The 71,477-nt window shown below is 31.0% G+C and overlaps 7 protein-coding genes, 1 long non-coding RNA gene and 1 pseudogene across 18 annotated transcripts in view; 3 read left to right on the top strand and 6 right to left on the bottom strand.

Annotated features, from left to right (window-relative positions):
- Positions 1-22,191, top strand: part of LOC105249291 (apolipophorins) — a 37,108-nt gene extending 14,917 nt beyond the window's left edge. The window contains exons 8-26 of the mRNA XM_011254630.3: positions 1,425-1,641; positions 3,063-3,355; positions 6,353-6,547; positions 7,257-7,483; positions 7,894-8,386; positions 8,943-9,127; positions 11,277-11,497; positions 11,817-12,390; positions 13,612-13,859; positions 14,210-14,453; positions 14,999-15,238; positions 16,707-16,843; positions 17,266-17,420; positions 18,567-18,750; positions 18,820-18,958; positions 19,048-19,236; positions 20,917-21,162; positions 21,345-21,551; positions 21,820-22,191. Coding sequence (XP_011252932.2) covers positions 1,425-1,641; positions 3,063-3,355; positions 6,353-6,547; positions 7,257-7,483; positions 7,894-8,386; positions 8,943-9,127; positions 11,277-11,497; positions 11,817-12,390; positions 13,612-13,859; positions 14,210-14,453; positions 14,999-15,238; positions 16,707-16,843; positions 17,266-17,420; positions 18,567-18,750; positions 18,820-18,958; positions 19,048-19,236; positions 20,917-21,162; positions 21,345-21,551; positions 21,820-21,849 — 4,424 coding nt within the window. The 3' untranslated portion in view covers positions 21,850-22,191. The remainder of the gene's footprint in view (positions 1-1,424; positions 1,642-3,062; positions 3,356-6,352; positions 6,548-7,256; positions 7,484-7,893; positions 8,387-8,942; positions 9,128-11,276; positions 11,498-11,816; positions 12,391-13,611; positions 13,860-14,209; positions 14,454-14,998; positions 15,239-16,706; positions 16,844-17,265; positions 17,421-18,566; positions 18,751-18,819; positions 18,959-19,047; positions 19,237-20,916; positions 21,163-21,344; positions 21,552-21,819) is intronic.
- A 6,924-nt stretch (positions 22,192-29,115) lies between these two features.
- LOC105249298 (BTB/POZ domain-containing protein 7) lies at positions 29,116-51,405 on the bottom strand. Of its 4 annotated transcripts, none has more exons than XM_025414738.1 (11): positions 51,180-51,405; positions 49,658-49,915; positions 48,886-49,268; positions 48,191-48,741; positions 47,949-48,112; positions 47,483-47,867; positions 47,252-47,404; positions 47,027-47,183; positions 45,781-45,959; positions 30,969-31,184; positions 29,116-29,521 (listed from the first exon to the last, which is right to left on the bottom strand). In XM_025414738.1, exons 2-11 carry the CDS (start codon positions 49,894-49,896, stop codon positions 29,237-29,239), a joined length of 2,712 nt encoding a protein of 903 aa, XP_025270523.1. In that variant the 5' UTR covers positions 49,897-49,915; positions 51,180-51,405; the 3' UTR covers positions 29,116-29,236. The 4 variants fall into 4 exon arrangements, with proteins under 4 accessions (XP_025270523.1, XP_025270534.1, XP_025270522.1 ...); XM_025414749.1 differs by having other exon boundaries at positions 29,116-29,524; positions 47,027-47,165; positions 51,180-51,404; XM_025414737.1 differs by having other exon boundaries at positions 29,117-29,524; positions 51,180-51,403.
- LOC105249293 lies at positions 36,770-45,262 on the top strand. 3 transcript variants are annotated; one of them, XM_011254634.3, is made up of 3 exons: positions 36,770-36,970; positions 43,708-43,791; positions 43,900-45,253. In XM_011254634.3, coding segments are annotated over exons 2-3 (1,236 nt in total). In that variant the 5' UTR covers positions 36,770-36,970; positions 43,708-43,789; the 3' UTR covers positions 45,134-45,253. The 3 variants fall into 3 exon arrangements, with proteins under 3 accessions (XP_011252936.1, XP_011252937.1, XP_025270553.1); XM_011254635.3 differs by lacking the exon at positions 36,770-36,970 and adding an exon at positions 42,689-42,800; XM_025414768.1 differs by lacking the exon at positions 36,770-36,970 and having other exon boundaries at positions 43,739-43,791; positions 43,900-45,262.
- An 834-nt stretch (positions 51,406-52,239) lies between the features above and the next one.
- LOC105249295 (dehydrogenase/reductase SDR family member 4) lies at positions 52,240-53,772 on the bottom strand. Of its 2 annotated transcripts, none has more exons than XM_011254639.3 (5): positions 53,534-53,772; positions 53,189-53,366; positions 52,772-53,002; positions 52,531-52,665; positions 52,240-52,446 (listed from the first exon to the last, which is right to left on the bottom strand). In XM_011254639.3, exons 1-5 carry the CDS (start codon positions 53,647-53,649, stop codon positions 52,276-52,278), a joined length of 831 nt encoding a protein of 276 aa, XP_011252941.2. In that variant the 5' UTR covers positions 53,650-53,772; the 3' UTR covers positions 52,240-52,275. The 2 variants fall into 2 exon arrangements, with proteins under 2 accessions (XP_011252941.2, XP_011252942.2); XM_011254640.3 differs by having other exon boundaries at positions 53,189-53,361; positions 53,534-53,667.
- An 833-nt stretch (positions 53,773-54,605) lies between these two features.
- LOC105249294 (dehydrogenase/reductase SDR family member 4) lies at positions 54,606-56,243 on the bottom strand. 2 transcript variants are annotated; one of them, XM_025414786.1, is made up of 5 exons: positions 55,939-56,068; positions 55,594-55,766; positions 55,177-55,407; positions 54,933-55,067; positions 54,606-54,848 (listed from the first exon to the last, which is right to left on the bottom strand). In XM_025414786.1, exons 1-5 carry the CDS (start codon positions 55,940-55,942, stop codon positions 54,678-54,680), a joined length of 714 nt encoding a protein of 237 aa, XP_025270571.1. In that variant the 5' UTR covers positions 55,943-56,068; the 3' UTR covers positions 54,606-54,677. The 2 variants fall into 2 exon arrangements, with proteins under 2 accessions (XP_025270571.1, XP_025270566.1); XM_025414781.1 differs by having other exon boundaries at positions 54,615-54,848; positions 55,594-55,771; positions 55,939-56,243.
- On the bottom strand, positions 54,607-58,550 carry LOC112637050 (dehydrogenase/reductase SDR family member 4-like). Of its 3 annotated transcripts, XM_025414803.1 has the most exons (6): positions 58,331-58,549; positions 57,992-58,169; positions 57,585-57,809; positions 57,345-57,479; positions 57,065-57,259; positions 54,607-54,653 (listed from the first exon to the last, which is right to left on the bottom strand). In XM_025414803.1, exons 1-5 carry the CDS (start codon positions 58,444-58,446, stop codon positions 57,089-57,091), a joined length of 825 nt encoding a protein of 274 aa, XP_025270588.1. In that variant the 5' UTR covers positions 58,447-58,549; the 3' UTR covers positions 54,607-54,653; positions 57,065-57,088. The 3 variants fall into 3 exon arrangements, with proteins under 3 accessions (XP_025270588.1, XP_019882494.2, XP_011252940.2); XM_020026935.2 differs by lacking the exon at positions 54,607-54,653 and having other exon boundaries at positions 57,012-57,259; positions 57,992-58,164; positions 58,331-58,550; XM_011254638.3 differs by lacking the exon at positions 54,607-54,653 and having other exon boundaries at positions 57,021-57,259.
- A 760-nt stretch (positions 58,551-59,310) lies between these two features.
- Positions 59,311-66,259, bottom strand: LOC105249296 (spermine oxidase). 2 transcript variants are annotated; one of them, XM_011254643.2, is made up of 3 exons: positions 66,000-66,259; positions 61,617-62,157; positions 59,311-61,536 (listed from the first exon to the last, which is right to left on the bottom strand). In XM_011254643.2, the coding sequence occupies exons 2-3, from the start codon at positions 62,099-62,101 to the stop codon at positions 60,690-60,692; spliced, it is 1,332 nt and encodes a 443-aa protein (XP_011252945.1). In that variant the 5' UTR covers positions 62,102-62,157; positions 66,000-66,259; the 3' UTR covers positions 59,311-60,689. The 2 variants fall into 2 exon arrangements, with proteins under 2 accessions (XP_011252945.1, XP_011252943.2); XM_011254641.3 differs by having other exon boundaries at positions 59,312-61,536; positions 66,028-66,259.
- A 1,704-nt stretch (positions 66,260-67,963) lies between these two features.
- Positions 67,964-69,423, bottom strand: LOC105249297 (annotated as a pseudogene).
- Positions 69,424-69,524: 101 nt separating this feature from the next.
- Positions 69,525-70,638, top strand: LOC112639805. The gene is made up of 3 exons (XR_003123694.1): positions 69,525-69,708; positions 69,794-69,988; positions 70,279-70,638. It is a non-coding gene; the product is annotated as an uncharacterized LOC112639805 (long non-coding RNA).
- Positions 70,639-71,477: the final 839 nt, after the last annotated feature.

The raw sequence follows: 71,477 nt of genomic DNA, 5'->3' as shown, positions 1-71,477 counted from the left end.
GAACGTATGATATATAAAAGTAAAAGGGTCACCGAAATTTCAAATAAATACATCTCTTTATATTCACGTATTGCCTGCAATATTGATCAAATAAATTTAGATGGATGCAGAGACTGAAAATATTTCAAAGTGACGTAATATCTTTATTGAAAAAAGATTTTATAATATTAATATTTTTCTTTAAATAGATGAAATGGATGGGAAATTTTCAGACAGAAATCTTTCAGAAAAAGAAAATAAATTTGTAACAAATGCAATTTTTTTGTTATTACAGACATCTATTCGTGTTTTGCTGTACATTTTTTTAAATAAATTAAATTTCAAATAGGTTAATGAATAAGTTTTGCATAAATATGTATTTCGTTTGTATAAAGGAAAAATTTGTAGCAAAATCTTCTTCAAATTTATTAAATAAGTGCTTTACACTTTCTATAAGAAATGCAAACTTAAAAATAAAGTAATTTCAAAGCAAAACCAGGAAATTATATTAAAATTTTTCAGCAAGTATTGAGGCAATTAAAAAAAACAATGAAATAATTTACAAGATTTTAAGGATGTTTTGTATGTACTTGTAATCTCAGCAAAAAGTCGAAAATCAATATTGACGAATATATCCACTTTTGATGTATTTTGAGTAAGAAATTGTGTGGAATATTACAATTTGATCTTAGCTACGGTGCAGAGATGTATTTTTTAATATTTATTGCGTTTTTACTGAAATATTCCGAATTTTGTTAATCGAAATGATTAACTTTTGGCAGAGAATTTCGCCTTGTGACAGATACATGGCTAACTTCATTGAATTATATTTAATATCTTTATATCTTTATATTACAGTTAGTACTTGTACAATATTATTTGACCAAATATTTCCTGTGTATCTAAACTTTTGCAAATTTTCAACAAATTCTAAATATTATTTTTATATGTTTTTGTCAATCATTGACGTAATTATACGTTTTCCATAAGAACACATGTTAATTCAGTGCAAATTAAAATCCTTATAACTTGTGAACGCTTTAGTGAATCGATTTAAAAATTATACTAAAGATTCTAAACATATGTAAGGATTCTGTACAATTTTCATTAATAAAATTTAGTTAAAAGGCTTCAAAGATCAACACAATGGTGAAAATTTGCAAAAAATAGAACGCTTATTACACTTCAATAAACCATAAGAAAATGTTTATTTAATTTAAACACGACAAAATTTTCATTAAATTCTCAATATTTTCAAAATAGGCACAAAACATCCTTAATGTTTGCACGATGTTTTAATATTTTATAAATGTAAGATACATATATTTTTAAGTTATCTATTTTGCCTTTCTTATATTAGTTACATTCATATTGCATCTATTCGAAAAAGCAAAACTTTCGTTTCTTCGAATAAACATCCTTATCGAATTCGCGTTTGATTTTAGGCGAATGGAAAGTCGAGACACCCTACGGCTTCGCTGTAGCCGACGCACACGTCAACCTGCAGAGCATCGAGAACTTCGTCATCAACGTTAATCTGGACAGCGACAAGCTGAAACATCGTAAAATTCACGCCGAGATCACCAACAGTCCCACCGCCAAGACCGGCAGGAAAATAATCATCGCCGTCACCAGCGATGGCAAGAATCTCATCACCGGAAGGTAAAAGCATAAGAAGGAAGTATACAGGGTGTTCTCGGGTTAAATGGTCAAACTTGAAATATAAATTTGAGACCTGAAAACAAGCAAAAATTTCCTCTGGAAGTGCTTTGCTCGCAAACGCTTCGTTCAAGAGATATCGACTTGTTAAGTTACAGAACCATAGGAATGAATAATACCGAAATATTTCTGTTTTGTCTTTGTTTTGAAGATTGAAGGTCATTCATAGGCTTCTATTTTTTACAAACAGAATCGATTTCGCGCAGTGTACCAAATAATTGTTAGTTCATTGAATACTTTCGTGAAGTAAAGTAGTACAATATGCCTCGTACATATTCTAATAGTGAATATGCTGATATGGCATATCTATCATTTTGAACAAAATATTTAATAATCATAAATTTTGGTTACTGTAAAGCAATAAAAAAAGCAATAAAAAAGATAAACCTAAATTATTTCGATATTATTCATTCCTATGGTTCTGTAACTTAACAAGCCGATATCTCTTGAACGAAGCGTTTGCGAGCAAACTTCCAGAGGAAATTTTTGCTTGTTTTGAGATCCCAAATTTATGTTTTAAGTTTGGCCATTTAACCCGGGAACACCCTGTATATCCGTAACCATGGTATATCTGAACGTTGCGATAATAATTAATGATTATTTGGATCAAGAGGGAAGAACGAAAAGATAAAGTTACACAGGTCGTGCGGAATGCAAAAAGTCCACAAACGTCTTCCTCGACATTCTCGACTTCCATTAGCGATCTCGTACATTCCGTCGCACTTGCGTCGTGGAGGATCGATATTTCCGACGTAATTCTAAACGATGTTCTCTAACGACGCGCGAGATATGGATACACCTCTTGCGTATATAAAAGAAGTAAAAGATCGATCGCCTACGCGGCGACAAAACAAAGAGTAAAGATGTCCTCCTGTAATTAACGAAAGGGCACGAGGTCATTTTCAAAGGAGATCAGAGATACGGTAGAATACGTATCTTCGTTCGTCGTTCCACCTCGTTCTGTGTAATTTCATCGATTCACCTGCTAAAATTAATTCAAGCGGTTTCCGAGAATACCTTTCAACTGTGCGCAACCCTTTTTATTCGCTCCATCGAGATCACTCCCGATCAAATCGCAAAACGTTGGAAGTTGTGATGGTTCCTCTCAGAAATTTAGAGTGCCACTGATGGCGTGAAAAGCATCATACGTGTATAAAATAACATTACTCTCAACATTAACGTTCCATGATATTGTTTAGAATACACACCAATTTTTCTGAAATACACCCCCTAAGAACAAAATTATTATCAGCAAGAAAAGTTTGAAAAATATTATAACAAAAAACCTAGGACAATAATTCCATAAGTGAGAAAGAGAGGAGAATGAAAAGCATATCTGACGTAAGATTATGATTTATTTGCAGCACAAACTACAAGAAACGTGACGAAGGTGGCAAGACCATCGTCGAAGGCAACGGCAGCCTCAAGATAGGCGAGAACACGAGGAGCTCGTCCTTCAAGTATACTCGCCAGCAATTGACTCAGGATAAGGATGGCGAGGTCGGCGTTATAATCGTTTTTAACGGCAAGTTCGATCCAGCGGCTATCGTGGGCGAGTTGAAACTCTCGAATAAGGAAGTCCTCGTCTTCAATAGCTACTGCGAACAGAGCAAGGACTGCGCTCACTTCAAGCTTCAATCGAGCTACGACACTGATCGTAAGTCAAATTTTCATCGACACGTCAATTGCATCTTTTTTGACGAGGAAAGTGGAAATATATAGACTGAGAAAAAATCTGGTTGCATTAATTAGAATTCTGATAGATTCAACCAGTATGTTTGTTGGAAAATGGACGAACCAGAATTCTTGTAGGAATTACCAGATGAATCTGATTAATTTCATTCTGTTAAATTTACCAAATTTTCTGAATTAATAATATTAAACTCACCAGCACCAAGTCGTCTAAAATTTTTTCCATCTAATCTCAAAAGTTTGTCTAATATTCTGAATTCCAACAAGATTATTGGATAAATTCAATTCAGATTATTGAATAAATTATTTTAAGTTCAGTTTGTTAGAAATTAAACTGATAAACAGTGGTGCAAGAAGAGGATGCAGTTCAAACACACACAATCAAAGAGCTAGTGTCCTCTTTCTGACACTACTGCTCGTAAGAGAAAAAAAATATGCTTTGGATTTAATGTTAATTCTACACTGAGAAAAAATCTGGTTGTATTAATTAGAATTCTGGTAGATTCAACTAGTATGTCTGTTGGAAAATGAACAAACCAGAATTCTTGTAGGAATTACCAGATGAATCTGATTAATTTCTTCCTGTTAAATTTACCAAATTTTCTGGTTAATAATACTAAACTTGCTAGTACCAAGTCGTCTAAAATTTTTTCCATCTAATCTCAAAAGTCTGTCTAATATTCTGAATTCCACCAAGATTATTGGATAAATTCAATTCAGATTATTGAATAAATTATTTTAAGTTCAATTTGTTAGAAATTAAAATGATAAACAGTGGTGCAAGAAGAGGATGCAGTTCAAATATACACAATCAAAGAGCTAGCGTCCTATTTCTGGCACTACTGCTCGTAAGAGAAAAAAAATATACTTGAATTTAATGTTAATACTAGTTCTTTATATACATTTTATGGCAAATATTGAATACGAATTAAGAAGCAAGCAAAGAAATTAATGCAACAAGAAATTTTATAGATTCAACCAGAAAATATTAACCAAATCCTTATAGTAAAATCTATTAAACGTTTTAGTTATAAAAAAATCGAGTTTTATCATGATAACTAGAAATTCTTGTTTGATTTAACCGAAATACCTTCAATCATATACGTCTTGTTGGTACAATCAAATTTTTCTCAGTGTATGATCCTCGATAAAACAATCTTTGCCAAACTGAATGGAATTCAAATTTTTACCTCGTTCCTTCGTATCTTTTTCTCATTCGTTTTTACGTCTGCACTTTGCAGCATTTCTTTTTCCTTCTTTTTGTTACATTTTTCTTTGGTTGTTTAAAATTGAAAAAGACACACAAAGAAATTTCGTGTTCTCTTTTTCACTCGTTTTTACATCTGCACCTTGCAGCGTTTCTTTTTCCTTCTCTTCGTTACATTTTCTTTGACTGTTTAAGTTTGAAAAAGAGATGCAAAGAATTCATGAATAATTAACGAGAGAAAACAATTTTCAACATGCTTATTTATTTTTAAAAATAATAAAATTGACTGCATACCGTGTGTTATATGGAGAAAAACTTTCCGCACATAATAAAAAGGATGTCAGACACAGCGTACTTGGAAATATATATTGCCTCCATGATACGCTCGCTTTGCGTGTCGCGGCCCTTTATCAAGACCCGCTTCGTCATAACGGATTCGTAAAAATGCAAAAGAAACGTATAACGTTAACGGGAACCGTATAACGAACCCCCGCGGTTTATGCGAACCGCACACTATATCGAGAGTGTGTATCGTTCTCCGTCTCTCAGGAAATCATCCTTATCGCGACGCACATGCTCTCATCCGCGTTGCACGCACGTCCACCCCTGCTAAATAATTAGAGAGCCTCCCTCCATGGACCTCTCGTCTCCGTATCATTCTCCCCAACGTATCTCTCCCGTGTGTGTTTCGCATGAATGCGCAATAGGCCGCGACAGGGAGTTTTCGCGGGCAGCAGAGAGGATGCCAGGCCTCCCCTTTCGCGCGTTAAACTGCCCGGATCCCGGTCGATAGCTTTCTATTCTCGCGTGATCCGCACCCGATTCGTGCCTTGCCTCGGTTATTAATAGACCCCCGGATTTTTGCACCCCCTAACTCGCTCGCGTGGCTCTAGCTCAAGACGGTGCGCATTTTTTTCCTTCCCTTGTTACCTTTCCTTCTCTCTTCCGACCCCCTTCGACGGGAAAGTCGACGAACGCCGGGATCGTGATGCGGGAAGACAGGCGTGACCGACCAGGCCAGGTGTGCGAAGGCACGATACAAGGAAAAAATAAGTCGCGAATGACGTCACGCGCCGCAAGGGCGTGTGCTCTGACGTATACGCGTCTTAATCCTTTCTAGATGACGTATGGCGCAATAATATTTACTTGGTACATTTTATCTCTCTCTTTCTCTCTCCTGCTCCTCCTTTTTTTTCTTTTTTCTCTCCTTTTATCTTTCCCTCGGGATCAATTTGGAATCCTGTCGGGCCTCGAGAGGAAATAAAATTCTCGTGATTAAACTCGAGGAACTGCTCTCGAGAATGCTGTGTAAATAGGACGGCGCGTAACGAGTTTCCAATGACAGCATTAATAGTTATGAATCTTTTATGATTGCTATCAAATGCTCGTCGTCCTTTCATGATTTTATGATAATTATCGATTGTCCTCTCTCCGAAATGTTAATTACACCGTCCAATTTATCTCATGGCCTCGATTATTTATGCCTTTATCTTGATAATAATTTAATAATTTTACATTTGCTATTATATCGCTGTAGTTTGACAGAAATCAAAGAGATAAAATCGAAAAACGCGTGTAAAACTCGAGTAAATTAAATATACATGGAAAATTTTGTCTGGCATAGAAGAAAAAAGGATTGTGAAATAATAATTTCACTAGGGGAACTCGAACTATTTTTATCATTATCTTGATATCATCTTGATTATTTTTTAATGAGACAATTTTTGTAATCTATATTTTTGTTCATTTTTACAGAAAAGAATTACCTGAATCATCAAATAACAGTGGAAGTAGACCTAAAGAAATTCAATGTACCGGCTGAATTTGGATTAAAGACCAGCACAGAAATCACAGAATCCAAGTTTGATCACTCCGCCAACTTGTATTTGCACTCATCCAAGGACAAGTCCCAGTATTCTTATCACGTTTACATTCATCCCTTGGAAAGCGGTAGGAAAGCTTCTCTCGCTTCTTTATCAATAACACTTATTAATTAAATTAATAAAAGTTATTAATAGTCACGTATTAAGTGACGTTTTGGACCTATTTTTAAAATATTGAGAAATTAATTAAAATTGTATAGAATGTCTTTACATATGTTTAGAATCTTCAGTACAATTTTTAAATCGATTCACTAAAGCGTTCAAGTTATAAGGATTTTAATTTGCATCGAATTAACATGTGTTCTTATGGGAAACGTATAACCGCGTCGATTCAAATGACAAAAACACATGGAAATAATATTCAGAATTTGTTGAAAATTTGCAAAAGTTTAGATACAGAGGAAATATTTGGTCAAATAATATTGTACGAGTACTAACTGGTTATAAAGATATTAAATATAATTCAATCAAGTTAGCCATGTATCTGTCACAAGGTCGAAATTCTCTGAAGTTCTCAAAAGTTAATCATTTCGACCTAACAAAATTCGGAATATTTCAGTAAAAACGCAATAAATATTAAAAAATACATCTCTGCACTGTAGCTAAGCTCAAATTGTAATATTCCACACAATTTCTTACTCAAAATACATCAAAAGTGGATATTCGTCAATATTGAATTTCAGCTACTTTTTGCTGGGATTGTACATATTTAATAATATTTTAATATGTTATTAAATTAAGACGAAAAATTAAGACTCGCCTGTTTTTCTTGGCAGCTGCTATTTTGACCTTACCTAATCGCGAACTGGCCGTTATAAGCACACTCGATTTGCCGAAGACGAAGCAAACTGGCGCATTCAAGGCCGATGTATCCGTTTATTTGGACAGGAAGAACAAGCCATCCGAAAAGACTGCCCTGGTCGCTGCCGGAGACATTAGTATCGGAAAGGATAGCGGATCCTTCAACGGAGAAGTTAAATTTATTTACCCGTCTCAGCCAAAGGTACGTCCGTCTGACGTGGAAATGTACTTTCGTACGTTTACGAGGAATTTTTTTTTTTTAAATCTATCCAGAAATCATATTGACCCAAGTTTGATAAAAAAAAAATCTAGCCGAAGAAGTAATTTCAATTTCGCTTCCAATTTTCACGCGAATAGGATCAAAGTCTTGATATAAAAATTAGAAAAAGGCAAAAGGAGAGCGAAGTCTTGAGTTTACTTTCGATTTTCTCGCAATTTTCTAGCAGGAACATCGAGTTTCATAAGCCGAGCTTGGCTATGAAAGAGACTATGGAGCGTCTTCCGTCAATTTATCTCGTAGATTAAACTTTTTCATCCTCATTGCTCCTTCGCCATTTTAAGCCGGATCGAATATAATTCGCTTTTCGAGCCACGTATTTTCGGTGTTGTTAGGATATGGCAGTCAAAGGTAAACTTTACTATGGCGGCCAACACCTGCTGGACGCGAATGTGGATATCGACATCTTCGCGAAGAAGACGCAGAAGATCAGCATAGTGGCGAAGCTGAACCGAGAAAAAATCGAGAAAGGCTACAATCTCACCAGCGTGGTCGAAGTGAACAGTCGTGGTCAACAGCTTAAGGTCGATCTCAAGTCGCACGCGGCACTGACGGATTACGAAGTCGGTTTCGGTAGTCTATTAACTTACACGGATGTGCATCAGAAGACGAAGAGCGTGGGCGTCCTGTTCGCCGCAGATAACACGGAATTGAATCTTCTCGTAAAGGCGCCCAACAAGGAGCTTCTTAGGGTCGATGCGAAACTGAAATTAGAGAAAAATCTGCAGAAACTCGACGCCGACTTCGCGATTGTCGGCAACAAGCCCATCATAATTAGCATAGAAGTGAACGATTGGAACAGCTTCAAATATTTGGAGTACCAGGAAGGTAAGCTATGTCGAATCAAACGCTTTTATTGATTTAAATTGCTATGTAATCGCTTTGTTTAACCTGCACAGAAAAAAAGGACATTCTTATTTTGAAAATATATTTAGTTTTAACATGGAAATCTTGAAATGAGATTATATCGCGTTAATTTATGAAAAATATAATTGCTTGAATAGTTGAATGAAGCCATTTTATACAGTTCAATCGAGAAAAATATATTCTCACGATTTAAGATTTAATTTTCTTGAATGGAAAAGAAACAATATTGGATAGAAAATAACATTTTTGAATCAAAGATTATAATTTTCTTAAAGTAGAATTAAATAATTATACGATCTTGAGGTGACAATTACAATATTAAAATAAGACGATGATATTGTTGAAATTTAAAATTATTAAATTCTTTTAAGAAAATTAGAAATTGTTGCGTATATACGAAACAATGAACGCGTTAGTTTAAGTATATAAGTTTTGATTTGATGCTTCTTTTTTTTGTGTGCGAATAAAATCATAAAGAGTTTCTTCTATCGTGAGTTTACGAATTAATATTTCTCAGATTCTCCCAACACTAAGATTAGCGCTAACGGACGCATTGTACTTGGACAATTGGCGGAGATTCACGCCGACGCGTTCAAGGAAGGTGTAAAGAAAAATCTGTTCTACGCTTTGGTCCATCTTGATGAAGAGAAGTTCCTGAAACCTGACTTCGGCTACAATAAGGACAATATTATCTACACCCTCGTAAGTACAGCATCATTATTCGACATGTAATACACAGAAAAAAAGGACATTCTTGTTTTGAAAATATATTTAGTTTTAACATGAAAATCTTGAAATGAGATTATATTGCGTTAATTAAAGAAAAATATAATTGCTTGAATAATTGCTTACTTGACTAAAGCCATTTTATACAGTTTAATCAAGAAAAATATATTCTTATGATTTAAGATTTAATTTTCTTGAATAGAAAAGAAACAATGTTGGATAGAAAATAATATTTTTAAATCAAAGATTATAATTTTCTTAAAGCAGAATTAAATAATTATATATTTTTGAGGTGACAATTACAATATTAAAACAAGATTATAATATTCTTGAAATTTAAAATTATTAAATTCTTCTAAGAAGATTATAAATTGTTGCGTATATACGAAACAATGAACGCGTTAGTTTAAGTATATAAGTTTTTATTTGACACTTATTTTTTTCTGTGCATACATTTCTTATTTTAATATCGCGCAAAAAAAGTATGGGAAAAATCTCACAATTTCTGTCTCGTCCCGATGATATAATCCTTGTATGAAAAACAATGAAACGCTATGCAAAAAAAAGGACATTCTTGTTTTGAAAATATATTTAGTTTTAACATGGAAATCTTGAAATGATTATATTGCGTTAATTAAAGAAAAATATAATTGCTTGAATAATTGCTTACTTGACTGAAGCCATTTTATACAATTTAATCAAGAAAAATATATTCTTATGATTTAAGATTTAATTTTCTTGAATGGAAAGGAAACAATGTTGAATAGAAAATAACATTTTTAAATCAAAGATTATAATTTTCTTAAAGCAGAATTAAATAATTATATATTTTTGAGGTGACAATTACAATATTAAAATAAGACTATAATATTGTTGAAATTTAAAATTATTAAATTCTTCTAAAAAGATTATAAATTGTTGCAAATATACGAAACAATGAACGCGTTAGTTTAAGTATATAAGTTTTTATTTGACACTTATTTTTTTTCTGTGCATACATTTCTTATTTTAATATCGCGCAAAAAAAGTATGGGAAAAATCTCACGATTTCTGCCTCGTCCCGATGGTATAATCCTTGTATGAAAAACGGTGAAACGCTATGCAAAAAAAAGGACATTCTTGTTTTGAAAATATATTTAGTTTTAACATGGAAATCTTGAAATGATTATATTGCGTTAATTAAAGAAAAATATAATTGCTTGAATAATTGCTTACTTGACTGAAGCCATTTTATACAGTTTAATCAAGAAAAATATATTCTTATGATTTAAGATTTAATTTTCTTGAATGGAAAAGAAACAATGTTGGATAGAAAATAACATTTTTAAATCAAAGATTATAATTTTCTTAAAGCAGAATTAAATAATTATATATTTTTGAGGTGACAATTACAATATTAAAATAAGACTATAATATTGTTGAAATTTAAAATTATTAAATTCTTCTAAAAAGATTATAAATTGTTGCAAATATACGAAACAATGAACGCGTTAGTTTAAGTATGTAAGTTTTTATTTGACACTTATTTTTTTTCTGTGCATACATTTCTTATTTTAATATCACGCAAAAAAAGTATGGGAAAAATCTCACGATTTCTGCCTCGTCCCGATGGTATAATCCTTGTATGAAAAACGGTGAAACGCTATGCAAAAAAAAGGACATTCTTGTTTTGAAAATATATTTAGTTTTAACATGGAAATCTTGAAATGATTATATTGCGTTAATTAAAGAAAAATATAATTGCTTGAATAATTGCTTACTTGACTGAAGCCATTTTATACAGTTTAATCAAGAAAAATATATTCTTATGATTTAAGATTTAATTTTCTTGAATGGAAAAGAAACAATGTTGGATAGAAAATAACATTTTTAAATCAAAGATTATAATTTTCTTAAAGCAGAATTAAATAATTATATATTTTTGAGGTGACAATTACAATATTAAAATAAGACTATAATATTGTTGAAATTTAAAATTATTAAATTCTTCTAAAAAGATTATAAATTGTTGCAAATATACGAAACAATGAACGCATTAGTTCAAGTATATAAGTTTTGATTTGATGCTTTTTTTCTGTGTATGCGCGTATAATATTGCTTTATTTATTTTACTATTTTATTTTAGGAACGTTCTCGAAGCCAAAGCGTCGAGTTGCTGAAACAGCTCAAAGATGCCTCTATTGAAATAATCAAGGAGGCAGAACGGGAGGTGAAAGATCTTTTGGAACATTTGAAGAAGGCTCAGCCGAATATCAAGCCGCTCTTGGACTATTACGAGACTGAATTGAGCAAATTGAAGGACGAGCTTCACGCTGACCAGACCATCAAAGACATACAGGCTACCTTGTAAGGAAATGATTACGTCTCTTTCATATATTGCATTATATATTCAATATTATAGAAATTAAATGATACTCAATATTTATATAATATAATTTATATAATATAATATAATATAATTTATAAATAATAATGGAATTTGTAGTGTGACGTCATAAATTGACTCTAATCTCTTAACAATAATTATATATTTCTTACGTGACACATAGCTTCTCATGTGAATTGATAGAAATCAATAATGATGATACGTAAACGTTTTTATAGATTGAAGTTTGTAGATCTTTCGCTAAGTTACCGTACCTTAATATCGATCGCATCCTTTCAGAAACAAGCACTTCGGAGCTATCATCAACGCCGTGACAGACACCTTGAAGCAGATAGCTGCACGATTGCACGAAATCCAGAAAGAATATAACGAGTTCATCTCGAAACTCCAAGAAGCGTGGAACAATATCTCTCCTCAACTGAGAGAGTCCTACGATCATATAGTCAAGGCGTACATCAAAATTCTCGACAGCCTTGCCAACGTCGCCATAGCTTACCTCAAGGCGCTGCTCACTCTGATCAATGATCATCAGAAGGAGTTGAAGGAATTGGCGATCGTGGCCTCCGAGTTTGCTCAGGACATCGCTAAAATTATATTCAAGGTCGTCGGTCAGATCAAGAAAGACGTCGATGAGTTTGCGGTCCTGCTGCTCAACCAAGTCAAGGCATTACCGATCTACGAGCTCGTGAAGGAACACTACAAAGATATCAAAAACTTCCAATTACCGGAGACCATACTGGTATCCCTCAACGAGCTTAGTAATATTATAGAGTCCTCGCTGCCGACCGAAGAACTTCGACAGCTCTTCAGTACTACCTACGAATACATCATAAAACATGTTAAACACGAGAAGGTAGGATTCCCATCCATTTTTTACGTCGCTCTGCCATTTCGATTGATACACTGAGAAAAATCATTTGATTGTACTAACAAGACGTATATGACTGAAGGCATTTTGGTTACATCAAACAAGAATTTCTAGTTATCATGATAAGATTCAATTTTTTATCACTAGAACGTTTAATAGATTTTACTATAAGGATTTGATTAGTATTTTCTGATTGGATCTATAAAATTTCTTGTTGCGTTAATTTCTTTGCTTGCTTCTTAACTTAACTCGTATTCAATATTTGCCATAAAATGTATATAAAGAATTAGTATTAACATTAAATCCAAGTATATTTTTTTTCTTTTACGAGCAGTAGTGCCAGAAAAAGGACGCTAGCTCTCTGATTGTGTGTGTTTGAGCTGCATTCTCTTCTTGCATCACTGTTTATCAGTTTAATTTCTAACAAACTGAATTTAAAATAATTTATTCAATAATCTGGATTAAATTTATCCAATAATCTTGTTGGAATTCAGAATATTAAACAGACTTTTGAGATTAGATGGACAAAATTTTAGACGACTTGGTACTGGGGAGTTTAGTATTATTAACCAGAAAATTTGGTAAATTTAACAGGAAGAAATTAATCAGATTCATCTGGTAATTCCTACAAGAATTCTGGTTCGTCCATTTTCTAACAGACATACTGGTTGAATCTACCAGAATTCTAATTAATACAACCAGATTTTTTTCTTAGTGTAGTATTAACATTAAATCCAAAGTATATTTTTTTTCTCTTACCAGCAGTAGTGCTAGAAAGAGGATACCAGCTCTCTGATTGTATTTGAGCTGCATTCTCTTTTTGCATCACTGTTTATCAATTTAATTTCTAACAAACTGAATTTAAAATAATTTATTCAATAATCTGGATTGAATTTATCCAATAATTTTAGAATTCAGAATATTAGATAAACTTTTGAGATTAGATGGACAAAATTTTAGACGACTTGGTGCTGGCGAGTTTAGTATTATTAACCAAAAAATTTGGTAAATCTAACAGGAAGAAATTAATCAGATTCATCTGGTAATTCCTACAAGAATTCTGGTTCGTCTATTTTCCAACAAACATACTGGTTGAATCTACCAGAATTTTAATTAATGCAACCAGATTTTTTCTCAGTGTAGCATCTTTTGAACGCGACTCGAATAACAAGGTCATCGAGATAATTATATTCTGGTCTCGCACAGGTCGACGATGTCAATGAGATCAAAAAGATCTATCAGCGTACGCTTGACGCTATCGCGTCTCTCATCAAGCTTCTACAATCCAGCGACATCTGGGACGAATTGATAGAGAGTTTGTTCAAGAGTAATCTATCTGTTCAGTTTGAAACGTTGACGAAATTACCAGTGATTACCTCGCTAAAGGTTTCCCTTATCGATATGTTACGTAATAACGAATTTCCATCCCTTTCGGATCTCTACTACACCTACAGGTATATATATATATATATATATATATATATATATATATATATATATATATATTAAACTTCTTTTGATTTATCAAACTTCCTATTTTATTCTACATATCAAATTTTACTTTATAACGCAATTTTTAACTTTACTTGTTAATTTAAAAAACTTGTATTTCTCTCGAAAATGTATTTATATCAAAAAAGTGTTAGATGCACTTTAGAAAGAGAGAAATTTAATTATTCTCTTCCTTCTTTTTTTTAAATATATATAACGAATGTCGTATTCATTCTTTTTACAATCAGTTAAAAGCTGAAAGAATATTCAACGTTGATTCACGACGTTAATTCCGCTCCTCCACTTTAAACAGACCCACGCTGCTGCTCTCCGACATAGTGCCCCCGTTCAGTAAAATCGGCATCGTCGTCGACGGGGGACACTTCTTCACCTTCGACGGCAATCACTTCGGCGCACCCGGTGACTGTACCTACATTTTGGCCCAAGACATAGAGGACGGCAATTTCTCCGTCGTCGCCAACTTCAACAAAGGGAACCTCATTAGCGTGACCGTTACCGAACCTAAAGAGAGCATCACGCTGAAGAACAATGGCAACGTAAGTTCGTTTCTCTTATCTCTATAAACCAATTTCCTATAGCAACGGCAAGTTACGGTGAATATGTGACGTGAATCGGGAACGCGGATAGCAAATGGGGCGAAGGGAGAAAGAGAAAAAGCGACCGGGGCGAGGGAGGGGGGGGGGCGGGAGGTAGCAGGACGAGGGTGAAACCACAGATCGTGCTCATACGGTATTCCGAGGACGAGTCTTATAATGCAATCCCGTATTGAACTGTAACTCGATAAGTTTACCGAGGGGCTCCAAACTTTGCTGACAAGCCAAACTCTATTATCCTCGCGTCGCTTCTCTTACAGACGGACCGAGCGAGGGAGGAATAAAAATTCGCCGCTGTTCATTGCGCGGACAACCTCGTTATTACGAACGCGCAACTTTCGGCCTGCTCTTTTATTTTTTCCTTCTTTTGTTTCTCTTTTTTTTTTGCAATTTTTCTTTCTTTTTTTTGCGCTCATTTTTTAAAATTTGCGCAAAATGTTTGGCTCTCCACGTTCGCGACTGCATTTGCGCGCTTCTCCCTTTTTCAGATCCTGGTGAATAACAAGCCAGCCGATTTCCCAGCCAACACGAAGAATCTGCACGCGTTCCTCGTTGGCCCGATCGCACACATCAAATCCGACTATGGCGTGCACGTCACATTCACCTATAAACTGAAAACTGTGATTTGCACGGTCAGCGTGTCCGGCTTTTATCACGGAAAATTACGCGGCCTTCTCGGTGACGGCAACAACGAGCCCTATGACGACTACACGTTGCCTTCTGGAAAGGTGAGAGAAAGAAAAAGAGAGTTTGCAGCTATTTTACTGTTAAATTAAGGATGTTTTGTACAATGCCAACAAAAAGTAGCTGAAAATTAATATTGACGAATATATCCACTTTTGATGTATTTTGAGTAAGAAATTGTGCAATATTACAATTTGAGCTTAGCTACAGTGCATGTATTTTTTAATATTTAATGCGTTTTTACTGAAATATTTCGAATTTTGTTAATCGAAATGATTAACTTTTGGCAGAGAATTTTTACATGGCTAATTTCATTGAATTATATTTAATATCTTTTTAACCAGTTAGTACTTGTATAATATTATTTGACCAAATATTTCCTCTATATCTAAACTTTTGCAAATTTTCAACAAATTCTGAATATTATTTCCATGTGTTTTTGTCATTTGAATCGACGTGGTTATACGTTTCCCATAAGAATACATGTTAATTCGGTGCAAATTAAAATCCTTATAATTTGTGAACGCTTTAGTGAATCGATTTAAAAATTGTACTGAAGATTCTAAACATATGTAAGGACATTCTGTACAATTTTCATTAAATTCTCAATATTTTGAAAGTAAGTACAAAACATCCTTAATAATTTCTCACGCAACGAGAAATCGGAAAATCGATTCTAATTGCATCGGATACGCACAATTTTTTTTAAAGAATTTTCGCTAAATAAACTCATTTTAATAATATTTTTAATAATAAATAAATAAATAAATTTATTAATTATATTTTTCGATTTTTTTTAAGCGATTGAACCAATTTTTTATTAAATTTCAAGCTTTTCAAGCTGAAAAATCTGCACATTACAGAAATAATAAAAATAAATAAAAGCAGCAGAATTTTTAATACATTTTTTTTCAGCTAATTTTATCATAAAAGGAACTGAAATTGATAGGGCGTAAACGTGGAAGCTGGAAACGCGATGAAAAATGAAGACGGTGTTATAAATATTTAACATAATCTGCTTTCTACCCTCGGTAGCTCGTTCCCCGTTTTCTTGGCGCGCGCTTTTATTCGTAAAACATTACGATAATATCGCAGGACTATAAATCATATTCTTTGTACGCTTTTGCCTTTATTCGAAACTTTTCACTTGGATCGATAGACAAATGCTTGAATGACATTCTTTCCCAAAGGGATCGCAAATTCCCAAATGGCTCGGCATTCCTTCGAAATGGATATCTGAGTCGGTAGTTTTGAAACTAGAACAACCGACGACATCGTCTGGATATTTTTAAGCGAAAAAATAAAGTATCTTTTAATATTAATGGCATCTAATAAAAGTTCTTCGTTTATTCAAAAGGCTGTCAAGATAAAATCACATCTTTTATTTTTTATAACAAAGATAAAGACGAGAAGCGTCTTGCAACGAAAGTATCTTGGAACGATAAAACTTTGCGAACGATAAAATATGCATTTGCAGTGATCTCTAAAAAGCCTTTTCTCCAATTGAAACAGATTACCGAGAGCGATACTGAATTTGCCAACGGATACAAACTGAAGCCCGATTGCGCGGCTGTGAACGCGATCGATCACAAGTCTCAGCATAATCCAGTCTGCACTGAGTACTTTACCAGCGAGAAGTCTGCATTGAAGTAAGTATACATTCGTCATTTAAATTGAATTATACGTGACGTTAAGTAAGAAATAAAATGTCGAGAATCTAGAGTGGAAAATTTTATAAATTTATTCTCTCTCTATCCATCAAAAGCAACACATATAAATATATATTGAGATAATACGGAGGAAGGGACGAAAGATGCAAATGTCACATCTAATATTTAAAAAAAAATGATATAAAATTTATGATGAACTTTATAGGAGGAATACTTATTTCGCTGTGATAATAAAATAGCCCTTGATGAGCTTAATCTTACTATGAGACACTCATTGTGTATTGTATATATTAGAGATGGCATTTCACATTTGAGATAGAATACCAGAAACAATATAACCATCGTGTAATCACGTTTACTTAGAGGTAACTTGAAAACGATGTTTGCCCGTGATGTTTTAGAAACTGCTTCAACTACGTTAAACCGGCTCATTACCGAGCCGCTTGCGACTTTGCCGCTAACGCAAATCCGCAAGCTCCTTGCTTGCTCGCCGCCGCTTACTACTCCGCTTGCTATTATAAGCGTGTTTACGGAATAAGCATCCCGGCCGCTTGCAGTAAGTTAAATTGTTGACTTATACTACTTCGCATAAAGTATGATCGAATGTGATATTAATACACGTATTGCAAGAAAAATAGCTCTCATTGGAAATAAATTTGTCGATTTTTCCATTAAACACGATCGATAATGGACTCGTTTCAAATGCAAACTAGCAAAAATAATCATTTATATCTTTTAATATCATTTAAATATTTTAATATCATTATATTTATATTGTATATTTTATTTTATACTAATTTTATTTTTTATTTTATATTTTATAATTATTTTAATTATGTTTAATAAATTTTATAACAGAGATATCCATATTTAAAATATTTATTTTTGATTTGACATGATTAAAATAAATATTTCCAACAGGATTTTAATTAATATGTAGATGAATTTCTATCACACATTAATCACTTAAAATCCAATATGAGAAAAGTAGCTCGTATACAATTTTTATCTTTATTTCAAATATTTTTTGAATGTCTCTGCAAACATGTATTAATATTGAGTCACATGCAAAATGAAGTTTCTCTCTTTTCATAATTATAAGTTTATATAAAACATTATTTTAAAAAATATTTAAGGATGTTTTGTTCCTATTTTTAAAATATTGAGAATTTAATGAAAATTGTACAAAATCTCCTTACATATGTTTAAAATCTTTAGTACAATTTTTAAATCTATTCAGTAAGCGTTCACAAGTTATAAGGATTTTAATTTGAACTGAATTAACATGAGTTTTTATGGGAAACGTATAACTACGTCGATTCAAATGACAAAAACACATGGAAATAATATAGAATTTGTTGAAAATTTGCAAAAGTTTAGATATAGAGGAAATATTTGGTCAAATAATATTATACAAGTACTAACTGGTTAAAAAGATATTAAATATAATTCAATAAAGTTAGCCATGTATCTGTCACAAGTTTCAGTAAAAACGCAATAAATATTAAAAAATACATCTTTGCACTGTAGCCAAGATCAAATTGTAATATTCCACACAATTTCTTACTCAAAATAACACCAAAAGTGGATATATTCGTCATTGATTTTCAGCTACTTTTTGCTGGGATTATACATACAAAACATCCTTAAAATAGATGGGTAGTAATGATTATTAAAAAACAAATTTGTCCTGTTATTTTAGCAAATTGCAAGGCCGGCAAAGACACGATCGCTGTGGGTGATAGTTTCAGCATTAAGGTCCCGCAGCACGAAGCCGACATTGTCTTAATAGTCGAACAAATTGTACAAAACGAAAAACTTTTCAAAGATCTGATTCCAACGTTGATAACCGACCTAAGAGAGGAATTCAAACAACAGGGCATAACGTATGTATCTTCGTTATATGTATCTTCATAATATATTCTTATCATTATTATCACGTCTTCTTCTAATAGGGACGTCCACATCGGCTTAATCGGTTTTGGCGAGCACATGAATTGGCCGCAACACTACACTTACAATGGCAATCTTAACATCGAGGGTGATGTGAAGAATATAAAATTCGAAGAGGTGGATCCGCTTGTTACCTTCGAGGTAACGTTTGTCAAGATTGTCGTGAAACTGACACGAATGCAGTTCTCGATAGTATCATTTCGATACATGAAATATTTGCGTGTTCGCAGGAGGCCAAGAAAGGCGATATTGAAAAACGACTGGACTATATCGGGCAAAAGCTGGATGTGGAATTTGGCACCTTTAAGTTGACCGACGCTTACGAGGAGGGTATCAACTATCCGTTCAGAGCCGGCGCGGTCAAGGCTGTCGTCGGAATTCTCGCTACCCCGTGCGAGAAGAGTCCGTTGCCTCTCTCGGTGAGCATCTTTCTATTTTTATCTCCTGTCAGTATTCTAAGATACGCCCGAGGCACATTCGTCTAACTTTAACAGCAGTTTATATAATCGATCCTCCTTGAATTATCGATCAACACAGAAAAAAAGGACATTCTTGTTTCGAAAATATATTTAGTTTTTAACATGGAAATCTTGAAATGAGATTATATTGCGTTAATTAAAGAAAAATATAATTGCTTGAATAATTGCTTACTTAAATGAAGCCATTTTATACAGTTCAATAAAGAAAAATATATTCTTATGATTTAAGATTTAATTTTCTTGAACGGAAAAGAAACAATGTTGGATAGAAAATAATATTTTTAAATCAAAGATTATAATTTTCTTAAAGTAGAATTAAATAATTATATATTCTTAAGGTGACAATTACAATATTAAAATAAGACTATAATATTATTGAAATTTAAAATTATTAAATTCTTCTAAGAAGATTATAAATTGTTGCGTATATACAACGTATAAACAAGCGTATAAACAATGAACGCGTTAGTTCAAGTATATAAGTTTTTATTTGACACTTCTTTTTTTTCTGTGAAGAGTCGATGGAAACAGTCTACGCAGAAAAAAAATAATTGTCAAATCAAAACTTATATACTTAAACTAACGTGTTCATTGTTTCGTATATACGCAACAATTTATAACCTTCTTAGGAGAATTTAATAATTTCAAATTTCAACAATATTACATAGTCTTATTTTAATCATGTAATTGTCACCTCAAGAATGTATAATTATTTAATTCTACTTTAAGAAAATTATAATCTTTGATTTAAAAATATTATTTTCTATCTAACATTGTTTCTTTTCTATTCAAGAAAATTAAATCTTAAATCGTAAGAATATATTTTTCTTGATTGAACTGTATAAAATGGCTTCATTCAACTATTCAAGCAATTATATTTTTCTTTAATTAACGCAATTTAATCTCATTTCAAGATTTCCATTTAAAACTAAATATATTTGCAAAACGAGAATGTCTTTTTTTTTTGCGTAGCATTTCACCGTTTTTCATACAAGGATTATACCATCGGGACGAGGCAGAAATCGTGAAATTTTTCCCATATATTTTTTTGCGCGCTATTAAAATAAGAAATGTATGCACAGAAAAAAAATAAGTGTCAAATAAAAACTTATATACTTGAATTAACGCGTTCATTGTTTCGTATATACGCAACAATTTATAATCTCTTTAGGAGAATTTAATAATTTCAAATTTCAACAATATTATAGTCTTATTTTAATAATGTAATTGTCACCTTAAGAATATATAATTATTTAATTCTACTTTAAGAAAATTATTATCTTCGATTTAAAAATGTTATTTTCCATCTACACATTGTTTCTTTTCCATTCAAGAAAATTAAATCCTAAATCGTAAGAATATATTTTTCTTGATTGAACTCTATAAAATGGTTTCATTCAACTATTCAAGCAATTATATTTTTCTTTAATTAACGCAATATAATCTCATTTCAAGATTTCCATGTTAAAACTAAAATATTTTCAAAACAAGAATATCCCTTTTTTCTGTGTAGGAAATATTTCTTATGAATTATCGAATCATAGGATAATATCCTTCGTCCTTCCATCCAATAAATTTATTTATCATAATGCTGAGTGCAATGTTTTCGGTTTTTTCTAGTTGCAACAGTTGAGAGTTATAGTCGGAGAGAAGCTGTACCGAGACTTGGGCCTGACTTACTATCACATGTACTATCCTGGCGACGTCCAAGTCTCCGGTAAACCGCAGAAGAACATCGTTGGTTACGACAGCCATAGCGCTTACGTATTCGCCGATAGCAAGAAGAAGCCTCTGAACGGAAACACCGAGCTGAAAAACAACCTGGTCCTTCCTGCCGTCGATGTGTGTGCTGACTTTGCTGTCGCGGTAGGTGTAATCGGAAATTAAAAGAAAAAAAAAGAGATCAATGACACATTTTAAAGGAGCCATTAATAAAATTTAATTTAATAAAAAGATTTAATAAAAAGATTTAATAAAAAGATTTAATAAAAAGATTAATAGCTTTAAATGTAAACTATACGAATCGTCCTTATATGATGTCGTTCCAGTCTGGAGGAGCGGCGTTCATTTCCAACAATCTCGTGGATGCTAAACCGAATCAGAAGAGACAGTTTGCCCAGGTTGTTGCTAGAAAGATCGCCGAGAATCTTATAAGTGTCGAATTCGAGAAGGATTGTACGTGCGAGCAATACCATGGACTTGCCGGACGTGCTCGTTGTAAGATCGTCAATCGCTATAACAAGGAACAATTCGCGGTAAGGATTTTCATATTTTGAATTAAACAAATATATGATATTAAAAAATATTAATTACAATTATAAATCAATCAATGCTACTTCAATATATAAATCTATCTGCGACATATTTTATTCGAAAGAGACTTATATTTATCTATTTATATATAACTATAGAGACCAGATTTTAATTTGTTTAATTTTATTTATATTATATAATTTTATTTTTATATAAAATTTGATTTTTATTTATGTTTATAAATAATTTTTACGTATTGTTAAATTGCAGAAACACACGAAGGGTGGAGTAAAGGGTTAAAGAAGCCACAGTACTGCGCATATTAAAATTAAATAACTAATTAAGTAGATGTAATGTATTTGTTACTTTGTTACAATATCGTAAAAGTCTCCTTGCTAATAAGCGATTATAATTTACGTTATCTGCGAAATATAATGTAGATTTTTTATAGCGAAAATAAAAAAGTAATACTCGGATGCAAGACTCGAATTGCGTCTCTAAATTGCGACAATATTTCCTTCTCTTTTTAGACATAGTGTAAAGCGTAAATTAATACAAATGCAATAAATTGCTGTACTATTTATCGATGTACAACCAGCGATGTTTTATAGAGAAATAAATATTGAATACTTGAAAGGAAAACTTGCCTTTTATCCCTTTTTAGCTACCAATAAATTTTCATACATAATTTACATTCACAGAAAGAAAATATGGTACATTTATTACATGCTCGTATTGCTCGTGCATATATATAATTCCAGGAAAAACTATTGATTATCTTGAAGAATCCATATCTCTTCGCGTCATTATCTGACCTCGACATCGAGCATCAAAAAGTCTAGTCTATCGCAAGATAAGATTTTAATGTTGAAACTTATATCGTGATCTTATATATATTTATAAGCTTCTTAAACACAAAAATTTCAACTTACTTACTTGACATGATTTGTGCTCTCGTAATATTCTTTAAAAAAGCTATAAAAATGACTATAAAAATGACTCTAAAAAAGCTATAAAAATATAGAAAAAACATAGAAGTAAATTTTACATTCTTCAAAGTTGCATAATGCAAACTGTCGATGATGCGCATAAAGCAATAGCTTATGTTATTCTGACTGAATTTCCTGTTTCTTTTTCCCCTCCTCTCTTCTACTTCTTTATGTAAAATGGCAAAAATAATATTTGCAATTACAAAACTTGAACATTTTTATACATTAGGGAAAGATTATTTCATTTTTTTTTAAAGTTGAACGCCCCATTTAGAAAGATCAAGAGTTAATGTCCCCCGAGAATAAAAGTTACTTATCTTCTGCAAAGTTAAAAATATTTACGACAGGCAAATGCTTAAGTAGATTATAATGACACATAACGTAAACGCAATTTGATTGCGTGAGGGGCTTAATGCGCGTGTCATTCCACTGTAAATATCAGAACTACAATACTTTCGCATATTAATGATACTAAATATAGAATGTGTTCTGCAAACTTGTGCGATCCCTGGTTATGATGATAGATCAATTTAAAATCAATTTCTCGTCAAAAATGTTAAAAGGGAGATCAGCGTTAATCGTGATTTTCCAATTTTCGACATTACGCATTCTTTATAACTGAGCTATCGAAATTGACTCGAGAGTTAATTAAAAATGAAAAAATCGATTTTACTATTCATTTCCGTGTCTTTAAGCTTAGCTTATGGAAAGCTAATATTTTCCAATCGCTTGTAATTCGAAAACTGTCACTATTCTCCCCAAGGAAAGCTCAACTTCATTCTTCGAAGAAATGTCATTAAAATTAAAGTCGCGAATTAAAACACACATGTTATGTAACATCTTGTAAAAATAAAAATATGTAGAGAATAATCGAAATAAATTAACCATTGTACACCTCAATATCCGTAATAAACACCGCTAATCTCGAGAATGCCATTCGTGTGTAAAATAAACGATGGCATCTTTTACTCTGAAGGAAATTACTATTATTAAGAATATCGCAAAATCAGAGAATATTTTAAGAAAATTTAAATTGATCGAAAGAAAGAGAGAGAGAGAGAAATGAAAGATAAAAATCGCGCCTCCTATTTATTTTTTTCGCCAGCTAATTATTATTAACGATAAATCTGTTTGCAAATCAGTATATATTAAACACCGGATTGTGCGATAAGTCCCGGCAAGCGCGGCAAGCTATTTTTATGCAACGGCAAAAATGTATGCGAACGACAAGAATTTTCACTTGAACGACACAAGTCATCGCCGACTTTATATGCTGAATTATGCTGTGCAGCCGCCCATCCGCTGTAAGCGTGGTGGTATTGTGACGTCAAAAGCGAACTCTTGGCGCGAGGCTGGATTTTCTGGCCTGCAATATTCCTCGCGCTTCCCCGAGTACGTACAATGCTTTTACATAAATTCGGAATGAGCAATAACATGAGAACGTTCCGACGTTTCTTGAGCATTCACTTCGATACACATCTCGTGCACCAATACATACATTAGCGCTTAGGAATATTAAAACATACGCTCGCACACAGAAGAAAAGGATATTCTTGTTTTGAAAATATATTTAGTTTTAACGTGGAAATTTTGAAATAAGATTATATCGCGTTAATTAAAGAAAAATATAATTGCTTGAATAATTGCTTACTTGAATGAAGCCATTTTATACAGTTCAATAAAGAAAAATATATTCTTATGATTTAAGATTTAATTTTCTTGAATGGAAAAGAAACAATGTTGGATAGAAAATAACATTTTTAAATCAAAGATTATAATTTTCTTAAAGTGGAATTAAATAATTATGTATTTTTGGGGTGACAATTACAATATTAAAATAAGACTATAATATTGTTGAAATTTAAAATTATTAAATTCTTCTAAGAAGATTATAAATTGTTGCGTATATACGAAACAATGAACGCGTTAATTTAAGTATATAAGTTTTGATTTGACACTTATTTTTTTCTGTGAGTTTAAGGAATAATTACGTTACACAGAAAAAAAGGACATTTTCGTTTTGAAAATATATTTAATTTTAACATGGAAATCTTGAAATGAGATTATATTCCGTTAATTAAAGAAAAATATAATTGCTCGAATAATTGCTTATTTGAATGAAACCATCTTATATAATTCAATCGAGAAAAATATATTCTTATGATTTAAGATTTAAGTTTCTTGAATGGAAAAGAAACTATGTTGGAGAGAAAATAACATTTTTAAATCAAAGATTAGAATTTTCTTAAAGTAGAATTAAATAATTATGTATTCTTGAGGTGACAATTACAATATTAAAATAATACTCTATTGTTGAAATTTAAAATTATTAAATTCTTCTAAGAAGATTATAAATTGTTGCGTATATACGAAACAATGAATGCGTTAGTTCAAGTATATAAGTTTTTATTTGACACTTACTTCTTTTCTGTGCATACATTTCTTATTCTAATATCGCGGAAAAAATGTATGGGAAAAATCTCACGATTTCTGCCTCGTCCCGATAATATAATCCTTGTATGAAAAACGGTGAAATGCTACGCAGAAAAAAAAGACATTCTTGTTTTGAAAATATATTTAGTTTTAAATGGAAATTTGGAAATGAGATTATGCGTTAATTACAGAAAAATATAATTGCTTGAATAGTTGAATGAAGCCATTTTATACAGTTCAATCAAGAAAAATATATTCTTACGATTTAAGATTTAATTTTCTTGAATGGAAAAGAAACAATGTGTAGATGGAAAATAACATTTTTAAATCGAAGATAATAATTTTCTTAAAGTATAATTAAATAATTATATATTTTTGAGGTGACAATTACATTATTAAAATAAGACTATAATATTGTTGAAAATTGAAATTATTAATTTCTCCTAGGAAGATTATAAATTGTTGCGTATATACGAAACGATGAATGCGTTACTTTAACTATATAAGTTTTGATTTGACACTTATTTTTTTTCTGTGCACAGGAATAAAGAATAACGACTTCTCTTTCCGTTCTGAAATATATATATATGTATTTATTAAACTTTATTTTTAAATATATATATCCAGCGAGCGCTATCTATTGTGCGAATCATAGAAAAGATAAATTGATTTCGAAAATGTTGCCTTTTGGCGAACATAATGCAACGGTTGCTCGACAGCTTATAAATAAACAATTTTGAGGTAAGGGAAGAAGAATCGTGAGTGTTCGAATGGAAGTATTCATTTAATTGCCTTCTCTTTTCTTTTTGCAACGCAGAAACTATACGAATGTCAAAATACTACTCTCGCGATATACCTCAGTCTATACAGTATTAATCTCTATCTACGTGATAACTATTCTTTTATTCTGGTCTTAAAAGTTGGTCTAGTTGCTTTTAAATTATATATAACTTCGCCAACCTCTCGATCGTGGATTCCACCTACTACTGACGCTTGTTACGTTTCTTGATACGATCGTGGACTCACGATCTAATATCGTTCGACAGACTCAATAATTTTACGAATACGCAAGATATTAAACGCGAATGACACACTTTACAAAGCAGACGATCGGTATTTATAATAGCTTATGAATCGCGTTACAGTTAATATATTTATATATAATAATATATATCTTTTTCTCTAATTCACAGGGCAGGGAAGTCTGCAAGAAAGGTTTATATTATAAACCACAATGATCATCGAACCAAGAACTTTCTCGAATAATATCACATTTTATGTCAGTGCCGACATCATTGAATTTCATTCCTGCTTAGAAACGAAATGCGTCTTTTAAAGACATGTATAATATAACAAAAGAAATGCATATAATACAATTAAATTAATTGATCGAGCGATCAGAGATTTACGAACGCGTAATATTTGTATACATACATATATATATATATATATATATATATATATATACGCAGGAAATAATAATTTCAAGCATCTAACGTAAGGACGGTAAAGGAATCCCTTGAATATGTGTTTAAAACACGAGTTCTCTATATCGAGAATATATCTTAACGATAATAATTACATCCCACACGTCACGCAATACAAGAAGAGCCGCGTATTAAATAAAGGATAGTCGTTATCCGTCCATATTAATCTTACATCATCTGTACGTTTTTATGAAGTAATTAATTTCCGCCAGATCGTTGTTACTTCGACGAGAGTGAAAGTGGCTAATACACGTTCTCCAGTTTTGTTCACGGCGCACACACGACGGAATATCGAAATAAAGTCTGACATTTTATGACTTTTGCGGAACGACACATACACACACAATGACCCAGAAACAAACTTTCGTCTCGGTTGCAAATTCTTGATCGAAGGTAAAGCTGTAGTCGATTTTTCGATTAAAGAGGAATTTGATTGTGCGAGGAGTTTAATTGGATTGGCATTTCTTCGAGCCCTCAATTATTATTACTTTAGCAATTACTGCCTCTAATTACTTGTTTCTAAACCGGAAATTCTCTTAAGTTAAACGCCACTTGAAATTACGTAAAGGATATCTGTGCCTTGTATCCCTCTTACAAAACTCGATTCGCCGAGAACTTTCAAGATTCAATCGCGCGTAATACGATATTAATATCCCGGAATTGGAGCGTCATTTTTTTTTTTCTAATAAACTTTGCGGAGCATCGCAGACTTCCGGATCACCCTGTATATGTAGTACACGTATCCCGTATTTGCGGATGTGGTAGAATCAAGAACCGCGACGGAGCAAGGCCGGTGGAGGCGTACATTGAAATTCATGGAAAATTTTTTCTTAGAAAATTCTCATGCACCCGGGCACTTAGCGATAATTAATTAACCCATTAAATAACGTGGACGTCACGCACGCTTTTTACGACCCGAGGCGCCCCGGACGTCATCTCTAAGCGCGATATATGTTTTATCGATTGGATTTTTCTCTCTTGTATACTTACAGTCTTACTATAGCCCGTCACATACATCGAAACTGCCCTAGAAGAGAAGGGAAATTAAAAAGTTTCACATGAGCGGTAAAATGTCATCAAGCCGCTCCGCGCGTTCACCCGCGATTCAGGAACAAAGAATTATACACTTTCACTCTCTCCTTCCTCTCGTACAATAATTACATAGAGTAAGGATGGTGCTGCGAGCACGCGAGACGCGATTTACTCAATGATACATACACTTTCGTACACATTGTATATTACTCTTACTCTTCTCCTGGAAACTTTCTTGTTAAACAGTCTTGAGACAGTCTCCGGAATCGTCAATACACAGTATTCTCACACGCATATACACACATACACACATGCATAAGTACACCCATGTACACATATCACGATTACATAATTTATATGTATAAATCACAATCGCAATTTTTGTCTCGTACGATTGCACTTAATAGTTACATATATATATTTATATATTGTACAGTGAAACCTCTGTATACATCGTATACGTTCACGAAGTGGCACCGTACTCGTAAGCATACAGGGTGTTTCAGACTACCCGTACCACCCATTTAAAAACTGGAGAAGTGGTTATTTCAAAAAAGTAAAAACATTTTCTTTATAAATCGGCTGCGCTCTATCGAATGATGATATTTTCAACTTCTGGTTCCGGCCGTAAATAGGCGATTCAGACCGGAAGTGCATTTTTTCTAATGGAATCCCTTATTTTTCATTGCATATTCTTGGAGATTATCTCGAGAGCTTTCCAAAACAATATGATAAATTATTTTTCCATGAAGTACTTTTTAAGATATGAGGCTTGAAATCATTCCTTAATTTTACATAAACCATAAAATATTCATTTTTCGATTATCTTACCTTAATACTTTTATGTACAAATTAATGAGAGGAATCAATTGGTGGAAAGAAAACATACAGTTGTTTTTAAGAAAAAATATGAAATTGTTAATTGCAAATTACATATTTTTTCTTAGAAACAACTCTGTGTTTTTTTTACACCAATTGATTCCTCTCATTATTGTGTACATAAAAGTATTAAGGTAAGATAATCGAAAAATGAATATTTTACAAGATATTTTATGGTTTATATAAAATTAAGAAATGATTTCAAGCCTCATAACTCGAAAAGTACTTCATGGAAAAATAATTTATTATAGTGTTTTGGAAAGCTCTCGAGATAAGCTACAAGAATATGCAATGAAAAATAGTAGGTTCCGTTTAAAAAAATGCACTTCCGGTCTGAATCGCCTATTTCCGGCCGGAACCAGAAGTTGAAAATATCACCATTCGATAGAGCGCACCCAATTTATAAAATAAATGTTTTTACTTTTTTCAAATAACCACTTCTCTAGTTTTTAAACGGGTGGTACGGGTGGTCTGAAACATCCTGTATTTTTTTCGCGTCTGTTCACAATGTACGATTCCCCCGGGGGAATCCGCCAAGGTTACTCTTAAACCAGGTATTTTCCCACCTTCTCTTTTCAAGTTTGCTTTAAATAAAATGTACATACAATTATATCCTTGTAATAAATTTGTACCCGCAATAACAAGGTTTGATCGATACGCGCTATGATAAACGACTATATAATAATAAGGAACGATAAAGAGAAGAAGAGAGAGAGAGAAAGAGAAAGAGAGAGAGAGAGAGAGAGAGAGAGAGAGAGAGAGAGAGAGAGAGAGAGAGAGAGAGAGAGAGAGAGAGAGAGAAAAGAAGGAAGGGGGAGATCAGTAGTTGCCACGTTGTTCGTTCCTACCGCATATCGTATATAAATTTCAAATAAACCTCGGTAAGGCAGTGCCAGCACGATGATACACATAAGGTGGGGGCGGCGGACCAGAGAACTGTCTTTGATGTTGATGAGGAAGTGACGACCGGTGCGGCTCGATGGTCCCACTCGACGGGGAGATGTGCGGCAGGAGGTGCGACGCCCCGTCACCGAGATCCAATTCCAGTTCCTGCTCCTCGATTAAATGCAAAGCGCCGAAGGAGGCCGTCGCCATCGCTACGTCCGGCATCACGCCCGACAACTGGCCATCGCTGCAGGAGTTGGCCTCTTGCTGCTGCGAATGAGAAATCAGACCCGTCTCTAGCATCTAATCAATTACATATTAATCAGTCGTTCATCTCGAAGAGAGTCTCCAACATTAGTATGACATTTCGTAAGAGTCTCGGTTGCGCCAGTTCAGCCGCTTGATTACAGTAATCTTCCTCTGTTGCCAAATTATAATCTCAGCCTGCGGTACACGAGGGGAAGGGGGATCTAATTAAGGAAGTTGCGGGGACCCAGGCGCATAATCGAGCCTAAAATGCGAGAGACTCTCGGCGCGATATTAGGGTGATGTATATACTGAGAAAAAAATCTGGTTGCATTAATTAGAATTCTGGTAGATTCAACCAGTATGTCTGTTGGAAAATGGACGAACCAGAATTCTTGTAGGAATTACCAGATGAATCTGATTAATTTCTTCCTGTTAAATTTATCAAATTTTCTGGTTAATAATACTAAACTCCCCAGCACCAAGTCATCTAAAATTTTGTCCATCTAATCTCAAAAGTCTGTTTAATATTCTGAATTCCAACAAGATTATTGGATAAATTTAATCCAGATTATTGAATAAATTATTTTAAATTCAGTTTGTTAGAAATTAAACTGATAAACAGTGATGCAAGAAGAGAATGCAGCTCAAACACACACAATCAGAAGAGCTAGCGTCCTCTTTCTGGCACTACTGCTCGTAAAAGAAAAAAAATATACTTTGGATTTAATGTTAATACTACAATGAGAAAAAAATCTGGTTGCACTAATTAGAATTCTGGTAGATTCAACCAGTATGTTTGTTGGAAAATGGATGAAGCAGAATTCTTGTAGGAATTACCAGATGAATCTGATTAATTTCTTCCTGTTAAATTTACCAAATTTTCTGGTTAATAATACTAAACTCCCCAGCACCAAGTCGTCTAAAATTTTGTCCATCTAATCTCAAAAGTCTGTTTAATATTCTGAATTCCAACAAGATTATTGGATAAATTTAATCCAGATTATTGAATAAATTATTTTAAATTCAGTTTGTTAGAAATTAAACTGATAAACAGTGATGCAAGAAGAGAATGCAGCTGAAACACACACAATCAGAGAGCTAGCGTCCTCTTTCTGGCACTACTGCTCGTAAGAGAAAAAAAATATACTTTGAATTTAATGTTAATACTAGTTCTTTATATACATTTCATGGCAAATATTGAATACGAGTTAAGTTAAAAAGCAAGCAAAGAAATTAATGCAACAAGAAATTTGATAGATCCAACCAGAAAATACTAATCAAATCCTTATAGTAAAATCTATTAAACGTTCTAGTTATAAAAAATCGAATCTTATCATGATAACTAAGAAATTCTTGTTTGATTTAACCAAAATGCCTTCAATCATATACGTCTTGTTGGTATAATCAAACGATTTTCCTCAGTGTACATATATATGTATAGAGCGTTAGGTAGATCGCCCCTTACCTCGGCCAGAAGTCTGCAGCTCTCTCCCTCGGTCACTATAGCTGGAAGTTCGTGTCTATGTGCGTAAGACGAAGTCGGCCGAGGAAATGTCATGTTCCTCCCGTAACACACCGGGGCGGTAGTTCTCACACGAATGCCCATGCCCGGCGAGTCAATGTCCTCTATATCTGTCATCCTCTGCTCGTTTTGCTCTTTCATACTGTAAGACGCTGTGTTCTGAAATCGATACACGGGCAATTTATCGCGCGCCGTCCGCTAAATGAAAGATGCATTAAAAGCCGGGAATAATATCGGCAGAAGAAAAAAAAAGAGAGAGAGAGAGAGAGAGAGAGAGAGAGAGAGAGAGAGAAAGAGAGAGAGAGAGAGAGAGAGGAGAGAGAGAAGAAGATGAAGGAATTGGAGCGGAGAGGTTTGTGGAACGTGCACGGTGCAGATATTGAATCCGGAGATTGTCTCGCCGCAATCTCAAGTGTCGAATAAAACGGGGCTAATAACATAAATGGGCGATGCGTAGCGCGATAAATAGAGTCGATTGACCGAGAGGACACGGGATTAGCGTAGGAGCGAATGATTGATGGAAATGAATCCCCATCATAAGAGAAAAAAAGAGAGACAGAGAGAGAGGAGGGAGAGAGAGGGGGGAGAGGGGGGAGAGAGAGGGAGAGAGAGAGAGAGAGAGGGAGAGGGAGGATTCTACCCTTCCGAAATAGAACGTGACCTAATTCACATGTGCTGCATGTAAAGGAATATAACATATATCTACATGTATATCTAATATATAGTGATCGAAGAGCAACGCTTTGCATACGTTATACGCAGCTAAATTAGCAAACATGGATGTGACATACATGCGTGATTATTTCACGCGCCTGGAATTCTCTTTCTCTCTCTCAAATATTTCCTTTTATTCATTAAAATCTCTCCATATTTAATTAATTCCCAAAAATTTTAATTAAGCTTAAGGATGTTTTGTATGTACAATCCCAGCAAAAAGTAGCTGAGAATCGATATTGACGAATATATCCATTTTTGGTATATTTTGAGTAAGAAATTGTGTGGAATATTACAATTTAATCTTGGCTACAGTGCAGAGATGTATTTTTTAAAATTTATTGCGTTTAATATTTATTGTGTTTTAATATTTATTTAATATTTATTTATAATATTTATTTGATATTTATTTAATATTTATTATAATATTTACTAAAATATTCCGAATTTTGTTAATCGAAATGATCAACTTTTGGCAGAGAATTTCGCCTTGTAACAGATACATGGGTAACTTCATTGAATTATATTTAATAGTTTTTAATCAGTTAGTACTTGTATAATATTATTTGACCAAATATTTTCTCTGTATCTAAACTTTTGCAAATTTTAAACAAATTCTGAATATTATTTCCACGTGTTTTTGTCATTTGAATCGACGTGGTTATACGTTTCCCATAAGAACATATGTTAATTCGGTGCAAATTAAAATCCTTATAACTTGTGAACGCTTTAGTAAATCGATTTAAAAATTGTATTAAAGATTCTAAACATATATAAGGACATTCTATACAATTCTCATTAAATTCTCAATATTTTGAAAATAGGTACAAAACATTCTTAAAATCATATAATTTCTTTTTAGTGTGTATAGGTAAAAATTCTCGTGACGAAGCACTCTTTTCGTTCAATTACATGTGATTCTTATTCAGTTTCTTTCTTCTCTTTTTTCCAATTAATCATCGCGTTCTTATGAATGACAAGTTTCCAAACAGGAAGATATTAAATTATTATATTATGTCATGTGAATCAAAATGTAAGCAAACAATGATATCAAATGCAGCGGAACTTTCTGCATTTATCTTCGTGATGTCATCTAAGATAATGTTTGTGTGTCAGTCTTATCGGAAAGGTACCGGCGGATTATTAGATAACTTATATAAATAATAAGAGTATTGTATACATATAAGTGTGTATATATAATAACATAGTAACAGATAATTTATAGATAATAACAGATAATTTATAGAAATTATGTAATTCGAAATTATATATTTCGTAAATTACCAGCAATAAAATTAGCAGAGTTCAAATATTCTTCTGAGAAGAAAATAATTATTTTAATAGTTTTGTTCAAGTAACATTAAATCTCTAAGAACTTATCTTTTAAAAAGAAATAAAAAACAGCACCAAGTTCACGCACTAATTATATTCAATATTATTGTAATGTCTACAAAAACAGTATAAAAAATTGCACCAATTAAGAATAAAAACTTGTACAAGTATAAATAGAAATTGAAAAACTCTTTCTGTTTTACAAAATAGTTGTTTTAATTTCCAAAAATAATAATATTAAAAAATTAATTTAAAATTTATTTAAAAATTGAGAACTAAAATTTAATATAAAACAAAAAAATTTTAATTAAAATACTTGGCGCTGTCAATTTTATTAGTATATTGTTCAGCTTATAAGTGTTATTAATTTCTAAATATAAATCAATATATATTAATTAAAGAAATTAAATAACTAAATTTAAAAGTTAGACTAATAATTAGAATTAATAATTAGAAATGTGCCAATTTTTTAAATATATATTTAATTAGAATATGTGCCAATTTTATTTGCAGAGCCAAGTTTTTTTAATTAAAATATTTTTACTTTTTTGTTTTATATTAATTTCCAGTTTTTAATTTTTTAATAAATTTTTAATTTTTTATTGTTATTATTTTTGGAAATTAAAACAACTATTTTGTATAACAGTTTTCAATTAAAATATTTCTATTTAAACTTTTTACAAATTTTTATTCTTAGTTGGCGCAGTTATTTTATGTCGCTATTTTTGTTGACATTACAACAGTTGGATACAATTAGTGCGTGAATTTGGAGCCCTTTTTTTATCTTTCTTTTTAAAAAGATAAATTTTTGGAGATTTTAACTTATAATAAAATAAACACATTTTAACTTATCACTACTCAAAATGCGATTAATTACACATGTCACTAATATCGCAAAGCTATCGCACACTATTTGAAACATATTTTTAACAATTGAAATTATTCATTAAAACAATAATTTTAGAATAATTCTCGAAGAATTCTCGATTCATTTTTTTGTAATGTTTAAAATTTTTAAATTTGCATTAAACAATTTTACAGATATTATTTCTTGTATTAAAGTTCAGATATTAAAAAATTAGAAATGTCATAAAACAAACGCATTTATTTCAAAAATAATTATTATATAAAATTTAAGTATAAAAAGGCCATTTAATTCTTCATAATAAAATTAACATAATTTAATAAAACATAAAATAGGTCTAAAGATGCAAGCCTAAAGGAAAAGTCAATAGAATAGTGCAAATAATGTATATACAAAGTAATAAAATAAGAATATTTTATTAGTCTTACAATAAGAAAAATAATTATTTTTGTAATCTTTAATAAGAAATATATTTATTTTTTATTCAAAAAATTTATTAAATATTTAAAACAAGATTTTAATTAATGTGTAAATAAATGAATTATTTTCATATTAATCATTTATAATCCATCGCGAGAACTTATGTAAATATTTGCTATTTGAAGTGCTTTTTCTCTTGTCCATCTCTGATTAGATATAACTTTCAATACTAATATTAACGATGCATTAAATTAAACTGATGTAAATATTTTAAGAAAGTACAATATCTAAATGAAAAAAAAATCTTTAATAATTTTTGTTTTATTTTTATAAATTATAATAGTTTAATAATTTATAAATTATAAATTATAAATAAAAAATATAATTTATAAATTATAATTTTAATGATAAAGTGTTTTATTACGAAAGAGAGAAAAATTAAAATTTTTAATGTAAAGAGATATTGTATAGTATATATTTATATATCGATATATTTTAATATCAGTATATATTTTATTCATATATTTTAATATATTTTATTCAATCTTAATGAGTTATTCAGAATCGAAGACATAAACAAAGTCGATTTCGATTAATCATAAATAATAATTTATTAGATGGATAATATAATTATCTTTATGAATCAGTCTTACATGAGTCATTAAAAAAAAAATAAATAATATGGCGCATACTGCGAATTGCAAATGACGTGATTCTTTTTTATATCACCCAAGTGATATGAGAAAACACAAAAAACGTAGCAATTATTAAAATAATTATCAAAAATCTGCAATACGTATATATAATTTTCACACATTATAATTATCATCACACGTGCATAATGATAATGCACTATCTACACAAAAAAACGTAAACATATAAGTTGACGTATATTAATACCACGTGTTAATATGTACAGTTTTAAACCGTATATGTTCCGCATTTGCAAATATGTATAAAAGAATCCTTTATACTTTCTCTCTAGATTATAAAAAATTCACTTACATTAAAAATTTATTCAACATAAAAAATAATTGAATTATTTCTTTATATTAAATTCTAGAAACATATAAATGTTCCTTGTAATTCATATTAATATGTATTATTTACAACACAATAATAAATATTGTGGGTACAATACGAGAAAAATTATATTAATTAATATTTTAGCATAACTTCCATCTTTCCAATAACCTTTTTGTATAATGAAAAATACTGTTGCATTTCTCTTGCTGTTTGAAAATTAAATCTGGTTTATTTACATTGTAGAATTTTTATTATTTTTTGGATGAAAGAATATAATTTCAACAATTCCATATTTATAACATTTGTTTTTGTCGCATCTTGTTACAGCCAAGCTGCAGTGATGCAATATGCTGCATGTATTTAATAATATATATCTACATTTATTCATGCATAATGCTATACAGCATTATAACAGATTGCATGCATTTCATCCGATTGACAGCATTGCAATGTCGTTTCACATGATTCATTCGCTTGTCACCCCGATGCGATACTACGTTTATTATCATCGTGTAACCTTGTTGAATGTGTGAAATAAAATATTGCTGGATTATTTTTGGTAAAATAAATTCTTATTGACTCTGTAAAGAAATTCTATGAGAAAAAGTTGCGATATTAAAATAAAATAAAAATATAATGTATATATTGAATATATTTTATTTTCTCTTCTCAAAGAAAATTTTGTTAACTTGTATATATTAAGTAAAAAATTTTTGTTTTATTATTATAATACTACGTAAAGCATATTAGTTTAATTTAACGTTTCGTGAACGATGTGACAACAATAGCTCTATATTTATTTTCTCTATCCCAAAATCACTCAAAAAATTAAGAGATTAATAGTAAGTTAAAAGGGATGAAGAAAAATTTGTTCTAATAATATAATGAATTTCTGCTTTCGAAGAACTTTTATTTTTGTCAAAACAAAAGAATAAAAAGAAATCAAATATTTAATATTTTAATACTAATATTTCAATATTTCATTTACATTTGCATTATAATATCATTTATATTATATTTTATTTATATTTTAAAATTTAAATATTTGTTATTTTAATACTAATATTTTAATCCATATTTTTGCAGTTTAAACGTCACACAAAATGTCGTAAAACAAACGCACGTGCTGACATTGAGAAATCTCAATACCATGATTATTCAAAGTCGCGATTTCCCTGACAAGAAGAATACTTCCGAGGACTCGTTTGCATCTCATTGAAATGAGATGAAGTACGCTTTCGCAGCGCTCACATATCGTTATTTTATCGATATTCCCGCGTCTCTCTCGTACTCTTGCGTCTAATTCGATGTCGCATTAGAAGACGCAGATAACAGACGGGCAGCTGAAAAAGGGGGAGAAATAGGAGGCAAAGTCAAACAGAGCGACGAGAACCTCGCAACGTCAGTCGCGCGAATTACGTTGTGCAAAACCAGCGCGATGCATCGCGGTGCATAAAGGTTGAAAAAAAAGAATAGTTTGACGTCGTCGTGTTTGTCTCGAATCACGCGCACAATCATTTCGCCTACGTGTCACGTCGATCGCCGCTTCCTTCGTAAACGCGCTTCCGATTCAATCTATATCATTAAGGTAAACTCCAACTAAGAGTAAGATACGTAAAAAAAAAATATTCTCATTAAAAGAAATATAGACGCACGAGTGAATTAAACGCAATGTTCTGCCAATTAAAAACCGTTGATAATTGGCGCGTGATACGATCGATAAGAAATAATCAGGAGAGAAGAATTTAATTTTTTACATTCTCGCTACAAAAATGCTTCAAGTAAATAATATTCGATTAATATATGGTACATAAATTCTATTCCAAAAAATTTACTTCAAAAAATATTTTAAATAAATAAGCCTAAAAAAAAGATAATAAATAAAAAGCTGAATAAATAAATAAGATAATAAATAAATAAGCCCGATACTTATTTGCGAAATTAAAAAAAAAATTTACCATTTTCAAAATTGAATTTACATCTAAATCAATTGATGAATTAATATAAAATATAAATAAAAAATTACAACGCTGCTATTAAAACGAATTTGTCAAAAATACAGAATATTAATTATAGTTATAAGAGTAATTCATGAGTTTTCTCTTTTCCAAATATATCTATCGTTTACAACTGATCACAAAATTTAAAGAGTGATGCCAAGGCTTGCTAAAAAGAGATGACCTCACTAACAAATTTCAATGGCCAAGATTCTCTTCGCGCACTGTTTGTGATCCGTATATACAACATTTATATAACTAAATTACGATAACATCTTTTAAAAACACCAATCACTCTTTCATTTAAAATTTCTGTTTTTAAGCAAGGTTATTAATAATTATAATTATAATTTATCTAAAATTCAGTAAACTATGTTCTAAAATATTTATATTTTACATCAACCTCTCTTTTATTTAAAATTTCTGTTTTTAAGCAAGATTATTGAAAATTCCTGTGCAGTTCCCAATTTATTAATTTAATGTACTAATTATAATTTGCCTTAAATACGGTAAATTATATTCTAAGATATTTATTTTTTATAACATACAAATTTATATCCAATATTCTTTTTCATTTTTGAAAACGTATTGAATATAAATATGTATGCTAAAAGATAAATATGTTAGAATATAGTTTACCGAATTTAAAGCAAATTACAATTGCTACATTAATATAAATTGCAACATAAACTGCACAGAAAATTTTAAGTCTACATTTTTAAGTCTACATTTTAAGTCTACATTTCTCAAGCATCTTCGTGACGAGTCGAAATACCTAATAACGTGTTATTTGAGATAAACGCTTTAAATGACAGTTGCATAACGCGCAAAAATAGAAATGTTTTGTTAATGTTTCTTTTTTTCATTATCACTACATTATCTCGAATAATGATTAAAAATATACATTTATACACTTAAGTTTATCTTATTATTTAAATGTACACTTAAGTTTATCTTATTATTTATTTGCATTTACGTTACATGAATGCTAATAGTATTGTTTGAAAATCGGACGGATAAGTTATCGAAATGGGAGAAACTAGAATAATAAGAACTGATAACAGCAATAATAATTGAACATATGCAATTTTAATATAACTTTAAATTTCAAAATTCGTTCTTGTGTGAATATTATAGAATGTAAATATTGTAAGCGTAAGAGAAACATAGGTCGAAATCGAAAGGATATGGCAGGGATTCTTAGACTCGGCGAAAAGAGGCCGAATTATGGCGAAAGTAGGAAATTAAGAATGTTTTGTACCTATTTTCAAAATATTGAAAATTTAATGAAAATTGTACAGAATGTCCTTACATATGTTTAGAATTTTCAGTACAATTTTTAAATCGATTCACTAAAGCGTTGAAAAGTTATAAGGATTTTAATTTGCACCGAATTAACATGTGTTCTTATGGAAAACGTATAACCACGTCGATTTAAATGACAAAAACACATGGAAATAATATTCAGAATTTGTTGAAAATTTGCAAAAATTTAGATACAAAGGAAATATTTGGTCAAATAGTATTATACAAGTACTAACTGATTAAAAAGATATTAACTATAATTCAATGAAGTTAGCCATGCATCTGTCACAAAATGAAATTTTCTGCCAAAAGTGAATCATTTCGATTAACAAAATTCGGAATATTTCTGTAAAAACACAATAAATATTAAAAAATACTGCACTAGCTAAGATCAAATTGTAATATTCTACACAATTTCTTACTTAAAATACACCAAAAGTGGATATTCGTCAATATTGATTTTCAGCTACTTTTTGCTGGGATTATACATACAAAACATCCTTAATTCGCTGAAAAGAGGATGAAGGCAATGACTAGGAAAATTTTGGAAATGATAGAAATGGAAAGGAGAGAGTCGCGATAGAGCTGAGTTAAGCTTGAGATGTGAAAAGAATAATATCTTATGTGTGTAAGATTAAGGGTCCTATCTTATAATCTAGGACGCGAATTAAGAGAGTGTAAAATTGAGAGCAGTTGAATCTTTAAATATATATATTCTTATATACGTTACATATTCTTCTTTATTTTATATTTCTATATTTTCACCTAGCTTACAATATTATATTTATTGTGCTCGACAAAAAATTAAATCCGCCTATAATTTTGCTGCTTAATTGTTTTTAGAAAATATAATGTATTATTGTAACAAATGTTTAACAATATTCCCGGTTTAAGTTGATCTCTATTTTAAGATATAATAAGATATCTTATCTGTGTATGTATTTGACATAAAAATTCAACCTTCATCTAATTTTATTACGTCAAACAAGCTATTTATCATTACAAGCTTCTTTGTGTTACGGCCATTATCTACATAATGAATTCGAAATCCACATTGAATACGAATGTGCTTTAATTTTGAGCAAGCTTAATATTGATTAAATACTGTTACAAGCATTTGTTTAAATGTCACATACCGAAAATTTTTCATCCAAGCTCACAAATGTAATTCAAGATTCTTAAAGCTACTAGATATAAACTAACACAAGTGATATTTATTTTGCTGTATGAAATTACAGTACAATTTCCAAGTCCGTGAGGAGAAATTAACATATTATCAATGGTACCAACGAGATATTAAGCATTCCAAACGCTTAAACGCACATCTGCAAGTTCTCAACTCGTATATGTCAAACTTGCTATATGTGTGGTTGCAGAGATCGTGTTTCGCATGCACAAGTCCTTCTCAGATACGATTTGAATTAATTCGCGACATCTGCTTATTGTTACGGCTACCATTGTATCATTTCGATCGCATAATCATTCATACACGTGTAATGGTGATGCAATAAGGAAATCGATTAAAGGAATTATTAAATCATTCAAAATCAAATTATATAATCACGAGGAAAATTATGATACAAAATATCGATAAGGATAATCGATAAGGATAATCCGAGTAGATGGTATTAATTTATTAATATCATCAAAAAAATGCATGATAATTTCTATCGCTTCTTCCTTAACAAATAGTCTTTAATTATCTGGTGACGTATACAGATCAGTTCTATGCGTCAAAAATGATTGTCGGAGGAAATATTATGTTATCTTATCGTAATTAGAATTCTTAGAATTTTAATTTATAGAGAAAAATACTTAACAATAAATATCGAAAAGAGATTGCGAAAGCAAAATTGTTATTGTCGTCGCTAAGAATAAATCGATTTTAAATTGGTTCGTAAAAAGGAGGCACATAAGTAAAAGAAAGTGTGAGAACGAGATCTGGGACGTCCTGTGAGGTAACAGTTATGCATTGAAGCAAGGATTACAGATTAAGTAACACTACGCCTAATGTCCGTTAATATGTGGTTTTTATGGATGAGAACCTGAAATGCGCGTAATCAACGCAAAATAGTTTCCGCGTTTAAGAATTTGTATTTGCATAAGCATGGAACAGAGGTGTGATTGAGCTTAGTAAGGCATTATCATTGCAAATGTGACGTACATTTATATCATTAATCAATTTACTATTTTTTATTATTTTATTATTAATTTTTTATTATTGATTATTATCGATTTGTACAAAAAAAGTTGTTCTGAACATTTTCCGTGTGATTTATTTAATTTTCCTGTAGACTACATTTATCTTCGAGTAACTTGTTGTCATCGTTAAAGCAAACCGATGTAAATGTTAAGAGGGATTCACATAGTGTCTTTTTCCAATTAGTTCTTTTTTTATAAATATAATAACAAAACAAGGAAATAAAATTTCCAGTTAATTTTTTTTATAAATAATAAAACGAGGAAAAATATCTTAGTGGTGTGATAATTAACTAGGAACATGCATTGAATTAACATTAATTATCGCAATTAGAACTGTAGATTATGAATGTCTCTGATAACCTCTCTCTCAATATATCTTTATTATTTTAATTGAATAAAGAAATGTTTATTATTTTAATTGAATTGAGAAAGTATCTTGTATAGAAAAACATATTTAAAAAATGTGTTTAAAAATATATTTAAAAAATATATTTAAAATATATTTAAAAAGTTAAATAATTATTTTAATAATAATTTTAAAATTATTTATATACTTTAACGAGATATATCAATCATTTATAGATCACACCATTAATTAATCTCTCGCAGAAATTTTTGCCTTTATTATATCACAAAAATGATTTATCTGGCGAAGTATCAATACATTAAAAAAAACAAAGTAAAAAATATTAATGCAATACCGAAAAAAATATCAATACAATCTAAACATTTGTGTTCACAATGATTTCGAAAATAAAATTTTATTGTATTTATTTTATTTAAAAATAATTATTTTATTTAGAAATTATATTATTTACAAGTAAAACACATTTTATTTCTAAATAAAATAATTTTAAAATAGAATAATTATTATCTGAATAATAAATATAATTTTCTGAATAAAATAAGTACAATAAAATTTTATTTAAAAGTAAAATTTATTAAAAAGCAAAAGTAAAATATTACGTTCGTATGCTCAATGTCGTCGTGGAATCATTCGAGCAATTATACAAGACGTTAGGGTTAAGTGAGTGCACATGACTAACAATAGATTACACAATGACTGTTAACGTTTAACAATTATATTACACTATATATACTAGATACACTATAAATACACAAATATATAGTATAAAATAATAGTTAAAAGGTATTATTATCGAAGGAAAAATGAAAATCTTTTAGAAAAAGAAAAAAAAGAACATTAGCCATATAATAAATATCAGCCTTGCAGACTTGATGAATTCGAATGACCGTGACATTAATAAAGCTGCAAGAGACCATTAATTGTAAAAATTCGCGCGATTTAGAAATAATTTAATTATTCACAAACGGACTAATTAATTTTATTTTTTGCAACATTTATCTTAACAGTTCAAATTTATTATAAAAATGTACTATATAAATAGATTGTGCATTGTTTATTAAACTACGTTTACTGGATTAATAAAGTCAGAAAGACTCTGCGTTTTTATCGTTGCACGATTGTATCCATGTAAGTGCAAATAATGACACACACATTCGTTCCTCTTCTTCAGAAACTGCACATCGAGGTGCCACGTCATTCATTCTCAAAATCAGGTCATTATAACTCGTTCTGCTTTTTTATTCTTATACTTTGAGACTTTTTGTGAATATTACTCGCCGTTACACTTTATAATTTATTTAACGCGTAATTGACCGAATGACGATAAGAAAAATATTTATCTATAACATAAATTTACATGAATTGTCGAATGACGGTTTCAACCGACGTTCTCTCTCTCTCTCTCTCTCCATGATATATAAAATAGTACGACGCTTTACAATGACAGTTAATACTGGATACGCGAGCGAACGTTAGCGAATGAAAAATATATATATGTCATATCGGAGATAGAGTTACGAGTGTTAAGTCAATTGTGCCACGTAATGGTAAAGTGAGATTTTTTTTTAAATGAATTGGCATTACAAATATATCTATGCTCGCAATATTTTTTAAGCTTTAAAATTCAAAATATAAGTGACTTGTACAATCTCTTTAGGAATTGGTAAAATTTATTAAAAAGAAAAATAAAACAAGAAAATTTTATTAAACGTATGTCCGAAAATTAAAAAAGCTTTAGAGGAAAATATATTTAGCTTTTTAATTTAATAAATTAATAATCCTTTTTATATAATCACACATCAAAATCTGCTTTTCGTAAATATTCAAAATTACGATCGTTTATTTGAACGCAAATTTTAATAGGATTCTCCAATAATTTTTATTTGAAAAGTTAAGAAAGCCATTTTACGAATAAATATAAAATGTAAAATTTACGAAAAATATTGATTTAAAACTAACGTTAAATTCAAATCGAAACCAAAGTTAAAGTATCAAAAGCTTGTTTTGGTTCAAATTCGAATCAAAACAAACTGAAATGATACTTGAAGTCAGAATAATCCATGATCTATAACAATACATATTTCTTCCGTTAGCATATTGATAGAATAAAAATATCATCCTCTAAAGGTAATTAAAATACTAATTATTAAAAATTTTAATTTTCGGATACGCGTTATTTATTAATATTTTTTAATTTTTCATTCCATGAGTTCTATAAATTCTAAAATACAATTCTCCTTATATTTATAGCTGACATTTTATATAATTTGGAATAATTTCCGTTTTTAAATTAAATTTAAACAATCCAATTAAAAAGTTCCATTAAAAAGTTTTATTAATGTAATATATTTAGGATTAAAGAATTTTAGAAATATCAAATTTGTAAATAAATAATAAAATTATGTAACTAATCTTTTTAAATAAATTTTTGTTTAATGGAAATCAATTTTGCAGCTCAACTAGAATTCGGAGATATTGAGATAGTGATAAAAAAAAGACCAATTTGTGCCAAAGAAGACTACAGTTTCCACGTAAAATGTATATCGATTATTTTATATGATATGTGTATACAATCTCTTGACATATATAATAATCTCGACATCTTAATTTTTCTGAAATGATCGCTGATATATGAAATTTTCTTAGGAAAACGCAATCGTCGGTCAACATGCTGCCTGTTAAAAATCTGGACGCACTGCTAATGCAAACGTACGGTCTGGATTTTCAAATACACAATGTGGAGTGGAAGCACCTAACAGATCCGGGAGAAAACTTCGGCAGTCAAATATTAGCCATTACTGTCAACGCCGAACAAAATAGCAAAAAAAGAACCTTAAATATAGTTGTCAAACTACCACCGAGATCTCAGTACCTGCTAGATTTGTTCGATAGTCCGGCAACTTTCAAGAAGGAACTGGAATTCTACAGCACCGTAGCGCCGGAATTTTTGAAGCTACAAAACGAAAGTGGGATCCCTGAAGAAGCTATAAGCGTAATCACACCGCAATTCTTAGGCGGCAGATTAGGCTTACGAGATCCGCAGTGTTTCGATGAGCAAGCCGCGATCATCTTAGAAAATTTAAAAGACGAAAATTACACGACGCAAGATCGCATTCTCGGTCTAGACAAAGTACACATGGATTTTGCGATCATTCACTTAGCCAAATTGCATGCCATCACGATCGGCCTGAAGCTCAAGAAGTCCGATTTCTTCGAAAATGCAATACTACCCGTTCTCCAATATGCTGTAAACGAGGATGCGCAAAATGGTGTAACGGGTATGATACAGAAGGCGCACAACGATTACAAAAGCATGAAAGAGGCGGAACCTTATCTGGACATGATCGAGAAGACGCTCGAGTACGCGTCACGAGTGACTGTAACGCCGAAAGAACCGTGGACGACATTGGTACACAATGATTTCTGGGTGAACAATATGATGTTTAAATACGATGAGTCGAACAAGCTGATCAATATGAAAATTGTGGACTTTCAATTGACGGTCTACAATTATGGCGTGCACGATCTCATATTCTTCCTCATATCGAGCGCCCGGAAAGATGTGCTCGACAAACATCTCGACGACATGATTGATTTGTATTACGACTCCTTCATCGAGTGTTTAGAATCGCTAAACGTCAACACGAACATATTTCCTAAAAACGAATTTATAGAGCAATTACATCAGTGCGCTCCCATCAAGTTCCAGCAGTGTATTATGATGGTGCAGGTAATCCAAGCGGCGCGTGGCTCCGTTACAGAAACGACTAATACGGCGGACAAAGATGTTTTCAAAGGTGGCATCAATGATGAGAATTACAAACAAAAAATGCTCCACATTTTGTCTGTATTCGAGCGGAAGGGATGGCTTGTAAAATGATTAAAAGCGAGAGACTACTTGTCAAAAATTAGTCCTTTGAGAAAAGAAAATAGTTTCGCGTTTGCCAAAAATAAAATAATTATCGCCAAATAATATAATGATAGTAGAAAAAATGTACGATTGTATTTATAAAAATTATATATAAATATAGATAAGATTTTTTAAGACAATATTAGAATATATTAAGGACCAAAGTTAGGCAGAGACAATCAATATTTCGCTAAGTCAATAGTTGCTAAGATGATATATAAATATTACATGAATAAATAATACACGATAATAAATAATACACGAAAAGTGCAATTTATCTATTACGTTGTATGTTAAAAACATGATCATTATTTACTATATTTTGCTCTGACGTAGAAGTAGAGAGCTCGATCGAGTGTGTAAATATTGTAAATTATGAAATAATACTTCATAATAATTATATACACGATTATTAAATGATTATATAGAATATGTATAATAAAGTAGCAAATGTTTACAATTTTTCAATTAATACAATTCATAATTAAATTTAAAATATATGTAACTGTTTTTTTTTCCCCAAAAATATTACGCGATTTATTAGCAAGATTATTATTATTATAAATTATTATAAATTACCTAAAATTAGCAGTAAAGTAAAAACGGTAAATACTCACCTCCAGAAGATCGGCCACAGTATCAGGTAAATTGAATTCTCTGACAACACGTAGTCGTACTTGCCGATTGATTTCATGTCGCGAAGAAAGTGGCAAGCTTATGGCCCGCTGACAACTCGGCGATTGCTTGAGTTTCTGTTCCCGTTTTAGCATTGCAGCCATTGTTGCAGAATCTGGCACTACAATCAATCATTTTTTTTATTTTTTATTAATCATCAATTAAATCCAAATCATTATTTTGTCTTTTATCGATTCTCTTATTTATATATATATATATATATATATATATATATATATATATATATATATATACAGGGTGTTTCAGACCACCCGTATCACCCATTTAAAAACTAGGGAAGTGGTTATTTCAAAAAAGTAAATACATTTTCTTTATAAATCGGGTGCGCTCTATCGAATGGTGATATTTTCAATTTCTGGTTCCGGCCGGAAATAGACGATTCAGACCGGAAGTGCATTTTTTAAAATGGAACCCCCTATTTTTCATTGCATATTCTTGTAGCTTATCTCGAGAGCTTTCCAAAACACTAATAAATTATTTTTCCATGAAGTACTTTTCAAGTTATGAGGCTTGAAATCATTTCTTAATTTTACATAAACCATAAAATATCTTGTAAAATATATAAATGAGATAATAAATGAGAGGAATCAATTGGTGTAAAGAAAACATACAGTTGCTTTTAAGAAAAAATATGAAATTGTTAATTGCAAATTACATATTTTTCTTAGAAACAACTGCATGTTTTCTTTACACTAATTGATTTCTCTTATTATTTTGTACATAAAAGTATTAAGGTAAGATAATCGAAAAATGAATATTTTACAAGATATTTTATGGTTTATGTAAAATTAAGAAATGATTTCAAGCCTCATAACTCGAAAAGTACTTCATAGAATTCCGGTCTGACTCGCCTATTTCCGGCCGGAACCAGAAGTTGAAAATATCACCATTCGATAGAGCGCACTTGATTTATGAAGAAAATGTTTTTACTTTTTTGAAATAATCACTTCTCTAGTTTCTAAATGGGTGGTACGAGTGGTCTGAAACTCCCTATATACTCTATTCAATATTAAAGATATCATTAAAATGTTTATTTTCTTATATGACTTATATATCAGCACAAAGTTAAGTTTTCAAGATTGGATTTAATATCAAAGTTTTTATAATATGTTATCTTTAGATTTTTGAAACATAATAATGTAATAGCATAATAACTAAATGTCGTACCTGGAAACGCTGCAGCAAGAACATCAACACCAGCGGTACCCATTGCTCGTGGTTTCTCCTCCACCATGTACAGCGCATCCGGTATATCCGCCACGTATCGCGGCCTTCGTAATCTCACTAAATCAGCTTCTTGGACCATCTGTTCTTCCACCAAGGACTAAGCCAATAAATATAATTCAGCATCGATAAATGTGTTTCTAAAAATTTAAAAAGTATCAGCATTACCTTGATCTCTTCATAATACGGCATGAATAGCCTTGGTCTCACGAAAAATCCGTTCTTTTTTCCGCCTCTTATCCAAGCATTCACCCGTAAATTGTCCCTTTCATCTCCTATCATGTGACTCGGCGGAGTTGAAACTAATCCTCTCCTAATAGCCTGAGATTATCAAATGTAATGTAAGTATACGTGTAATTTTTGTAGTTAAAATATTTTGCATAAAAAAAAATAATATACCTGTGCTAATGCTTCGCTATTTGGCGGCAATATATGATCTATTCTGACAAGCGGCAAAAGTTCGCTTAGTATCTCCCGTAATTCGATGTCGCTGAGATCTCTTTTCTTAATACCCTTTCTGGTCACGGAGTGCACGGTATGGCTAAGTAAATTAGGCTCCCGATCCTCCATTCGACGTACTAATTCGTGTTCGCCCCATTTGAGCACTGCCTGCAGTACTTCAAGTTCGCTCGCTTGTAAAAAATGACTCTGTAATACATTCGCTAAATGGGCATGATCTAATTGATGGAGAATCGAGGACGAAGCGATCGGCTGAAATTCTTCTCTCAAGTAATGTAATGCTTGTCTGTGCACCCATGCTGATCCGTGAGGTTGACTGCCCCACCTGTACATATAACACAATTTTTTTCTATGTAACAAACTTCCAATATTCGCAGAAAATCAGTTAATAATAAAAAAGACCTACTTAAGAACAGTCGGTAGCGATTCCAAAGTGAGATATTCCAAAATAAGATCCTCGCAACCTTGCGATAATATATCAAGCTCAAGAAATCGACCAATCTGATATAATTCCATCGCTTCTTCCAAGGGGCTCGGTCGCATTCGACCTGTATGTGTTAGAGCTTGAACCTATAAATTTTAAACAAGAGCATTAGTAACGTATAAAAATAAAGCACAAAATATTTTCATGCCTATTAACATTTTTACCTCTCCCAAGCTACCGGCACTGTTTCCGCAACCACTTCCTCGCAATATTAATGATAAGTCGACGGTATCTAGATACACAGCGTGTAACAAGACCCTGGCGTATCGTTTAGGTATTACACTTTCATCCAACACTATTCTAGTAGGTATATGGAGCGCCCTTTCTGTATGATCCTCGCCCGATCTGGTCCGTCTTTGTATTAAATTTCTAAAGAAAGGAGATCTCGCGGAGAGTATCGCTTTGTGACATGGCAGCTCTAATTTGGGGCGAAATCCATACTCCGAACTTCCGCTATCCGGTCTTTGATAATCGCTGTCCGAGGTGAATACGAGAGCGGCATCTGCATAATCACCAGTATCCAGCAAATATCTGAGATCATGCTCCAATGGATTTGGAGTTCCAAATTCGTCGCCGAGTCGCCGGAGTAGATTCGCTTCCAATGTTGCATCGTGCGGACAAATGTCACCAGTGTAAAGATACCGTAATAACGCTGAGAACATTTGCACTTCGAGATGCGGAGTCCTTAACTCCAAACATATCCTAGCACCATATCCTGCAATTTTTAACGAAATATATTTAGCAATGTCTTAAATAATATTACACTTTATATCAAACAGTAAAAAATTTACTATAAAATGAGAAATCTTATTTTCAGAAAGATTTTAAATTACAACACATATTATTATTAGATACATACCAGGACAACCCGCCAATAGATCCCTAAAGTATGGGCATCTGGCAGAAAGTACGGCTCTGTGAACGGGAAAGCACGCTCCTCTATATACAAGATCCACATCCGAACAATGTTTGTAATCATATAACATTGACAAGTCTTGCTTGAAAGTTGCAGCTGGTGGTCTAGCTAGTTCAGCTTGAACATGAAGATCTTTCAATGCAGCTAATGCCTCATACTCCTCAAGCAGAGCTGTTGCCTCCAGGTGACTCCATGTGGACACTAAATCTCTAATAATTCTACCGTGATCGCACGCTTTAGAAGAGCGGCGTCTCCTAATAAATTTCTTGCGTAATGTTGCAAATCCTGTCATCTTCTTCTTTTTTTCTCTATACATGAATAAACAACTATAGGAAATTTGATGTGCGATCACATTTGTAACTTTCATCTTTGAATAATTCTCCCTCCCTGTTTACGCATTTATTTGAATTCGAAGTATAATATTATAAATTACATATTTCTTTATATATATATATATATATATATATATATATATATATATATGTTTTTTTTCAATATCTCTTTACGTTTATTTCAGATCTTTCTTAAGATAATTATAAATCAAAATTATATAGATATAATATAAAATGTAAACAAAATAAAACATTTCAGTTATTTCGAATGATAGCATTGGAATTACATGAACATTATAATTACATTTATTTAAAGAACACTAGCAGTGAATGGCAGTGAATTAAATATTGATTTGATATTGTAAAAAATATTAATAATGTACCTAACTGCAATGCCATGTTGCTCTGGACTACTTGACGCTGAGAGTCTGGCTGCTTGGACCGAATCTCCACCTACGTTGGTGATGCTTGATGATGCAGAAGCACCCATTCTATGTGTCATGTGAGAGGCATCTCCACGCTGTCTTCTCATAAACCAGGAATCCCTTTTATCGGTACTATCTATACTTCTTATGCGTCTGCGTTGTAACACACACGGTGTCAAAATACGAAGTACATTCATTGCTCACCCAGACGATAGCCTAAAATAAATCAATAGCAATTAATTCAATAATAATCTAATAATAAATTAATAGAGTAGGGCATACTTGCTGCAAAATTAAAACATTCAATCTACATTTTATAATATAATTCTAAAAATATATTATAATCAAATTGATTCAAGATTTAATGCACAAGCAAGTAATTTATATAATATATAATATACCAAGTAAATAATAATCTTTTTGTCTCATTCTTAATTATGTAACTATCTGTATTTGTCTTTTCTTTTAATTTCACGAAATTATATATTACCTAATCATCAATTTTGAAATATGTAAAATTATTATTATTACATTTTTATCTTATTTTCCAAATGTATCAGATTATTCAAATAATTCAACAGACCAACTTATTTGGAGCAAAAATTCAGATCATATTAAAAATAAGCACAGGCACTCAAATATGTAATAAAAATTATATGTAATAAAATATGTAATAAAAATTGCTCAAACCAATTTGAATGTATATATATTGCTTGTGAAAATAATTAACACTCCGACGTGTTTGCGCGAAAACACGTTTAAGTGCGTACACAGAGAAAAATGTATACTGTATTCAAGTAAATATTATTTATTTTAAGTATATCGTAAGTTTGTATATCCGCAAATATATCATAAGTTCACCATAAGCATTAAATTTAATTGAATATATTCTGAATTTTAGTGAGCGCAGTATTTTAGTCAAGAATATTAAATTAAAACAAAAATTTGCTTACTACAAGAGTTGACGTAAAATAAGTTTGATTTTTCCTTGATACAACTTTACAATATTCTTAAAGAGAAAATAAATTCTTCTTTTGAGTACACGATAATGAGATTTTCTTGTGATGAGTATATTTTCAGATTATCATCAAGAATATATTCTTTGTTGAGGAAAACTATTACTTAAAAAACGAAAAATAAACTGAGCAATCGCTTTTCTTGGCAGTAGAATAATAATTTTCTCTGTGTAAACGGGTCTTTAAATTAAGATCGAGCAATGGAGTGGATAACATATTGATAATGCATCGCATGGCAACAGATTTCCTCCGAAGGGCCATCACCATCCAGACCCAACGAAAGGGAAAAAAAGCTTGAGGAGAGTCTCCGCGGAAAGGAGAAAGATACAGGGCAGGCATGTGACATGAACGAGACGCTGGTGAACGCGGGATACACGCGCAAAACATCGCCATCGCTGCACTCGACGAAACGAGACCCAGGGCGGGGAGGGTGGGAAGCAAGGAACGCTCGGCGTCATCATTACCTGGGTCTCCGGGACTGGTGCTCCTCGTATCCATATTATTTGCGATCACACGCGACACTCGGCCGTACGAAAAACTGCCATGACGGACGACGATCATCATCACAAAGCACGACGGCCATGTTTATAACTTGCGCGAGCGAACGTATCCCGTTTGCGTGCGTATCGTGTGTATCGTGCGTGTGGTAAATAAAAGCGAAGCGAGAGTCAAGCGTGGCGCCCTCCTTCCGAAGGCGCGGGATTCGAGAGCTCGAATCGCCAACGAATCGATTGCGACACAACGTCACGCGACGAACGCTCACGTTGTCAAACGTCAACGCGCGTGACGTCACGTGGCGTTGACGTTTGACCGGCCGCGAGCGCCGAGCGATTCGCCTCGAAAGAATTGCTCGCGATTGATCGTAGCGGACGATTAATTCACGATCATTTATTCACGACGGCGTCGAAATTTCTGTGTATTTATATCTGACATTCTTTGGAGAGAATAGGTGTTTTAAAAAAATGTTTCGCGGTAGAGATACATTTTAGGCACTATTCGTAGCAGTGCATTCAATCAAATCAATGCGCAGCTTCTTGCACTGTGACGTCACGGGATTAATTCATGGCAGGTAATTATCCTCGTGTCGATCGTGAAAATGTCTCTTTAGAAAAAAACGCGCGAAAGATCTCTTGATTTATTTTCTTTGCATTTTTTTTAAAGTTAAATAAAATCAGTTTAATTTATATTTTACGAGGAAGAGACAATCGATCAGTTATTTGTTATATAATACATATATGAGAGGTCTCATCTCTATCATTTTTATTCTATATACTTATTTATTATTTTATACTTCTTTCTTCAATTATATAATATATATATTTTATCATATCTTATATGAGCGACACAATTTTTTACATATTTTATATTATATGTATATAATTATATGAAACAAATTTTATAAATAAAATTATTTAATGTTATATTTATATAAAAGGAAACTTTTGTACTTAAATATTTTTAAATTATATTATTAAATAATTTTATATTATATTTTGTATTTTTCATTTTTATATATTTCTTATATTAAATATATTGGAATAAATTTACTGTAAAATAAGTTTAGAGTCTTGACTCCGTACCACCAGATACCACTATAGTTTCCCCAGTAATGTAAGAAGCATCACTACTTGCTAAAAATGCAGCTACACTTCCAATCTCATCCGGCATTCCTAGTCTTCTCATACTAATTTGTGATATAGCAACATCATAAGTTTCATCCGAGTTGTACAACTAAAATCACAATAAATTCATATATAAGAAGTTATTTCTTAACAAATCAATGGATTGAATTTAAAAATGATAATGGAAAAATACCAGTTTTGAAAACCTAGTCTTTATTATTCCTGGTGCAATACAATTTACACGAATTCCATCGGGTGCAAGGTCTCTTGCAGTAATTTTAGTTAGACCCAGTAAAGCAGTCTTGCTAATTGAATATATCCCTAGTGACTAAAAAAATGCTATATTAATAAAATATGATTTCTTATTATTAAAAGTTCCTTTAGTATCAATAAAGGATATATAAAAATAGAAAGACAAATTTTTTTAAACTCACACTATAAGGATTACTATAAGCAGCAGCTGAAGATATGATAATAATAGAAGGTGATTTACTGCATTTAAGAAGCGGCAAAGAGTCTTTTATAAGCAAGAATGTAGATTTGACATTGATATCAAAAATTTTGTCCCATACTTCCTCAGTGTTCTGTACTAATACAAAGTCAGGTGTTGGATTAACAGCTGCGTTAGATACCAGAATATCCAAACCTCCAAAATTTGCTTTTGTCTGCAATTTTTTAGAACATATGTGTGTGTTTTTAATATCCACTAATATATAATTACATTTAAATAATAAAATAATCTACTATGATATTAATTGAAGAAAAAAAATGTATTATATTAGAAAAATTTAAATATAAGTTTAAAAAAAAATTGCTACACATATATACAATTAACACTTGTTATAACTTACTTTTTCAAACAAATTTTTTCTATCTTCTGCCTTTGCCACATGGCAGACAGTACCTTCAATTTGTAATCCCTCGGACTGAAGTTCTTCCACAGCTTTTTTCACATTCGATTCCTTACGACTGCTGATCATTACTTTAGCACCTTCTTGTGCTAAACGTTTCGCTATGGAAAATCCTATTCTATGAAAATTCAAAGCATAACTTGAGCATAATATTTAGTTATATATAATTATCTTTGTAAGAATAAATAATAAAAATTTTAAATTTTTCATGGAGTGACATTTTTTTATTGTATACGAGTATGCAGAATGTTCGAGCTAACTACAAATATGATTTTCTTATATTACCCATCTGTAGATGCTGTCACCACTGCGACTTTTCCCTCTAATCGGTTGCATTTTATCGAAGAAGATGCATTAGTATGGAAAGTTCGGACATTTTGGTTTATTGCAGTACGCAACATCTTTCTCGTAAAAATCGTGAAACACAACGTTCTTCGTAATGCGATAAAATATCACGATTAATCATGACTTATAGAAATAGACTGCGCATTATCTTTCCAATTTTTAATTAATATGCAATCTCGTGATAAAAAAATATGTGATATCAGAAAGAAATCGGATAGGGGCACGTGAAAGGAAATAAGTTACTTGTTGTATAATACATACTTATATGAGAGATCTTTTCTTTTTTACTCGATATGCTTATCTATTATTTTACACTTCCTTCTTCAATTATATAATATATATACTTTATCATATCTTATATGATCGATACGACTTTATATATGTATAATTATATGAAAAATTTGATTAAAAAAATCATTTAATGTTATATTTATATCAAAGAAAATTATTTTTGTGCTTAAATATTTTTATATTTCATATATTATATTATATTATATTATATTATATTTTTTACTTTATATATATATATATAAAATATAATGTAAAATATAACATAAAAATATTTAAGCACAAAAATAAATAATTTTCTTTGATAAAACATGAAATGATTTTTTTATATATATACTACATAACGCAAAGCGCGCGTTTCGGGCGTGCCATTTATTCCCTTTTATTATATATATATATTTCTCACTGTCACACAAGCTGTCAAAATTTGTAATAATCGCAAATGACAGCTGCTCACAACATGAATTGAGCGCAATAAAAGAACCAATCGACATCGCAGAAAAGCGGCAACAATTCAAGCGTCACATGCCTTTTTTTCATATATAGGATAGGATATGATAGGATTTATATATATTTTTATATATTTTTTATATATATTTATATATATTTATATATATTTTATATATATATATATATTATATATATATATATATATATATATATATATATATATATATAAAATATTAGAACATATTCAATAAAAATAAAAAATTTTTTCTTAGCATCATTATACAAGGCTAGAGATATGTTATGTAAATAATGTATCCAGTATGTATAAAATTACTATAAAATAAGTTCAGAGTCTTGACACCATACCACCCGATGCCACTATAGTTTCCCCAGTAATGTAAGAAGCATCACTACTTGCTAAAAATGCAGCTACACTTCCAATCTCATCCGGCATTCCTAGTCTTCTCATACTAATTTGTGATACAGCAACATCATGAGATTCCTCCGATTTGTACAACTAAAATCACAACAAATTCATGAACAAGAAGTTATTTCTTAACAAATCAATGGATTGAATTTAAAAATGATAATGGAAAAATACCAGTTTTGAAAATCTAGTCTTTATTATTCCTGGTGCAATACAATTTACACGAATTCCATCGGATGCAAGGTCTCTTGCAGTAATTTTAGTTAGACCCAGTAAAGCAGTCTTGCTAATTGAATATATTCCTAGTGACTAAAAAAATGCTATATTAATAAAATATGATTTCTTATTATTAAAGGTTCCTTTAGTATCAATAAAGAATAAAATATAAAAATAGAAAGACAAATTTTTTTAAACTCACACTATAAGGATTACTATAAGCAGCAGCTGAAGATATGATAATAATAGAAGGTGATTTACTGCATTTAAGAAGCGGCAAAGAGTCTTTTATAAGCAAGAATGTAGATTTGACATTGATATCAAAAATTTTGTCCCATACTTCCTCAGTGCTCTGTACTAATACAAAGTCAGGTGTTGGATTAACAGCTGCGTTAGATACCAGAATATCCAAACCTCCAAAATTTGCTTTTGTCTGCAATTTTTTAGAACATATGTGTGTGTTTTTAATATCCACTAATATATAATTACATTTAAATAATAAAATAATTTACTATGATATTAATTGAAGAAAAAAAATGTATTATATTAGAAAAATTTAAATATAAGTTTAAAAAAAAATTGTTACACATATATACAATTAACACTTGTTATAACTTACTTTTTCAAACAAATTTTTTCTATCTTCTGCCTTTGCCACATGGCAGACAGTACCTTCAATTTGTAATCCCTCGGACTGAAGTTCTTCCACAGCTTTTTTCACATTCGATTCCTTACGACTGCTGATCATTACTTTAGCACCTTCTTGTGCTAAACGTTTCGCTATGGAAAATCCTATTCTATGAAAATTCAAAGCATAACTTGAGCATAATATTTAGTTATATATAATTATCTTTGTAAGAATAAATAATAAAAATTTTAAATTTTTCATGGAGTGACATTTTTTTATTGTATACGAGTATGCAGAATGTTCGAGCTAACTACAAATATGATTTTCTTATATTACCCATCTGTAGATGCTGTCACCACTGCGACTTTTCCCTCTAATCGGTTGCATTTTATCGAAGAAGATGCATTAGTACGGAAAGTTCGGACACTCAGGTTTATTGCAGTACGCAACATCTTTCTCGTAAAAATCGTGAAACACAACGTTCTTCGTAATGCGATAGAATATTACTAATCATGACTTATAGAAATAGACTGCGCATTATCTTTCCAATTTTTAATTATATGCAATCTCGTGATAAAAAAATATGTGATATCAGAAAGAAATCGGAGAGGGGCACGTGAAAAGAAATAAGTTACTTGTTGTATAATACATATATGAGAGATCTTTTCTTTTTTACTCGATATGCTTATCTATTATTTTACACTTCCTTCTTCAATTATATAATATATATACTTTATCATATCTTATATGATCGATACAACTTTATATGTGTATAATTATAGGAAAAATTTTATAAAAAAAATCATTTAATGTTATATTTATATCAAAGAAAATTATTTTTGTGCTTAAATATTTTTATATTTCATATATTATATTTTTTACTATATACATATATATATATATATATATATATATATATATATATATAATATAATGTAAAATATAACATAAAAATATTTCAGCACAAAAATAAATAATTTTCTTTGATATAACATTAAATGATTTTTATATATATATATATACTAGACAACGCAAAGCGCGCGTTTCGCACGTGCCATTTATTCCCTTTTATTATATATATATTTCTCACTGTCACACAAGCTGTCAAAATTTGTAATAATCGCAAATTACAGCTGCTCACAACATGAATTGAACGCAATAAAAGAACCAATCGACATCGCAGAAAAAAGCGGCAACAATTCAAGCGTCACATGCCTTTTTTTCATATAGGATATGATAGGATTTATATAAGTTTTTATATACTTTTTATATATATTTATATATATTTATATATATTTTTATATATTTTTTATATATATTATATATATATATATATATATATATATATATATAAAATATTAGAACATATTCAATAAAAATAAAAAATTTTTTCTCTAGCATCATTATACAAGGCTAGAGATATTATGTAAATAAATGTAAATATTATGTAAATATCCAGTATGTATAAAATTACTATAAAATAAGTTCAGAGTCTTGACACCATACCACCCGATGCCACTATAGTTTCCCCAGTAATGTAAGAAGCATCACTACTTGCTAAAAATGCAGCTACACTTCCAATCTCATCCGGCATTCCTAGTCTTCTCATACTAATTTGTGATACAGCAACATCATGAAATTCCTCCGATTTGTACAACTAAAATCACAACAAATTCATGTATAAGAAGTTATTTCTTAACAAAGCAATAGACTGAATCTGAAAAATGATAATGGAAAAATACCGGTTCTGAAAACTTAGTCTTTATTATTCCTGGTGCAATACAATTTACACGAATCCCATCGGGTGCAAGCTCTGTTGCAGTAATTTTAGTTAGACTCAGTAAAGCAGTCTTACTAATTGAATATATACCTAGTAACTAAAAAAATACTATATTAATAAAATATGATTTCTTATTATAAAAGGTTCCTTTAGTATCAATAAAGGATATATAAAAATAGAAAGACAAATTTTTTAAACTCACACTAAAAGGATTATAACCAGCAATTGAAGATATGATAATAATAGAAGGTGATTTACTGCATTTAAGAAGTGGCAAAGAGTCTTTCATAAGCAAGAATGTAGATTTGACATTGATATCAAAAATTTTATCCCATACTTCCTCAGCGTTCTCTAATACAAGGTCAAGTGTTGGGTTAACAGCTGCGTTAGATACTAAAATATCCAAACCTCCAAAATATGCTTTTGTCTGCAATTTTGTAGAATATATGTGAATTTTTAATATGTAGTAATATATAATTACATTTAAATGATAACATAATCTATTATGATATTAATTGGAGAACAAATGTATTATATTAGAAAAATTTAAATATAAGTTTAAAAAAAAATTGCTACACCTATATACAATTAACACTTGTTATAACTTACTTTTTCAAACAAATTTTTTCTATCTTCTGCCTTTGCCACATGGCAGACAGTACCTTCAATTTGTAATCCCTCGGACTGAAGTTCTTCCACAGCTTTTTTCACATTCGATTCCTTACGACTGCTGATCATTACTTTAGCACCTTCTTGTGCTAAACGTTTCGCTATGGAAAATCCTATTCTATGAAAATTCAAAGCATAACTTGAGCATAATATTTAGTTATATATAATTATCTTTGTAAGAATAAATAATAAAACTTTTAAATTTTTCATGGAGAGACATTTTTTTATTGTATATGCAGAATGTTCGAGCTAACTACAAATATGATTTTCTTATATTACCCATCTGTAGATGCTGTCACCACTGCGACTTTTCCCTCTAATCGGTTGCATTTTATCGAAGAAGATGCATTAGTACCGAAAGTACGAACACTTTGATTTATTGCAGTACGTAACATCTTCCTCGTAAAAGGTGTGAAATGCAACGTTTTTCGTGATGTTCACAATATTATTACAAGTCATGGCAAATTGCAACTTTTACTATATCACGTGGTAAATATATACATATATATGTTATATATATATATATATATATATATATATATATATATATATATATATATATATAAGAATGAAAGAACACGAGGCACGAGAAGAATTAAGAGGAGGCATGACTTTCAATCAAAGTAAATGTGTGATCCGAGCAAAGAACTACTTAGGGTGTGTTCCAAAATTCACTGCCAGCGCTGAAAATCTATAATTCACGTAACGTATATTATATATTTTCAGCGCTGGCAGTGAATTTTGGAACATAGGCTTACAGAATATTTAACATAAAAATAAAAATCGGATTATTTTAATAAATATTGGAAATCGCCGATATGCAATATTTATTAATGTAATTTTAAATATCATGATATTAAGAAAAGTAATATTAAATATTAATTTATTTATTGCAAAGATTTAAATAAAATCAACGTAAATTTTTGGATGTTCATAATAATTTAAAATATATATAAAAAGAAAGTTGAAATAATTTGGTAGTAAAATTTCCATCGTTGCATTATTAAAATATGAAATGCATTTAGAATAGAATTTAAGTAACTCTTAACATATCAAGTTATTTTCATAGAATGTTACAGAATATTTATAAAATTATCTCCTCTTTTTTGTCTTTTAAATTTTATATTGAACTATATTATTTTTATAGATGTACATCTGTAGAATTTTATTAACAATAACAAATTGATGAAGATGAATATTTTAACATAATTTAAATTTTTTCAAAGAGCAGTTATGATAATTCTTTATAAAATATTTTTTATAAATATAATCAAAAAGGGGGAAATAACTTTCTTTACAGACGGATATAATAGCTCAAAGCGTTTTCCACTTTCGTTTTTGATGTATATTAATTTCCTTGACATTTTCTATATAAATAACGTTTTTATAAAATAAATAAGAAATTTTTCGGTCACATTTCTATCAGGCATTCCTCTTTTTTTCATATTCTGAATATGCACTCTTACGATTACAATATTTTTCTTTCAAAAACTTTGTAAAATAATCAAGTCACTTATTCCACATTAATATTCTTTTTAATATGAAGTGCAGTATTTGTTAATAAACAATTCTACTCTTATAAGTTTTTTGGAGATTTACACATATATTAATAACTCTCGCAGTTTTTTCAAGTAGATATTTTCTATCTTTTCCATTCATTTAGTATTTCAAGAGTTGATACTAATTTGATGGCATCAGCATATAACATCTACTACAATATAACATTACATATAGTAATGTAAAATAATATAAAACAAGTAGAATATCTGTTCTATTTCATAGAAAAAACCATTTCAATGTCATCATGATTTTGTTACTAAGTTTGGTAAAAAAAAACTTACTATTATTTATCAAATACATCGCTCTCGCATATCTTTTAAATTGACTAGATTAAGTTAATATATAACAACTTTGTTTACTAAACAATAAATATGGGTGATAAGTGATAACAAAGAAGTCAAGCAAGCGAATAATTTACATTTCAGAGTATAAGAAAATTGAGAATAAATTGTATATGCTTTTCAACTTCTTATAAATCTCACTACTAATTTGTGTGTGTGTGTATTATATACATTCACATCATAATAATTAAAAATATCGTTATGTCTCACGTAAATAGAATTAGGCTCATCCATATAAATTCGACTGGATCCGATATATTATCTACACAAGATTTGCAAAAACATTTATACTAATTCGGGCGACTTTATAAAATAAGTGCACGAACACTTAAAAAATATCTGTGTCGTTATATTTAAAATATTTTCGCGTCTGAATGAAATAATGTCCGTGCCGAATCATTTGTAACATTCACATACATATGTTGATCACTCACAATATCAATGACATTGATGTCACGGATTTGCTTATCTCGATTTTATTCGCATTATTCGTTCATGGCACAATGTATGCAATATGATAAAATATGCAATATGATGGAACATGCGCCTCATTCGCATAATCCACAATTTGCAGTCTTAAAACTTTAAAAAAGCACCATTATGTACATGATGTGTATAGAGATGATAGCTTCGCATTACAGTATATTTACAAAATGAAAGTAATCGCGTGTAAACGTAATGTATACATAGCCGCTAAATACATCATACATGTTTTCTTTTAAAAAAAAAAGCGTGCATTAATTCAGAGAAATGCCTTGTATCCACGAACTGAGATCACTAGTGTCCTCGCAGCTAAGATTCAACGCGTGCTTCTCGCTCTGTTTGACGCCTAAGAGTAATTCAGCAGCCGTTCGACCGGTCAAGTATGCTCCGTGTACCGTGCTGTAGAACGAGGAATGAGTGTGTTCACCCGCGAATGCCACCAAAACATTAGCCGTTCCGTCCGTCTCATCTTCCTTCTCCTGGATCAACGGCTCGGCCAAACTTCTGATGTCCAACTGACTCGCTCCGACAGCCATCGCGGTGTAGGAACCTCGCGTGAAGGGTTGCGAATGCCACGTGGTGCGTAGGCAGCTTTTCGGAGTCGGTACGAAAGGATCGTTGAGGAATCGCCGCAGAATCGTTGTGCACACTTCCGCCACTTCCGTTGTACTCAGTTTCTCCATGTATTCGGCCGCGCGACCGGATATCCAACCGAGCAGCAACGTATCCGAGATTTTAATGAACGAGTATATCTTCCTGAACCAGGTCTTGCTAATGTCCCGCTTGTCTGCTTCAGGCAACCGCTCGTCGTCCCAAAGGAGCATCACCTCCGAGACACCGGGATTCAGGAAAGGTCGTTCGTATTCGAGAAAGATTTTATTCACTGTACCGAACATCAGTCTGTTTATCGCCTCGAGTTTATAAGCCGGCAACGATGGTTCAAACAAGTCCGAAGCTGTCCTTTTCAAAACGCCCAACGGTAATGTACATACTACGTGTTCCGCGGTAATCGTCTTTCCGTTTTCACATTGTACTTCTATAAGGCTATTCGATTTAGAATCGGAGTTTCCCGCAGGATCGACGTCTTTCTGGGGACGCCACCTAAAATAGACGATTTTATAGCACCAGGACATATCCAGCACATTTGCCATAACTCAATCATCAATAACTGCAAAACTCACCTAATCTTTGTCACAACATGCCGGGTAAGAATACAACTCTTTGGTATGTGCTTCGAAACAGGTTCCAATATAGCACTGTATCCGTTTGGAAGACTAATATTTCCGCCTTGAAGCTCGTCGTAGGAGCCCATTTCCAGGAGGTCCACTTCGTCCATGCTGTCGCAGCCTGTAACGCAGGTCTCTCTCTTGAGCAGACAATCAAAGATCAGTTGTCTCACTCGTCGTTGTTCAAATGGCAAGGACGAAAGATATATCTCCGCTTCCAATGCAATGTGCGCCCCTACGCTAGTTATACCATCTGGAGGAGTATATGTGCTTAGAAAATATTCTTCGCATCGTCTCAAAAAGCACACATAAGCCTCGTAAATCTCCCGCAAGACGGGAAATGGTAATTGTTTCCCATCCTCCAGTGCAGCCACTACTTTATGAGGTTTCGGCACGTGTACGATATCTATTAAACCATTTGCCATCGCTAGTTCAAACATGGGATTACCTAGTACACCATGGATCCAATTTGCCCCTAATTCAACGTTTTCATTGCCTAGACAAAAAGATATAGTAAAAAATTGTATTATTTTCTCATTCATTTTTTTAAGTAATAAGGATTCACAATATCATTGTGTTTTTATATAGAGTAACTCTTTTAATATTATAATCTCTTTGTTTCAAAATATTAAATAAGAATATTATATGTATAATGATAATTAAAGTATATTATTAATATATTATATTATATAATTATAATATTAATATATGTATAATGATATAAAGATGAATCCAAAAGATTCATGTTTTTGTTTTATCAAGATTTATTAAGTATAAATCTCTTTTGCTCTATTTTTTATTTAAGAAACATACTTTGAAAATTAATTTTGCCAAAATAATTGACAAAAAAAGTTATCCTCTAAAATTATACATTTTACTAATTATCATTATATATATAATTTTAATTTGCTCCAAAAAACAGATACTTTTTTCTTCTCTTGCATAGCATGGTTTCATATATTCTGTGCCTAATTTTTTTACATCATTATTAATTTCTATCACAAATTTCCAAAGTAAACAAACTTAAATGTTTAAGTATATTTCACGATTATAATTGCATTGTGGAGTATGTCCCATACACATTGTTACTTTGAAAATTAATTTTGCCAAAATAATTGACAAAAAAGTTACCCTATATAAAATTAAATTCTACTAATTAACATTATACATATAACTTTAATTTGCTGCAAAAACCTGATACTCTCTTCTTTTCTTGCACAGCGTGGTTTCATATATTCTATGCCTAATTTTTCTACATCATTAATTTATATCACAAATTTCCAAAGTAAACAAACTTAAATGTTTAAGTATATTTCACGACTATAATTGCGGAGTACGTCCTATACGCATTGTTATTTTGAAAATTAATTTTGCCAAAATAATTGACAAAAAAGTTACCCTATATAAAATTAAATTCTACTAATTAACATTATACATATAACTTTAATTTGCTGCAAAAACCTGATACTCTCTTCTTTTCTTGCACAGCGTGGTTTCATATATTCTGTGCTTAATTTTTCTACATCATTAATTTATATCACAAATTTTCAAAGTAAACAAACTTAAATGTTTAAGTATATTTCACGACTATAATTGCGGAGTACGTCCCATACGCATTGTTATTTTGAAAATTAATTTTGCCAAAATAATTGACAAAAAAGTTACCCTATATAAAATTAAATTCTACTAATTAACATTATACATATAACTTTAATTTGCTGCAAAAACCTGATACTCTCTTCTTTTCTTGCACAGCGTGGTTTCATATATTCTATGCCTAATTTTTCTACATCATTAATTTATATCACAAATTTCCAAAGTAAACAAACTTAAATGTTTAAGTATATTTCACGACTATAATTGCGGAGTACGTCCTATACGCATTGTTATTTTGAAAATTAATTTTGCCAAAATAATTGACAAAAAAGTTACCCTATATAAAATTAAATTCTACTAATTAACATTATACATATAACTTTAATTTGCTGCAAAAACCTGATACTCTCTTCTTTTCTTGCACAGCGTGGTTTCATATATTCTGTGCTTAATTTTTCTACATCATTAATTTATATCACAAATTTTCAAAGTAAACAAACTTAAATGTTTAAGTATATTTCACGACTATAATTGCGGAGTACGTCCCATACGCATTGTTATTTTGAAAATTAATTTTGCCAAAATAATTGACAAAAAAGTTACCCTATATAAAATTAAATTCTACTAATTAACATTATACATATAACTTTAATTTGCTGCAAAAACCTGATACTCTCTTCTTTTCTTGCACAGCGTGGTTTCATATATTCTGTGCCTAATTTTTCTACATCATTAATTTATATCACAAATTTCCAAAGTAAACAAACTTAAATGTTTAAGTATATTTCACGACTATAATTGCGGAGTACGTCCCATACGCATTGTTATTTTGAAAATTAATTTTGCCAAAATAATTGACAAAAAAGTTACCCTATATAAAATTAAATTCTACTAATTAACATTATACATATAACTTTAATTTGCTGCAAAAACCTGATATTCTCTTCTTCTCTTGCATAGCGTGGTTTCATATATTCTGTGCCTAATTTTTCTACATCATTAATTTATATCACAAATTTCCAAAGTAAACAAACTTAAATGTTTAAGTATATTTCACGACTATAATTGCGGAGTACGTCCCATACGCATTGTTATTTTGAAAATTAATTTTGCCAAAATAATTGACAAAAAAGTTACCCTATATAAAATTAAATTCTACTAATTAACATTATACATATAACTTTAATTTGCTGCAAAAACCTGATATTCTCTTCTTCTCTTGCATAGCGTGGTTTCATATATTCTGTGCCTAATTTTTCTACATCATTAATTTATATCACAAATTTCCAAAGTAAACAAACTTAAATGTTTAAGTATATTTCACGACTATAATTGCGGAGTACGTCCCATACGCATTGTTATTTTGAAAATTAATTTTGCCAAAATAATTGACAAAAAAGTTACCCTATATAAAATTAAATTCTACTAATTAACATTATACATATAACTTTAATTTGCTGCAAAAACCTGATATTCTCTTCTTCTCTTGCATAGCGTGGTTTCATATATTCTGTGCCTAATTTTTCTACATCATTAATTTATATCACAAATTTCCAAAGTAAACAAACTTAAATGTTTAAGTATATTTCACGACTATTATTGCGGAGTACGTCCCATACGCATTGTTATTTTGAAAATTAATTTTGCCAAAATAATTGACAAAAAAGTTACCCTATATAAAATTAAATTCTACTAATTAACATTATACATATAACTTTAATTTGCTGCAAAAACCTGATACTCTCTTCTTTTCTTGCACAGCGTGGTTTCATATATTCTGTGCCTAATTTTTCTACATCATTAATTTATATCACAAATTTCCAAAGTAAACAAACTTAAATGTTTAAGTATATTTCACGACTATAATTGCGGAGTACGTCCCATACGCATTGTTATTTTGAAAATTAATTTTGCCAAAATAATTGACAAAAAAGTTACCCTATATAAAATTAAATTCTACTAATTAACATTATACATATAACTTTAATTTGCTGCAAAAACCTGATACTCTCTTCTTTTCTTGCACAGCGTGGTTTCATATATTCTATGCCTAATTTTTCTACATCATTAATTTATATCACAAATTTCCAAAGTAAACAAACTTAAATGTTTAAGTATATTTCACGACTATAATTGCGGAGTACGTCCTATACGCATTGTTATTTTGAAAATTAATTTTGCCAAAATAATTGACAAAAAAGTTACCCTATATAAAATTAAATTCTACTAATTAACATTATACATATAACTTTAATTTGCTGCAAAAACCTGATACTCTCTTCTTTTCTTGCACAGCGTGGTTTCATATATTCTGTGCCTAATTTTTCTACATCATTAATTTATATCACAAATTTCCAAAGTAAACAAACTTAAATGTTTAAGTATATTTCACGACTATAATTGCGGAGTACGTCCCATACGCATTGTTATTTTGAAAATTAATTTTGCCAAAATAATTGACAAAAAAGTTACCCTATATAAAATTAAATTCTACTAATTAACATTATACATATAACTTTAATTTGCTGCAAAAACCTGATACTCTCTTCTTCTCTTGCATAGCGTGGTTTCATATATTCTGTGCCTAATTTTTCTACATCATTAATTTATATCACAAATTTCCAAAGTAAACAAACTTAAATGTTCAAGCAATATGAAACATTCACGATTATAATTGCGGAATATATCGCATTCATATCATATCGTGGAGCAAATTAATTCGAAAACAAATCACACAAATACCGTCGAGGAGAGGTTAGGCCAACCGTACCAATTGGAGCAGCAACGATTCGTCCGCCTATTCGTCCGCGCGCCTCGACGATAAGAAAATCCGTCTCGCTGTTCTTCAATAAGTGAGTCGCCGCCGACAGCCCGGCCATACCGGCACCGATAATCAGAATTTTGCACGAGAGTCGGTCATCCTCCGAATTATTTGTGGATTCCGCCATGTTCGTCACATATGACCGATCTGACCGATATCGGTTATCCATAGACGTAGGAAGAGATCCTCCTGCGTTCCAACATTCATTCAGATTGTCAGTGAAATTCACTGAAAATCTATAGTTTATGTATACGCATTTATAAAGCCCGTATTAGGCTAAAGGTGCGGCCTCATTGACGCTAAAAAGTAGCGTCAACCATTGGTTGAACAATGAAGCAACTATACTTACCTCCTTGTTCAACCAATGGTTGACGCTACTTTTTAGCGTCAATGAGGCCGCATCTTAAAGATGCAATTCTGAAGATGCGGCCCATTGACGCTAAAAAGTAGCGTCAACCATTGGTTGAACAAGGAGGTAAGTATAGTTGCTTCATTGTTCAACCAATGGTTGACGCTACTTTTTAGCGTCAATGAGGCCGCATCTTAAAGGTGCAATTTCATTGACGCTAAAAAGTAGCGTCAACCATTGGTTGAACAATGAAACAACTACTTACTTCTTTGTTCAATCAATGGTTGACGCTACTTTTTAGCGTCAATGAAATTGCACCTTAAAGGTGCAATTTCATTGACGCTAAAAAGTAGCGTCAACCATTGATTGAACAATGAAGCAACTATTTACTTCTTTGTTCAACCAATGATTGACGCTACTTTTTAGCGTCAATGAAATTGCACCTTTTGTCGTACGACAAATTTTTTAAGCACACTGATTGCAACTGCTGCAGAATAGAAAATTTTTAAAGATTTAAAAAATTATTATCCCGCAACCAATCAATGTGCTTAAAAAATTTGTCGTACGATAAATGTAATATTAGCTTTAGGACGCATTCACATCTTGGCAGAAAAACGGGAAACAGAAAAGCAGGAACCAATCACAATTCGCACTGGTAGTAAACAGTACATGCTGCTCTTCTGTGATTGGTTCCTGCTTTTCTATTGCTGCGGCAGGGGTGCCACCCGATTGATTCGTCGCTAATTGGCCAATTCACAATAGGACTCTCTGATTGGTCAATGCTGGTTACCCTAGGCACAGGTCAATATAATTGGCTGTACTCAATCGCAACGTGGTCAAACGGAATACTTCCTGGCGGTAGACACGAAGCGGGATCTTATATCATATTTATTAAAGAACATGTTTTTTAATAAAATCTTTTTTTATTTAAAATAATATATCTATATTCCGGAATATAGAGATAAAATGAGAATGGATGAATGAATGAAAATAAAAATGTATTGTAAACCAAGTCGATCCGAAGCTGAAAGGCATGATAATATAAATATAAGGATAAAATAAATATAATATAAATATAAGGATAAAATAAATATAAAATTTCAATAAAAAGTAATTATAGAAATTCAATAAAGAATAAATTATAGAATGTCAATAAGAAAGTTACAATAAGAAAGTTTTAAATACAAAATTAATTTCCTAAAATACATATTACATAATTACATATGCAAAAGAATTAGTTTATATAGTTATTTTTTAGGACTTATTTTTTCTTTTATCTCTTGAAGAAAAATTATTATATTATTATATTTTTCTCAAAATTTTTTTAAATGCATCTAAATATTAAAAAAAAACCGTAATATATATTGAAACCCAAACACAATGCTATCACCCTATAAAAAATATACAGTACATAATATGTATCATAGAACTTATATATTTGTGTGAAGAAGTAATTACTTCAAGGAATTTTCTAAAAATAAAGTAATAATTCTGTAATATACAATGTATATTATTTTTTTTTATATTTAGATTTTTATTTCAGAAATAACAGCCATAATACCTAAGAATAAAAAAAGTAAATAAATAACAATCATACTGTTCTCTATACAAGCAGGACAGCATTAATGCATCCATCATTTTCAGGATTATTCGTAACTTGTGCAAATTTCCCCCATACTACTTTGCCTGACTGTGTTACAAGACCTAATTCCGAGATATTAATTTCGATAATAGTTCCTTTCGTGATAACGCCTAAACTCGTATAAAGAGGAGAGCTCGGATTCTTTTTGACACCGATTATTGGCAGGGAAAACGTTGCCTTTAACTCCGGATGAGTGACGTGAGCAGTTTTGAATCTCAATGCCATTGGCCTGATGAATCTTTCAAACTTGGGTGGTTTCCTCGTGAAGTTTTCTCCAACAAAGGTCACTTTAGTTACCATTCTCTTCCAGGATTTTCGCTTCGATTTCCCACTTCTCAATACTTTAAAAACTTCGGACTCTGACTGAGCCCTTACTTTAGGAATGGGAACATCCCATTTGCCAACCTTTTCTTTACGTTTTTGCTTTATCATATTGGATAGTACTTTTGCACGATTGGTAACATTACGATCCAGCAGATATACAGGTAACGCTCCGTCTGGTAGTTTATCAGATTTCTCTTTGACCTTCTTCTCCTCGTGTGCTCTAATTTTCTTTTTCATCTGAATCTTTTCATTCCGTCTCTCTTTATTGAAGATCTTGGCCTTTATACCGCGTAAAGTACGAGCTTGCTCCGCTCGTTTGTGAGGTGCTCGAGCCTCTCTCTTCCTCTTTCTCTCCTCATAATCCAATCGCCGACCGTAGAGTTTACGGTGCCTCTCAATATATTCGTTCTGCGGCATTTTTCTATGTAATTTTTTGTTCTCACAATGGATTAATTTCTTCTGAAAAAGAAGTTATTATTTGAATTATTTCATGCGAGGGAAATAGAAGCTATTCATCCAAGTCATCAAAGAAAGTGTTTTGAAGAATATTAAAATGTTGTCTTTGCTGAAGTTACAATAATAAATATACTCTGTATTTAATTGAAATACATAGATATATTGGGAAGACCGACACATGATTGGAAACACATTTGTCGCGTTTGGCCATGTGTTCTCAGTTACTTTCGCTGTATCGACATTTATAAAACGAATAAATTGTCAGAAATCTCGATAAAATTTCGATGCTTAGAAATAAACGTAGTAGCGTCATGTTCGGGCTTTTTTTTTAATTACAGAAAACTACATCAAAACCTACCTTTGATCTAGCAAAAAAATGAGAGGTGTCACAGTCCGCTTTTAAGCGATCCTAGAATCCTGTATAAAGGACTATGTAAATTCCATATAAATCCTTGGTACAGAATTCTAGGCGATCCTCTGAAAACGATATGCTCTGTCGATATTAAAAACCATAGACCTTATAAGTATGGACTGGCAATACGTATCAGACTGTGTCCGGAGGAGGTTAGAGAGAGAAACATCTTTTTGGTACTTCTCTTTCTACAAGTGTCCGGAAATACGTTTTGCGCATGCACCTGACATATACTATACAATAAAACATTCTGATTGATGTATATGTGTATGTGTATATGTATTATTGCAGAGAGAACATAATATTGAGGTTGTGTCTCTGAAGTCTCAGAAAGTCTCTGTATTTAATATTAATTTAATTATTTTAATAAAGATTAACAATAATGGTTCGAAGATGTATTGTTTGTGATATAACGTATTCATCAAAAAATAGTGTTTCTTTTTACTCGTAAGTATTAATGAAACAAATCGTAATGTCATAAAGTGACATTCTATAAAAACAGTACAAGAAAGAAAAACATCAAAAATTTCAGTTTTCCAACAAATGAAAAATATAAAAAATTATGGATGGATGTGTGCAATATAAGTGAAATCACGAAAGAAAGCAGAGTATGTTCACGTCACTTCAGTTCATCTCATTTGCAATGGACTAATAGATCTCGAAAAATTTTACAACCAAATGCAATTCCATTATTATTTCTTGGAAAAAGAAAAAAGTATCTAAAAAGGTAATATAAGATATAATAAATATAATATAAAGACGAAAAAAATGTAATATGCAATTTTAATCGCTACAGAAAAGTTATGTTCTATATCTTATTAAAAAATGTTATTAATAATGTTTAGAAAAACCACTTTTCCAAAAAATTTTGCTTCAATAATATATATTTATTATTTTAGTATACAAAAACAATGTTTGACTGTTTCAAATAATTTATTTCTTGATAAATCATATTATAAACTTAATCTAGCTTATTTAAAACTGACATGCGCAATGCATACTTCCGGACACTTGTAGAAAGAGAAGTACTAAAAAGTATGTTTCTCTCTCTAACCTCCTCCGGATACTGCTTCTCTACAGAAACTATAGGCAATTGCCAGTCCATATCTGTAAGGTCTATGTTAAAAACATGAACATGAACTACGAGGACAAATCCACGTCAGAGAGAAGACTGAGAGGTGTTATGGCCCGCTTTTAGGTGATCCCTGAAAGCGATACTCCCTCTGTTAATTTAAAAAACGTGGACATGAACTACAAAGCCAAAGTCCACGAAAGTTCTCAGAGGGTAACATATATGTGCACAATTTCTGATTATGTTCCGTGCTATGTAAAAAATGCCTGTAGTACACGAAATGCCATCAGTGCTGTATAGCAAAACGCATATGTATATAAATAAATTTTTAATTTTAATTTTTTAAATAAATTTTGTGGTCCTCTCTCTCTCCCTCTCTCTCTCTCTCTCTCTCTCTCTCTCTCTCTCTCTCTCTCTCTCTACACATACACAAATAAACACACACACACACACACATATATAATATATATATGTATATATAGTATGACGCTACAACTTTATTCTGAAATATTTGCGTTTAGAAATATATATATATATATATATATATATATATATATATATATATATATATTCGAAAAATATAGATGTTGCAAAATATTTTAAATATCTCTTCCTTTATATAAAATATAAAGAATTTATATGTTCTATTCTAATATAGTCAACATTATTTATATACTTTTATTATAATTTTCTTACCAGCATAATATTTTTATGCTTAATATTTTATATAATATAATGTACTAAATTATAAAATTTAATATACAAAATATTACAAAATAGTATTATTATTAATAAATAGATTGCACACTGTCTTTTAGTTTCTAATTATTTTCAATCATTATACATTTCTATCCAATAGAAATCTCCTCTTCTTCGAGTTCTTGGATTATTATGGTTTATTGTAATTTTTTGTGTTAAAATTATAAAAATTATCATCATTTGTGTCATGCTTATTCCTTCCTATGGAGTCCATCGAAATACTTTCTATTTGTTCTCAGATATAGATATTCAAATCACTGTAGTTGCCTTTTTCTCGATTATTCCCTTTTTCTTTCATTTTATTTAAAAATATTAATATAATTAATATAACAAATATTTATATAATTTTGGTATTTCTCTTAGTCTGACATTTCCCCTTCGACAT

The sequence above is a fragment of the Camponotus floridanus genome, unplaced genomic scaffold (genome assembly GCF_003227725.1).
Source record: "Camponotus floridanus strain SB8 unplaced genomic scaffold, Cflo_v7.5 scaffold113, whole genome shotgun sequence".
Classification (NCBI taxonomy): domain Eukaryota; kingdom Metazoa; phylum Arthropoda; class Insecta; order Hymenoptera; family Formicidae; genus Camponotus; species Camponotus floridanus.
The sequence above is the reverse complement of the archived record's forward strand: the minus strand, read 5'-3'. Positions and strand labels throughout refer to the sequence as shown.

Coding starts and splice junctions, on each gene's coding strand:
- LOC112637050 (XM_025414803.1), bottom strand. CDS start 58,446: ATGTTACGTACTGCAATAAATCAAAGTGTTCGTACTTTCGGTACTAAT. Junction 57,810..57,991: donor GAAAAAATTTGTTTGAAAAA/GTAAGTTATAAC, acceptor ACAAAATTGCAG/ACAAAAGCATATTTTGGAGG. Junction 57,260..57,344: donor AGACTAAGTTTTCAGAACCG/GTATTTTTCCAT, acceptor TTGTGATTTTAG/TTGTACAAATCGGAGGAATT.
- LOC105249296 (XM_011254641.3), bottom strand. CDS start 66,247: ATGGATAACCGATATCGGTCAGATCGGTCATATGTGACGAACATGGCG. Junction 62,158..66,027: donor AATCGTTGCTGCTCCAATTG/GTACGGTTGGCC, acceptor CTTTTTGTCTAG/GCAATGAAAACGTTGAATTA. Junction 61,537..61,616: donor CATGTTGTGACAAAGATTAG/GTGAGTTTTGCA, acceptor CGTCTATTTTAG/GTGGCGTCCCCAGAAAGACG.
- LOC105249298 (XM_025414737.1), bottom strand. CDS start 49,896: ATGAATGTACTTCGTATTTTGACACCGTGTGTGTTACAACGCAGACGC. Junction 48,742..48,885: donor TCTATTGGCGGGTTGTCCTG/GTATGTATCTAA, acceptor TAAAAATTGCAG/GATATGGTGCTAGGATATGT. Junction 48,113..48,190: donor GTGCCGGTAGCTTGGGAGAG/GTAAAAATGTTA, acceptor TAAAATTTATAG/GTTCAAGCTCTAACACATAC.
- LOC105249294 (XM_025414781.1), bottom strand. CDS start 56,054: ATGTTGCGTACTGCAATAAACCTGAGTGTCCGAACTTTCCGTACTAAT. Junction 55,408..55,593: donor GAAAAAATTTGTTTGAAAAA/GTAAGTTATAAC, acceptor AAAAAATTGCAG/ACAAAAGCAAATTTTGGAGG. Junction 55,068..55,176: donor CTTATAGTAATCCTTATAGT/GTGAGTTTAAAA, acceptor GCATTTTTTTAG/TCACTAGGAATATATTCAAT.
- LOC105249295 (XM_011254639.3), bottom strand. CDS start 53,649: ATGTTGCGTACTGCAATAAACCAAAATGTCCGAACTTTCCATACTAAT. Junction 53,003..53,188: donor GAAAAAATTTGTTTGAAAAA/GTAAGTTATAAC, acceptor AAAAAATTGCAG/ACAAAAGCAAATTTTGGAGG. Junction 52,666..52,771: donor CTTATAGTAATCCTTATAGT/GTGAGTTTAAAA, acceptor GCATTTTTTTAG/TCACTAGGGATATATTCAAT.